At 45.9% G+C, this 62,045-nt stretch overlaps 5 protein-coding genes across 10 annotated transcripts; 2 read left to right on the top strand and 3 right to left on the bottom strand.

Moving 5' to 3' along the window:
* Nucleotides 1-6,215: 6,215 nt before the first annotated feature.
* LOC110506983 (TNF receptor-associated factor 6) lies at nucleotides 6,216-13,781 on the bottom strand. The gene is made up of 8 exons (XM_036981458.1): nucleotides 13,684-13,781; nucleotides 12,534-12,847; nucleotides 9,961-10,111; nucleotides 9,691-9,849; nucleotides 9,345-9,416; nucleotides 8,663-8,740; nucleotides 8,090-8,374; nucleotides 6,216-7,976 (listed from the first exon to the last, which is right to left on the bottom strand). The coding sequence occupies exons 2-8, from the start codon at nucleotides 12,845-12,847 to the stop codon at nucleotides 7,380-7,382; spliced, it is 1,656 nt and encodes a 551-aa protein (XP_036837353.1). The 5' UTR covers nucleotides 13,684-13,781; the 3' UTR covers nucleotides 6,216-7,379.
* Nucleotides 13,782-13,920: 139 nt separating this feature from the next.
* LOC110506986 lies at nucleotides 13,921-28,007 on the bottom strand. Of its 3 annotated transcripts, none has more exons than XM_036981454.1 (11): nucleotides 27,692-28,006; nucleotides 23,427-23,631; nucleotides 23,232-23,264; nucleotides 23,053-23,108; nucleotides 22,844-22,940; nucleotides 22,562-22,597; nucleotides 22,219-22,278; nucleotides 16,122-16,355; nucleotides 15,528-15,631; nucleotides 14,523-14,691; nucleotides 13,921-14,349 (listed from the first exon to the last, which is right to left on the bottom strand). In XM_036981454.1, the coding sequence occupies exons 1-11, from the start codon at nucleotides 27,781-27,783 to the stop codon at nucleotides 14,122-14,124; spliced, it is 1,314 nt and encodes a 437-aa protein (XP_036837349.1). In that variant the 5' UTR covers nucleotides 27,784-28,006; the 3' UTR covers nucleotides 13,921-14,121. The 3 variants fall into 3 exon arrangements, with proteins under 3 accessions (XP_036837349.1, XP_036837352.1, XP_036837350.1); XM_036981457.1 differs by having other exon boundaries at nucleotides 23,444-23,631; XM_036981455.1 differs by lacking the exon at nucleotides 22,219-22,278 and having other exon boundaries at nucleotides 27,692-28,007.
* Nucleotides 28,008-30,239: 2,232 nt separating this feature from the next.
* Nucleotides 30,240-35,217, bottom strand: LOC118964964. 2 transcript variants are annotated; one of them, XM_036981452.1, is made up of 10 exons: nucleotides 35,054-35,217; nucleotides 34,202-34,421; nucleotides 34,033-34,071; nucleotides 33,505-33,621; nucleotides 33,367-33,402; nucleotides 32,929-32,988; nucleotides 32,526-32,759; nucleotides 31,885-31,988; nucleotides 31,503-31,671; nucleotides 30,240-31,325 (listed from the first exon to the last, which is right to left on the bottom strand). In XM_036981452.1, the coding sequence occupies exons 1-10, from the start codon at nucleotides 35,134-35,136 to the stop codon at nucleotides 31,098-31,100; spliced, it is 1,290 nt and encodes a 429-aa protein (XP_036837347.1). In that variant the 5' UTR covers nucleotides 35,137-35,217; the 3' UTR covers nucleotides 30,240-31,097. The 2 variants fall into 2 exon arrangements, with proteins under 2 accessions (XP_036837347.1, XP_036837348.1); XM_036981453.1 differs by having other exon boundaries at nucleotides 34,223-34,421.
* A 39-nt stretch (nucleotides 35,218-35,256) lies between these two features.
* LOC110506215 (tetratricopeptide repeat protein 17) lies at nucleotides 35,257-56,446 on the top strand. Of its 3 annotated transcripts, none has more exons than XM_036981451.1 (24): nucleotides 35,257-35,453; nucleotides 36,418-36,507; nucleotides 36,837-37,000; nucleotides 37,992-38,103; nucleotides 38,193-38,324; nucleotides 38,533-38,642; nucleotides 38,899-39,046; nucleotides 42,075-42,214; nucleotides 42,923-43,083; nucleotides 44,119-44,378; nucleotides 44,509-44,624; nucleotides 45,336-45,489; nucleotides 45,752-45,823; nucleotides 45,990-46,214; nucleotides 47,840-48,026; nucleotides 49,059-49,190; nucleotides 49,423-49,670; nucleotides 50,667-50,823; nucleotides 51,095-51,215; nucleotides 52,954-53,113; nucleotides 53,735-53,818; nucleotides 53,943-54,062; nucleotides 54,229-54,372; nucleotides 55,093-56,446. In XM_036981451.1, exons 1-24 carry the CDS (start codon nucleotides 35,286-35,288, stop codon nucleotides 55,222-55,224), a joined length of 3,537 nt encoding a protein of 1,178 aa, XP_036837346.1. In that variant the 5' UTR covers nucleotides 35,257-35,285; the 3' UTR covers nucleotides 55,225-56,446. The 3 variants fall into 3 exon arrangements, with proteins under 3 accessions (XP_036837346.1, XP_036837345.1, XP_036837344.1); XM_036981450.1 differs by having other exon boundaries at nucleotides 36,834-37,000; XM_036981449.1 differs by having other exon boundaries at nucleotides 36,831-37,000.
* Nucleotides 55,579-58,178, top strand: LOC118965054 (histidine-rich protein PFHRP-II-like). Its single transcript, XM_036981796.1, has 6 exons — nucleotides 55,579-55,587; nucleotides 56,014-56,322; nucleotides 56,538-56,807; nucleotides 56,911-56,964; nucleotides 57,071-57,115; nucleotides 57,150-58,178. The coding sequence occupies exons 1-6, from the start codon at nucleotides 55,579-55,581 to the stop codon at nucleotides 57,378-57,380; spliced, it is 918 nt and encodes a 305-aa protein (XP_036837691.1). The 3' UTR covers nucleotides 57,381-58,178.
* The last annotated feature ends 3,867 nt before the right edge of the window (nucleotides 58,179-62,045 follow it).

The raw sequence follows: 62,045 nt of genomic DNA, 5'->3' as shown, positions 1-62,045 counted from the left end.
CAAAGCATGTGACAAATACACTTTTATTTGGTTAGTGCATTGCAACTCAGTACGAATCTCATTTGCTAGATTTATTTATTTAACTAGGCAAGTCAGTTAAGAACAATTCTTATTTACAATGACGGCCTACCAAAAGGCAAAAGGCCTCCTGCGGTGACGGGTGCTGTGATTAAAAATATGAAATATAGGACAAAACAAACATAATGACAAGAGAGACAACACTACATAAAGAGACCTAAGACAACAACAGCACGGCAGCAACACATAACACAGCACGGTAGCAACACAATATGACAACACAGCATGGTAGTAACACAACATAACAACACAGCATGGTAGCAACACAATATGACAACACAGCATGGTAGCAACACAGCATGGTAGCAACACAAATTGACAACATGGTAGCAACACAACATGGTAGCAACACAACATGGCAGCATCACAACATGGTAGCAGCACAAAACATGATACAAACATTATTGGGCACAGACAAGAAGGTAGAGACAACCATACATCATGCAAGTGTCCATGTTGTTGGACATTGGACATAGATGTTGGACATTCATTCCTTCTCAGAGAAAGGCACCCATAGATCCTGCTACAGCCTAGCATATTTCAAACAGTACAACATACAGGACCTTCAGAAAGTATTCACACCCCGTGACTTTTTCCACATGTTGTTGTTTTACAGCCTGAATTTAAAATGGATTAAAATGAGATTTTTTTGTCACTGGCCTACACACAATAATGTCAAAGTGGGATTATGTTCTTCGAAAGATACATGCGTCGTTCCTAACTCAGTTGCTGGAGAGGAAGGAAACCACTCAGGGATTTCACCATGAGGCCAATGGTGACTTTAAAACAGTTACAGAGTTTAATGGCTGTGACAGGAGAACACTGAGGATGGATCAACAACATTGTAGTTACTCCACAATACTAACCTAAATGACAGAGTGAAAAGAAGGAAGTCTGTACAGAATAAAAAAATATTCCAAAACATGCATCCTGTTTGCAACAAGGTACTAATGTCATACTGCACCATGTGGCAAAGCAAAACAACACAGTAAGGCATATATGTCCACACAAATATATTCAACTTATTCCACAAGAAACAATCAAAAGTCCAGTGGGATTTAACATATGAGAGTAAGTTATCCATTCTGGTGAGTGAGGATGTCTCCATAGCCTCATCCAATTGTAGCTACTGTATGATGCGGTACGGTCAACATCCATTGATGTGATGTAAGGCCACAAAATAAAACAACAGACACAGAGAGAACATTTATTATCTCTGCTGCTCTGATAACGCCACAGACACAGAGAGAACATTTATTATCTCTGCTGCTCTGATAATAACACCACAGACAGAGAGAACATTTATTATCTCTGCTGCTCTGATAATAACGCCAGACACAGAGAGAACATTTATTATCTCTGCTGCTCAGATAATAACGCCACAGACACAGAGAGAACATTTATTATCTCTGCTGCTCTGATAATAACGCCACAGACACAGAGAGAACATTGATTATCTCTGCTGCTCTGATAATAACACCACAGACACAGAGAGAATATTTATTATCTCTGCTGCTCTGATAATAACACCACAGACACAGAGATAATATTTATTATCTCTGCTGCTCTGATAATAACGCCACAGACACAGAGAGAACATTGATTATCTCTGCTGCTCTGATAATAACACCACAGACACAGAGAGAATATTTATTATCTCTGCTGCTCTGATAATAACGCCACAGACACAGAGAGAACATTTATTATCTCTGCTGCTCTGATAATAACGCCACAGACACAGAGAGAACATTGATTATCTCTGCTGCTCTGATAACGCCACAGACACAGAGAGAACATTTATTATCTCTGCTGCTCTGATAATAACGCCACAGACACAGAGAGAACATTTATTATCTCTGCTGCTCTGATAATAACACCACAGACAGAGAGAACATTTATTATCTCTGCTGCTCTGATAATAACGCCAGACACAGAGAGAACATTTATTATCTCTGCTGCTCAGATAATAACGCCACAGACACAGAGAGAACATTTATTATCTCTGCTGCTCTGATAATAACGCCACAGACACAGAGAGAACATTGATTATCTCTGCTGCTCTGATAATAACACCACAGACACAGAGAGAATATTTATTATCTCTGCTGCTCTGATAATAACACCACAGACACAGAGATAATATTTATTATCTCTGCTGCTCTGATAATAACGCCACAGACACAGAGAGAACATTGATTATCTCTGCTGCTCTGATAATAACACCACAGACACAGAGAGAATATTTATTATCTCTGCTGCTCTGATAATAACGCCACAGACACAGAGAGAACATTTATTATCTCTGCTGCTCTGATAATAACGCCACAGACACAGAGAGAACATTGATTATCTCTGCTGCTCTGATAACGCCACAGACACAGGGAGAACATTTATTATCTCTGCTGCTCTGATAATAACGCCACAGACACAGGGAGAACATTTATTATCTCTGCTGCTCTGATAATAACGCCACAGACACAGGGAGAACATGTATTATGACTCTGCTCGACAGTCTTCAGTCTTTCTTGGCAACAGAAGGCATTGATCTAATTCCAAACGGATAACTCAATCCGTCCTCTCCCTGGGCCCTGGTTGACTTCCCTTTTTGGGTATGAATGGACTGGATGGATGTTAATTGTTAGGAATGGAATCATGCCACTTGTTGACACAAGCACCTACAGTAACTTTGATGCAAGAGTACGTTTCTTTCCTGTTGAGCAATACACAAAGCAAAGCGTAGTTTTTCTCAGTACCTGTGACTCTGTTTACATTGGGTCAGTATCCTATGGAAAGAGTATGCTAACTGGTGAATACGCCATAGGCCCCTTATACATGATGCTGAATAAATGTGTTATGATACTGTAACATGCATGAAGGTGTCACGACTGGTTTCATAAATGTGTTATGATACTGTAACATTCATGAAGGTGTCACGACTGGTTTCATGTGTTATGATACTGTAACATTCATGAAGGTGTCACAACTGGTTTCATGTGTTATGATACTGTAACATGCATGAAGGTGTCACGACTGGTTTCATAAATGTGTTATGATACTGTAACATTCATGAAGGTGTCACGACTGGTTTCATGTGTTATGATACTGTAACATTCATGAAGGAGTCACGACTGGTTTCATGTGTTATGATACTGTAACATTCATGAAGGTGTCACGACTGGTTTCATGTGTTATGATACTGTAACATTCATGAAGGAGTCACGACTGGTTTCATGTGTTATGATACTGTAACATTCATGAAGGAGTCACGACTGGTTTCATGTGTTATGATACTGTAACATGCATGAAGGTGTCACGACTGGTTTCATGTGTTATGATACTGTAACATTACTTGGCTCATCGCGCTCTAGCAACACCTTGTGGCGGGCTGGGCGCCTGCAGGCTGACTCAGTCGTCAGGTGTTTCCTCCAGGCTGGCAGGTGTTTAATTAAGCATGATTTGGCGGGCCATATTTCGGAGAACGCATGACTCAACCTTTGCCACTCCCGAGCCCGTTGGGGAGTTGCAGTGACGAGACAAGATCGGAATTGGAAATGACGAAATTGGGGAGAAAAAGGGGGGGGGGGGGGGGGGGGGGGGGGTAAAATAATAAAATAAACTGACTGTTGATGTGAGACAACACAAATCTAAACCTCATCTGAACACAAAGAGGAACTTTAAAAACTTAAGTGAACAGGCTTTTAATCTTTATTTTAGTGAACTTGATTGTATTTCAGCTATCCATCAACATGATTTAGGCTTTCAGCCTTTCTTCAATGCTCCCTTTAAAAATATGAAGGGTTAAAGGTAGATGGAATGCCTGGTACACTCCAGAATGATCAGAGGTCATTTATAAAAGAGACGATAAAAGAGACACAGGCCCGGCAAGCTTTAAGCAACTGAGGAATTATTGTGCAAGACAAATCAGCAAGGCTAAATGGAATTATGTAACTGCTCTTTGGGATTGTAATGGGAACCTGGGTAAATTCTGAAAAACTGTCAAATCCTGATTTTGGGACCTGTTCTATTCACTATTTACATTGGTTAACTGTTAACTGTTAACTTAATTTAAATGTGGATGATACTATTATGTACACTATTGCCCCGACTAGTTTTTTAATTTAACTAGGCAAGTCAGTTAAGAACAAATTCTTATTTACAATGACGGCCTAGGAACAGTGGGTTCTGCCTTGTTCAAGGGTAGAACAACAACCTTGTCAGCTCAGGGATTCGATCTAGAAACCTTCCACTTCCAACGCTCTGACCACTAGGCTACCTGCCGCCCCTATTGATCTGGCTGTGTCAAAACTAGTCCGATTTTATAGCTATGTAGGAATCCCTTGCCGATTTAAAACTTGTGCTTAATATGGACAAAACTAAATACATGTTTTTAAACTCTCGTAAGAACGTTTCAGATGAACTACATGTTCACTCATTAGATGGTCCTCCAATCGAACGTGTTCCTGCAAATAAATAAGACATTTGGATTAATATGGATTTGACGTTTAAAATAAACATAGGGAGTAAGTTAAGTTGGTTAAGAAGCGAAGATTTAAAGCGGTCTTTTTTTCTACAGAAATCGATGGAGCCTTTCTCTCAGCAGTAGGAAGCAGATTATTCAGTCAACCTTTTCATCTGTTCTTTGATTGTGGTGATTATTTATCCAAATGCAGTTGCTACTAGTCTTAAAGCTATGGATTCCATCTACCACGTTGCCCTTCGTTGTTACGGGCGACAGATTTGATACTCATCACAACACTGCATCCTGTATCAAAAGGTTGGCTGGACTTCGCTAAAGACCCGTAGGTCTCTCTACATGACTCCCTTTTTGTTTACAAGGCCCTGCTTCATAAACTTCCGTCTTATCTAACTTTTCTTTTGAAGTATAGACACCCGAGGTGCCTAACCCGTTAACTCGACGTTCCTAGGGTCTCCACCGAGCTAGGTAAATCTGGTTTTAGCTTAAATGCACCACATTGCCCCCCAAAAAATATAAATACATTTCATTTTGATGTTCTGGTGCTGTTTGAGGCAATTTAATGTATTGATTGGGGACTTTTTCTGAATGATTTGTGATGTTTTAATAGTGCTTAACATGCCTGTGTTTTGTATTGTAATATGTTGTGTATAATGTGTATATTTATATTGTATTATACAGGGCACAGCTGGAAAAGAAACCTAGGCCTCAATTTATTCCCAGTTAAAATAAAAGGTAAAAAACAAAATGATAGGTGCATGATTAGCCCATGTTGCTGTCCTGCCTGAGCATTTCCAAATGTAACCAACCAGTACGTTTGGGTGTCACAGGGAAAATGTATGGAGGAAAATGTACATTTATTTTCTTTAGGAATGTAGTGGAGTAAAAGTTGTCAAAAATATAAATAGTAAAGTACAGATACCACCAAAAGAAAAACACAAGTAGTACTTAAGTACTTTACACCACTGTGTATACCAACTCATTCATATGTCACTGCTTATTGTATGGCCTAACGCACAGCCATTGTTCAGGAAATCTCTTCTGCAGAAGACGTCTTCATGCACAGCTCTTTTGTCTGGGAAGATGTCTTAAGACCAGGTTAGGACCGTTGCCCCATCTTCCCTGTATGATCCTCCAACCAGAAGACCAGGTTAGGACCGTTGCCCCATCTTCCCTGTATGATCCTCCAACCAGAAGACCAGGTTAGGACCGTTGCCCCATCTTCCCTGTGTGATCCTCCAACCAGAAGACCAGGTTAGGACCGTTGCCCCATCTTCCCTGTATGATCCTCCAACCAGAAGACCAGGTTAGGACCGTTGCCCCATCTTCCCTGTATGATCCTCCAACCAGAAGACCAGGTTAGGACCGTTGCCCCATATTCCCTGTATGATCCTCCAACCAGAAGAGGTCTTAAGACCAGGTTAGGACCGTTGCCCCATCTTCCCTGTATGATCCTCCAACCAGAAGACCAGGTTAGGACCGTTGCCCCATCTTCCCTGTATGATCCTCCAACCAGAAGACCAGGTTAGGACCGTTGCCCCATCTTCCCTGTATGATCCTCCAACCAGAAGACCAGGTTAGGACCGTTGCCCCATCTTCCCTGTATGATCCTCCAACCAGAAGACCAGGTTAGGACCGTTGCCCCATCTTCCCTGTATGATCCTCCAACCAGAAGACCAGGTTAGGACCGTTGCCCCATCTTCCCTGTATGATCCTCCAACCAGAAGACCAGGTTAGGACCGTTGCCCCATCTTCCCTGTATGATCCTCCAACCAGAAGAGGTCTTAAGACCAGGTTAGGACGTTGTCCCCATCTTCCCTGTATGATCCTCCAACCAGAAGACCAGGGAAATGCCAGTGATCCTGACTCTCGTCATCCAGGATGTACAATAAGTTGATAGGTAGTTCTGCGTCTGGTCATCTCCTGCCTACAGATGGTCCTGCCCCAGCCCTCGCTGTGCTTTGTAGAAAGCGCTAAAAGGGATTCATTTGATTGAGTAGCTCTCTGTCCTACATCACTCTCTGTCCCCTTCCTAATCTCCAACAGAAATACACTTCTAGTAACATCTTATTTGAATTGGCTTCTTTAATGCCAACATAAAGTTGTCATAAACATGACTTTGAGCTTGACATAAATATCAAACTGTAATAACATGTTATGATAATTAACGAGACTTTGCCCGGTCTCCACTACAAAGCTGTATGCACTGAAACCAAAGTCATGTTTATTACAACCTAATGTAGGCACCATAAGACATTTTGAAATCCTATCTATTTTGAGCAGTACAGTAGCCTGCGACACATTGCTGGATCAGTGATGGAACACAGAGCTTGGGACTAGAACGTTCTGTCTGCAAATAGATGATTGTGAGATCGGCTTTAAAGTTCTGAAACCTCATTGGTTTAAATGGTGTCAGCTATTTTTTTTAAAATCTTGTATTCTTTTGAACTTAACATGAATTGGGGTATTTGGAGGAATATATAGGTAGAGAACATTGAACCGAATAAGGCTAATGTCAATAACTCAATTTTGACAAAAATGCAGAAAATAATACAGCCCCAAGCTCTCGACTTGTTGCAGGAAACCTTGGTGTTCATCGCCACCAACATCCAGTCCATCACTCAACAGCTACAGCAAAGAAAAGCCTTTTGGAGTTGGAGATAAAAACCCACAACTGAGCTGTACACTTTCCCATGATGTTGGTCATGACTGAACCCAATGCAATGATCCTGTGTGATACAACAACTCAGGAAAACGGCAAACTGATACTTTGTACTGATAACGTTGGTGGCGATTGACCTCGTCACTTGGAACGTTAAAAGTGTCCTCACAGCGAGGCCTCGGGCCCTCTGGGCTGCATGGCCGCCCCCTCGCGCCTCAGGGCGGTGTCGAAGCGCGGCGTCACCTCGCAGCGCACCAGCAGCGTGTCGTCGTGCACAAACCCCCGCTGCTGTAGCTCCATCAAGTGCAGAAAGGTGACGTAGCCAAAGCCCTTGGGGTTCCTCTGGATGGTGGGCCTCTGGAAGGCCTGCAGGTCGGGCTTGGTCTCCATCACCTCCACATGGTGCTGGCCCTCAGGCCCCTGGTCCAGCACGGCCAGCCGGATGGTGCCTTGGAAGGGCCACGACAGCTGCCCATCAAATTCCCCCTGCATGGTGTGAACAAACAGTGAGATGTAGTTGGAGCAGCGCTGTGCCGAGGGCGTTTGGAGGTGGAGGCGCAGACACAGCTTGTAGCCCGGCCGGCCCGTGTAGAAGCCCGGGCTGTGCACCACAACAGGCTGTCCGGCAGCCTGGGTACGTAGGTAGCCCGAGAAGCCCTCCAAGGGCCACACGTACACACCCTGGCACTGCTTGGCCTCCAGCTCCTTTAGGTTCTCCTCCAGCGAGGTGACCTTACGACGGAGCTCCGCCACCAGCCCCGCCTGGGGGAATAATGATAATAGAAAACAAAATGGTTGTTTAGTTGTAGACGTTTTTCATTCAAACAAGTGAATTCAACATCACAAATGAGAGAATGAATTTGTATCTGTTCCACCTGAATGCTCAGCTCACGTAGCTGGTGGTCCTGCCGCACTAGACGGCCCTCCAGCTGCTGGGTGGTCTCCCGCATGGTCTGCAGTTCCCCGCAGCACTGGCAGGGGGCGCCACTGCTGCTAGCTCCTGGGTGTGCCCCCAGCTCTGCGGCGGCAGCCCCTCGGTCCTCAGAAGAAGGTGGCTGGGTGTACCCGGTAAGGCTGTGCCTGTGCAGGTACTCAGCCATGCAGCGCATGTGCATCTGAGTGAACTCCTGCATGTGCTGCGCCAGGTCATTGCGCTGCATCTGAAATAGCACATAAAGACTTTAAAAAAGAGCCACTGTGTTGAACCAAGGTTGGAAGTGGAAGCTTTGTCCGGTTTAAAAACCCTCTTTTGTTAGACCTGAAAGTATCGGCTGGACGGGAGTAGATGTGGAAACTCTACCTAGTCCTGCCAGAGGCCACGAGAAGTGGATCTTGGGTATCTCGGCCTTGGGTTATGGGGTTTGTTTTAGACAAGGCAAAGTAGTCACAGAACACAGGTGGTAAATGACTCAGAAAGTGTTGAGGTTGACTCTAACTCGGCGACCTACCATCTCTCGACATCCAAAAGTGCTGAAGGTACAGGCAATCGGAGCCTTCGGACAGTCGGTGTCATAGTGAGATTCCAACTGAAACAGAAACACCACGAGTCAGATCCTACATTTTTCTAAATTTCACCTATATTTAACCAGGTAGGCTAGTTGAGAACAAGTTCGCTTGACCTGTGTAGAAGCTTGTTACAAAGAGAATACTTTTTCCAGAGGAAAAGTAGGCAACCTATCTGTGTCCAAGGGTTAGCATTGCGGTCCATTGCCGCCCAGCAACGTTTAGCAGTCCACAATCATTCATGAACGATTGAGTTACACATAGGTTTGTGTGGGCCGCAAGCAGATGTGAACTGGACCAAAATCTGCCCGCGAGCCACACGTTGGAGACTCCTACTTTACACCATCATCATCATCTCATAGGTTTAGTAATCAGGACTACTGCTCTATACCACCACCAGCATCATCATCTCATAGGTTTAGTAATCAGGACTACTGCTCTATACCACCACCATCATCATCATCTCATAGGTTTAGTAATCAGGACTACTGCTCTATACCACCACCAGCATCATCATCTCATAGGTTTAGTAATCAGGACTACTGCTCTACACCACCATCATCATCATCTCATAGATTTAGCTGATTACTAAACCTAAAACGGCAGCCATCAGGTCTCCTTCCCCACCTGGTCTCTGATGAGCTCCATACCGCAGTACTGACACACCACGTTGGCAAAGGGACACAGCGACTCATGAATCTGAGGACACAACAAAAACAATGTTCAAAAGTCTGTCACATGACCAGCTTCAGAAATAACAGACAGTCTGTCCACTTTTTTCAGTGAACATTAAAGGGGAGCTCAAATGGAGAACGAACACAGTTTCTTACTGACTGAGACTATGGTCACGTTTTCTTTGAAAGCGCTGTGCTGCTAGCTAAGCTAACTGAGGCGGTGCACCCGGTAGTCAATCCAATGAATCTTTATTTATTCAGGATAGTGCACTCAGCATGAATAAGTTGGTGATGCTTACCTTGCTGTCCTCGTAAACAAAGCTCTCTACACAGTCGGGACAGGACACAGGTCTCCGCTGGCAGTGTTGGCTTTGGTGCATCTCCAGCTGGCTCTTCCACACCGCGTCCTGGCACAGCGGACAAGGCACGGTGGCAAACTCACATTTCGTAACATGGCCCTGGCAGGGTGAGATGGCAGAGTGAGCTAATCATTTGGTTTCAACATGGCAACACGGTTGAAGTGATATGAACTAAGGTGTCAGCCATTGTCTGCGGAGAAAGATGCCTACATCCAGGCGGCGAAGCTCCATTTTGTCAGTGCAGCCTACGTTGGTGCAGCGCACCGTTAGGGAGAGGATCTCTCGCTTGGCAAAGTTATCTGGGAACAGCTGGTCTTCCCGTAGTACCTCGTTATCCACTGGACACCTCTGCCCTGTATCACTGGGGGGGGGGGGGGGGGGGGGGGGAGAAAGAAAGAAAGAAAGAGAGAAAGAGAGAGATCAGTATGATGCTTGAGACCAGGGTTTCATTCATTAACCAACAGGAGAAACCAGTGCTGATCCTCAACACTGGGGCCCCACAAGGGTGCGTTCTGAGCCCTCTCCTGTACTCCCTGTTCACCCACGACTGCGTGGCCACGCACGCCTCCAACTCAATCATCAAGTTTGCGGACGACACAACAGTGGTAGGCTTGATTACCAACAACGACGAGACGGCCTACAGGGAGGAGGTGAGGGCCCTCGGAGTGTGGTGTCAGGAAAATAACCTCACACTCAACGTCAACAAAACTAAGGAGATGATTGTGGACTTCAGGAAACAGCAGAGGGAACACCCCCCTATCCACATCGATGGAACAGTAGTGGAGAGGGTAGCAAGTTTTAAGTTCCTCGGCATACACATCACAGACAAACTGAATTGGTCCACTCACACAGACAGCATTGTGAAGAAGGCGCAGCAGCGCCTCTTCAACCTCAGGAGGCTGAAGAAATTCGGCTTGTCACCAAAAGCACTCACAAACTTCTACAGATGCACAATCGAGAGCATCCTGTCGGGCTGTATCACCGCCTGGTACGGCAACTGCTCCGCCCTCAACCGTAAGGCTCTCCAGAGGGTAGTGAGGTCTGCACAACGCATCACCGGGGGCAAACTACCTGCCCTCCAGGACACCTACACCACCCGATGTCACAGGAAGGCCATAAAGATCATCAAGGACATCAACCACCCGAGCCACTGCCTGTTCACCCCGCTATCATCCAGAAGGCGAGGTCAGTACAGGTGCATCAAAGCTGGGACCGAGAGACTGAAAAACAGCTTCTATCTCAAGGCTATCAGACTGTTAAACAGCCACCACTAACATTGAGTGGCTGCTGCCAACACACTGACACTGACTCAACTCCAGCCACTTTAATAATGGGAATTGATGGGAAATTATGTAAATATATCACTAGCCACTTTAAACAATGCCACCTTATATAATGTTACTTACCCTACATTATTCATCTCATATGCATACGTATATACTGTACTCTATATCATCGACTGTATCCTTATGTAATACATGTATCACTAGCCACTTTATACTATACTATGCCACTTTGTTTACATACTCATCTCATATGTATATACTGTACTCGATACCATCTACTGTATCTGCCTATGCTGCTCTGTACCATCACTCATTCATATATCCTTATGTACATATTCTTTATCCCCTCACACTGTGTACAAGACAGTAGTTTTGGAATTGTTAGTTAGATTACTTGTTGGTTATTACTGCATTGTCGGAACTAGAAGCACAAGCATTTCGCTACACTCGCATTAACATCTGCTAACCATGTGTATGTGACAAATAAAATTTGATTTGATTTGATTTTAAAATGGAGGTAGCCCTACTACCTGAACTTGTCCAATGAGAAGGCTCCTTTTTGAGATCACTTACAACCATTATCTTTTGAGGACTTATTCATTTGAAAAAAACTGTCCATGTACTCATCATCATCATCTTGTGAAAAGGGACACACAAATACGTGCCATTCAGCAAATTCAGAAAAGAGCACCAATGAAAAACACAGAATACAAACATCACAACAGTGCTGCAATAACGACAGTAGCTTGGTACTGTAATTGTGGGGAAGTGAAGGTAGTGACAGATCAAATCTTCCAGAATATGGCCAATCATTTATCCAGTAAATCAGTAACCCAAGAGGCTGTCATTGCCCACCAAATCCGTGAATGATTGACAGTCATTGATAATCCCAACTGTTATGTCACGTGGCTGTTGTAATGCATAGCTAGCTATATGATGTATAGAGATGTTCTGCAATTATAGAATCACCTGCATTGCCCATCTTATCTGGTGGCCGACAAAAATCATTCTAGAGTTGAATATTTACAGGCACACGACTATGACCTCTCCAGGAGTCAAAGCAAAAACTTGAGTCTATCTCAGACTGGCGCCAAAACATTTCTGGCTCTAGCGCCACATGGGGATTTTGAAAGTCTATGGAGGGCCACACAGATCTTTCCATGACCTATTTGATTGTCAAAATCGATACGAGGGCCAGAAAAAGGGAATTTATATGAAAATATAGGTCTATTGTTATTTCTACATACTCTCTCTCGTTTTAGATGTCCCTGTGACCTGCAGGGTTTGTTTTTTTAACCCAAAATAAACCTCATGCGTCATCCCTATGACAGAAATGCAGCGTGACGACAGATAACCATTGGCTAACCCCGGCACATGGACATGGATGTTGTTATTTAAATCCTGGAGGGTATTTTCCCAAAGCAGGACACAGAAAGTTAGATAACTAACATGTAAATGTATCATTATCCTGTAAGTATGGGTACCGGGGAGGCTTACCGGATGGACTTCTCGATGCAGCTGCGGCAGAAGCGATGGCCGCACGGCGTCTGCACGGCTGCCCTCAGGGCCATGAGGCAGATGGGGCACTCGTACTTGCTCTCCAGCGGAGGGTCGAACTCCACGTCGTAGCCTTGCAGTGGGGCGCCGCCCTGTAGGCTGGTGGGGGTACTCTCCGTGGGGCTCAGCGCAGAGTCGCTGCCCTCTTTCTCCAGCATGGCCAGCGCACAGTTGGACAGCTGTGACGCGGCCGCCCCACCGCAACACGCTTCATCATTCTCCAGGCTGCTCTTATCAATCTCAAAGCAGGACATCTACACAGGGCGGAGAGAAAAGTGGAGAAAAAGAGATACGAGCCATTACCCCTCCACAAGTATTCACAAAGTGTTTTATTACAACGAAAAATATGCCTTCTGTGGAAATAACTGGGCTATGTTTCTCTCTCAAGACGGTTGGAATGTTTCCTTCTTGAAATGTGTGTCATCAGTTCCACTTGGACTCAACTGTCTCCTGAGCTCTGTTCTCAGATCAGCCCGAGATAAGAAACTGCATAATGACTGTACATGACTCAGGGGACCAAAGGTAAGGATATACCACAAAGGAGACAACACCTAGCGAACATCCTCAATTCAATGCCTTTTGCGTTAGCCAATTGACATGGTGGTTACAGTCTGAAACTACAGTAATTTACCTATATAGGGCTAGAAATTATATTGCGAGCTTAAAAACCAGCAATGTGGGTTGCTAGCTTGTCAGGTCAGGGGCACAATAGGCGGGGGAATCTCAGTTCCTCATGTATTTCAAGCAAAGTAGCTGGATAGCTAATATTTCAGATAGTATGTCAATATCTGTAAACAACAAAACCCGTCTGACCTCGTGGTAACATAAGTGGTTAGCTGTTCAATATCCGAAGATCAAATATGAGAAGACAAGTTCAGAAGCAAGTAATAATCACAAATCATTGCACAACAAGTTAACGCTAGCTGGCTAGCGGTGTGGTAGCGATGATGCTGACACGGAACTTCGAAGTGCTTGAGATGACATTTCAACAAACTAACAAAACTAAACACTGTAATAAACACATGTATGCATGATTCATGTATTAGTCCATGGTGTTGGAATATTTGACAATATGCGTGTTAATGCTTACCGTAGCCTTGAAAGAACATCAGTTTTCTTGACTGACTCTCCTTAGCTAATTAATTACTTCCTGCATTTTCGTCAGCCTTCTTCTCTGCCTCATTGGTGGTTTATGCCGGGCGGCAAAGGAATCAGTAAGACATTACCGCCACTGACTGGACGTGGTGAAAATAAAAACAACGGTTCTAATTTTATTCAGAAACACATTTGACAGTTCTTATTTAATTAAAGAAACACAATCGAGATGTAATTTAAACACTTTATACCGTTGTTTTTAATGACAAAAGGGTCATCAGAGCAACTTATACAAATATATACACATGTACTTCTTCCCCTAGGAACCTTTTTTCACCCCTACATCAATATCTTCCTTCACCACCACTTGGTTTCCAACGTCCTTATTATATCCTCCATATTTTCAGTCCTTGTTTGAAAACATCCTTGTCTGCTAACCCCTCATGACCTCCAGGGCCACCCTGCAGCTCATGGCCACCCTGCAGCTCACACAGGTGTGGGTGTGGTCCTCATCCCCAAGTTTCATCTCCTCGTACCTCTTCAGCTCTGAGTCCTGAGTGACCAACATCCATTCCAAGCACTGACTGCACTGCGCACAGACTTCCTTTGTAGGTGGTTGGGCTTCTAGTATGACAAAGGTTCTTCCTTTAATCCCATTGTACTGCAATGCAAACAGAGTGATCAAAGCCCAAGTCAGTTTAAAAGCTAAAATAAAAAATATGACAATATTATTCAGTCTTTAATAATACCTATTCCTATGATATTTGATTCATTCATTCATTGGTGATTTTAGTTGTGACCTGTGAGTCTAAACACGATCAGCCTCCAACTTACAGGCAGCTTTCTTGGTGAGGTGGAGACAGACTGAGTCCCTCCGCAGCGCAGCAGAGACAGGGGTATTTGTCTGGTGGTGGGGTGCTCTTTGCAGCAGAAGCTGAACACACTGGCAGCCAGGTAAACATCCCAACGATCAGGATGTTCTTTCACCAAATCTGACACCAACCTGTCCAGGTATATGATGAAAAATGTATTAAAACAAAACACATGCATATTATATAACAAGTCAGCTAGGATAGCATGTGATGTGTTTGGATTCAGAAAACTGACAAAAGATTATTGCAATCATTACCCAGTTCTATTTTGCGCTTCTTGAAAAATTATTTAAAAGTTAAGCAATGTCTGGGTTGCAATGCACTGGTAACAGCACGTGTTTCCGTTGGCGACTTCAATATTCTACAGGAAATTCTTCCAATCTTACGACTGACTCACTGAACTGTCTTGCAATGATAGAAGGCAATCAACCTGCCACATAGTGCTCTATCCACGCAGCCTCTTCCCCGTCAGGAGACTGAAACGATTTGGCATGGGTCATCAGATCGGCACCGGAGCGCCAAGTCAAGGTCCAAAAGGCTTCTTAATCGCTTCTACCCCCAAGCCATAAGACTCCTGAACAGCTAATCAAAGAGCTACACAGACCCCTCTTTTACACTGCTGCTACTCTCTGTTCATAATCAATGCATAGTCACTTTAACGCTACCTACATGTACATATTACCTCAGCTAACCGGTGCCCCTGAACATTGACTCTGTACCGGTACCCCCCTGTATATAGTCTAGCTATTGTTATTTTACTGCTGCTATCTAATTATTTGTTACTTTTATTTTCTTTTAACTTATCTTTTACTTAACACTTATTTTTATTAGGTAAGCATTTCACTGTAAGGCCTACAGTGTTGTCACCTGTTGTATTCAGCACGTGACAAATACAATTTGATTTGACAAGCAACAAACTATCCATAAGATTTTCAAATCTAGTATCAAGGTACATTGGAGGACAAACCGGTCTACAAGGGACTTTGTTACTGGATCCAGTGACACTCCCAGAGGATGGTAGAATATGAGTTGGCCTGTCAGTTTCTTCAGATCACCCAAAGCCGAGTTGATCTGTAAAATGTTAAAAATAGGAGGGGTACTTAATATTCAAATCAAATCAAAAATCAAATCAAATGTTATTTGTCGCATACACATGGTTAGCAGATGGAAATGCTTGTGCTTCTAGTTCCGACAATGCAGTAATAACCAACGAGTAATCTAACTAACAATTCCAAAACTACTACCTTATACACACAAGTGTAAAGGGATAAAGAATATGTACATAAAGATATGTGAATGAGTGATGGTACAGAGCGGCATAGGCAAGATACAGTAGATGGTATAGAGTACAGTATATACATATGAGATGAGTATGTAAACAAAGTGGCATAGTTTAAAGTGGCTAGTGATACATGTATCCTTTGGTGCAACATACACAACCAATACAAGTGATTTTGTTTTCAGGTGGTGGTACAGTAACGCTAGCATGAATACATGCTGCACATACCGTATAAGAAACTACACAACACCGTCTCTATAAACGAACCACAGTATCTCTTACCTCTACAGTCAGCATTACACCCAAACAACACAGGATTCCAACAGGGAAGCCGAAGCGAGAGATGAGGTCAGAAATGATTTGAGCAATCTCTTTACTGGTGCAGGTCTTCATGGGGTAGGCTTCCAACCATTTGGAATAGTAGTCCATTACAGTTAGTACAAATCTGTGTCCAATTTGGGTCTCTGGAAATGGCCCCTTCACTTCCATTGTCAGCCATTCCCATTTCTCCTTGATCTGGTTCAAATATCATAAAATGTAAGATATAAAAATAATACAAAATGTAATAACCTTGTTCAAATCATATTGTATTAGTCACATGAGCCAAATACAACAGGTGTAATATACCTTACAGTGAAATGCTTACTTACAAGCCCTTAACCAACAATGCAGTTTAAAAAAATAAAGAAATATTAAGAAAAATAATTCACCAGTAATCAAAGAGCAGCAGTAAAATAACAATAGCAAGACTATATACAGCAGGGTACCAGTACAGAGTCAATGTGGAGACTATATACAGCAGGGTACCAGTACAGAGTCAATGTGGAGACTATATACAGCAGGGTACCAGTACAGAGTCAATGTGGAGACTATATACAGCAGGGTACCAGTACAGAGTCAATGTGGAGACTATATACAGCGGGGTACCAGTACAGAGTCAATGTGGAGACTATATACAGCAGGGTACCAGTACAGAGTCAATGTGGAGACTATATACAGCAGGGTACCAGTACAGAGTCAATGTGGAGACTATATACAGCAGGGTACCAGTACAGAGTCAATGTGGAGACTATATACAGCAGGGTACCAGTACAGAGTCAATGTGGAGACTATATACAGCAGGGTACCAGTACAGAGTCAATGTGGAGACTATATACAGCGGGGTACCAGTACAGAGTCAATGTGGAGACTATATACAGCGGGGTACCAGTACAGAGTCAATGTGGAGACTATATACAGCGGGGTACCAGTACAGAGTCAATGTGGAGACTATATACAGCAGGGTACCAGTACAGAGTCAATGTGGAGACTATATACAGCAGGGTACCAGTACAGAGTCAATGTGGAGACTATATACAGCCGGGTACCAGTACAGAGTCAATGTGGAGACTATATACAGCAGGGTACCAGTACAGAGTCAATGTGGAGACTATATACAGCAGGGTACCAGTACAGAGTCAATGTGGAGACTATATACAGTAGGGTACCAGTACAGAGTTAATGTGGAGACTATATACAGCAGGGTACCAGTACAGAGTCAATGTGGAGACTATATACAGCAGGGTACCAGTACAGAGTCAATGTGGAGACTATATACAGCAGGGTACCAGTACAGAGTCAATGTGGAGACTATATACAGCAGGGTACCAGTACAGAGTCAATGTGGAGACTATATACAGCAGGGTACCAGTACAGAGTCAATGTGGAGACTATATACAGCAGGGTACCAGTACAGAGTCAATGTGGAGACTATATACAGCGGGGTACCAGTACAGAGTCAATGTGGAGACTATATACAGCGGGGTACCAGTACAGAGTCAATGTGGAGACTATATACAGCAGGGTACCAGTACAGAGTCAATGTGGAGACTATATACAGCAGGGTACCAGTACAGAGTCAATGTGGAGACTATATACAGCCAGGTACCAGTACAGAGTCAATGTGGAGACTATATACAGCAGGGTACCAGTACAGAGTCAATGTGGAGACTATATACAGCAGGGTACCAGTACAGAGTCAATGTGGAGACTATATACAGCAGGGTACCAGTACAGAGTTAATGTGGAGACTATATACAGCAGGGTACCAGTACAGAGTCAATGTGGAGACTATATACAGCAGGGTACCAGTACAGAGTTAATGTGGAGACTATATACAGCAGGGTACCAGTACAGAGTCAATGTGGAGACTATATACAGCGGGGTACCAGTACAGAGTCAATGTGGAGACTATATACAGCGGGGTACCAGTACAGAGTCAATGTGGAGACTATATACAGCAGGGTACCAGTACAGAGTCAATGTGGAGACTATATACAGCAGGGTACCAGTACAGAGTCAATGTGGAGACTATATACAGCCGGGTACCAGTACAGAGTCAATGTGGAGACTATATACAGCAGGGTACCAGTACAGAGTCAATGTGGAGACTATATACAGCAGGGTACCAGTACAGAGTCAATGTGGAGACTATATACAGCAGGGTACCAGTACAGAGTTAATGTGGAGACTATATACAGCAGGGTACCAGTACAGAGTCAATGTGGAGACTATATACAGCAGGGTACCAGTACAGAGTCAATGTGGAGACTATATACAGCAGGGTACCAGTACAGAGTCAATGTGGAGACTATATACAGCAGGGTACCAGTACAGAGTCAATGTGGAGACTATATACAGCAGGGTACCAGTACAGAGTCAATGTGGAGACTATATACAGCAGGGTACCAGTACAGAGTCAATGTGGAGACTATATACAGCGGGGTACCAGTACAGAGTCAATGTGGAGACTATATACAGCGGGGTACCAGTACAGAGTCAATGTGGAGACTATATACAGCAGGGTACCAGTACAGAGTTAATGTGGAGACTATATACAGCAGGGTACCAGTACAGAGTCAATGTGGAGACTATATACAGCAGGGTACCAGTACAGAGTCAATGCGGAGACTATATACAGCAGGGTACCAGTACAGAGTCAATGTGGAGACTATATACAGCAGGGTACCAGTACAGAGTCAATGTGGAGACTATATACAGCAGGGTACCAGTACAGAGTCAATGTGGAGACTATATACAGCAGGGTACCAGTACAGAGTCAATGTGGAGACTATATACAGCGGGGTACCAGTACAGAGTCAATGTGGAGACTATATACAGCGGGGTACCAGTACAGAGTCAATGTGGAGACTATATACAGCAGGGTACCAGTACAGAGTCAATGTGGAGACTATATACAGCAGGGTACCAGTACAGAGTCAATGTGGAGACTATATACAGCAGGGTACCAGTACAGAGTCAATGTGGAGACTATATACAGCGGGGTACCAGTACAGAGTCAATGTGGAGACTATATACAGCGGGGTACCAGTACAGAGTCAATGTGGAGACTATATACAGCAGGGTACCAGTACAGAGTCAATGTGGAGACTATATACAGCAGGGTACCAGTACAGAGTCAATGTGGAGACTATATACAGCCGGGTACCAGTACAGAGTCAATGTGGAGACTATATACAGCAGGGTACCAGTACAGAGTCAATGTGGAGACTATATACAGCAGGGTACCAGTACAGAGTCAATGTGGAGACTATATACAGCAGGGTACCAGTACAGAGTTAATGTGGAGACTATATACAGCAGGGTACCAGTACAGAGTCAATGTGGAGACTATATACAGCAGGGTACCAGTACAGAGTTAATGTGGAGACTATATACAGCAGGGTACCAGTACAGAGTCAATGTGGAGACTATATACAGCGGGGTACCAGTACAGAGTCAATGTGGAGACTATATACAGCGGGGTACCAGTACAGAGTCAATGTGGAGACTATATACAGCAGGGTACCAGTACAGAGTCAATGTGGAGACTATATACAGCAGGGTACCAGTACAGAGTCAATGTGGAGACTATATACAGCCGGGTACCAGTACAGAGTCAATGTGGAGACTATATACAGCGGGGTACCAGTACAGAGTCAATGTGGAGACTATATACAGCAGGGTACCAGTACAGAGTCAATGTGGAGACTATATACAGCAGGGTACCAGTACAGAGTCAATGTGGAGACTATATACAGCCGGGTACCAGTACAGAGTCAATGTGGAGACTATATACAGCAGGGTACCAGTACAGAGTCAATGTGGAGACTATATACAGCAGGGTACCAGTACAGAGTCAATGTGGAGACTATATACAGCAGGGTACCAGTACAGAGTTAATGTGGAGACTATATACAGCAGGGTACCAGTACAGAGTCAATGTGGAGACTATATACAGCAGGGTACCAGTACAGAGTTAATGTGGAGACTATATACAGCAGGGTACCAGTACAGAGTCAATGTGGAGACTATATACAGCGGGGTACCAGTACAGAGTCAATGTGGAGACTATATACAGCGGGGTACCAGTACAGAGTCAATGTGGAGACTATATACAGCAGGGTACCAGTACAGAGTCAATGTGGAGACTATATACAGCAGGGTACCAGTACAGAGTCAATGTGGAGACTATATACAGCCGGGTACCAGTACAGAGTCAATGTGGAGACTATATACAGCAGGGTACCAGTACAGAGTCAATGTGGAGACTATATACAGCAGGGTACCAGTACAGAGTCAATGTGGAGACTATATACAGCAGGGTACCAGTACAGAGTTAATGTGGAGACTATATACAGCAGGGTACCAGTACAGAGTCAATGTGGAGACTATATACAGCAGGGTACCAGTACAGAGTCAATGTGGAGACTATATACAGCAGGGTACCAGTACAGAGTCAATGTGGAGACTATATACAGCAGGGTACCAGTACAGAGTCAATGTGGAGACTATATACAGCAGGGTACCAGTACAGAGTCAATGTGGAGACTATATACAGCAGGGTACCAGTACAGAGTCAATGTGGAGACTATATACAGCAGGGTACCAGTACAGAGTCAATGTGGAGACTATATACAGCGGGGTACCAGTACAGAGTCAATGTGGAGACTATATACAGCGGGGTACCAGTACAGAGTCAATGTGGAGACTATATACAGCCGGGTACCAGTACAGAGTCAATGTGGAGACTATATACAGCAGGGTACCAGTACAGAGTCAATGTGGAGACTATATACAGCCGGGTACCAGTACAGAGTCAATGTGGAGACTATATACAGCAGGGTACCAGTACAGAGTCAATGTGGAGACTATATACAGCAGGGTACCAGTACAGAGTCAATGTGGAGACTATATACAGCAGGGTACCAGTACAGAGTTAATGTGGAGACTATATACAGCAGGGTACCAGTACAGAGTCAATGTGGAGACTATATACAGCAGGGTACCAGTACAGAGTTAATGTGGAGACTATATACAGCAGGGTACCAGTACAGAGTCAATGTGGAGACTATATACAGCGGGGTACCAGTACAGAGTCAATGTGGAGACTATATACAGCGGGGTACCAGTACAGAGTCAATGTGGAGACTATATACAGCAGGGTACCAGTACAGAGTCAATGTGGAGACTATATACAGCAGGGTACCAGTACAGAGTCAATGTGGAGACTATATACAGCCGGGTACCAGTACAGAGTCAATGTGGAGACTATATACAGCAGGGTACCAGTACAGAGTCAATGTGGAGACTATATACAGCAGGGTACCAGTACAGAGTCAATGTGGAGACTATATACAGCAGGGTACCAGTACAGAGTTAATGTGGAGACTATATACAGCAGGGTACCAGTACAGAGTCAATGTGGAGACTATATACAGCAGGGTACCAGTACAGAGTCAATGTGGAGACTATATACAGCAGGGTACCAGTACAGAGTCAATGTGGAGACTATATACAGCAGGGTACCAGTACAGAGTCAATGTGGAGACTATATACAGCAGGGTACCAGTACAGAGTTAATGTGGAGACTATATACAGCGGGGTACCAGTACAGAGTCAATGTGCGGGGGCAACAGTTAGTCGAGGTAACTGAGGTAATATGTACATGTAGGTAAAGTTATTAAAGTGACTATGCATAGATAACAGAGAGTAGCAGTGGTTTCAAAGAGAGAGGTTGGGGGGGTGCAAATAGTCTGGGTAGCCATTTGATTAGATGTTCAGGAGTCTTATGGCTTGGGGGTTGAAGCTGCTTAGGAGCCTCTTGGACCTAGACTTGGCGCTCCGGTTACCGTTTTTCGTGCGGTAGCAGAGAGAACAGTCTATGACTAGGGTGGCTGGAGTCTGACCATTTTTAGGGCCTTCCTCTGACACCGCCCGCCTGGTATAGAGGTCCTGGATGGCAGGAAGCTTGGCCCCAGTGATGTACTGGGCCGTACGCACTACCCTCTGTTGCCTGTTTTCTGTTTTCCAGAATAAACCCGTATGTCAGAAATCTTACCCTGATTGCGAGCTTGGGGATAAAGATCAGCCCTTGCTTTTGTAAAGCTGAAGGTGGGACCTGAAATTGTCAGGAGAGTTCAGTGATTAAAGCAGGAAATGAAGGGTTAGGGTTATATAAAGCCTTTATACAATGTGGTTGATCATACACACAACTAGCCGTATAAGCCCGTACACACTGTATACACACAACTAGCCGTATTAGCCCGTACACACTGTATACACACAACTAGCCGTATATGAGTTTCAACGTAGCCCTTGTTTGAGCCAATCAGGATTGTTCGGTTGCGAGATTGGCACACATTCTGATTGGCCCAATCAGCCTCATAAGAGCTACCACTTACTTCATTTGGTTTATCTTTCACAGCCCAGTCAATACTCTGCAAAAAAACACAAAAAAAGGATACATGAAATATCACCAGAAATGTAAAAACTCCAGATAAGAGCAGACCTGTGTCAAATACTCAAACACGAGGTGCGCTTCATTTAGCTTACCTGGCAGGCTGGAAACACAGTGTTCCATTGGTTATTGTACCTGGGCGAGCTAAATCAAGCACACCTCAAGTTTTTTAACATGACATGTATTTGACGATTCAAGGTCTGGATGCGTGATATGTACTTTGTACCTGTGGTATACAGTAGTCGTCATGGAAACGACTTGGGTGCCATATACTGTGGTTTAAGTAACTGGGAGTCTTCTTCAACCGTGTTGACACTGCAGAGCTAATGTTTCATTACAAGAAGAATCAAGAGAGGGAAATAATGAATTGCTTAATTTCTTCACAACATTGGCTCATAACCTATAGCTCCTACAAACTGTATTGGTTTTGAGTACCGCTTTGGCTCAGCTTGTATTGATGACACATCCTCAGGAACACGATCCTCAGGAAACTGAAATCACAAGTAGAGGTTAATACATTTCCTTTGTGAAAGATTGAGAATAAAGTGTGCATCCTAGCCATATCAAAAACAATACAAATGGAAAACTAGTAGGACTAGTTGTTTTTATCTCACCAAGGTTACTCTTTTCCTCGTTCCAGACGTTTTCTAAAACAATAAGAAGTCAACAATAAAAACACGCAGCTCAAAAGTTCAAACCAACAAATAATTCAGGATTTTATCAGATGCATCAAAATAATAACCATTTTGAAAACGACCCAGTCAAAAACTTTACACAGAAAAATACATCTGCATCAATTCACAAATGACCTTTTTTTGGAACTGACTAGGAAAGGAAAATATAGTTGGGATGGCATCATTACGTAAACGAATACCACGCCCAGTTGAGGGTGTTATCAGGTACTTCTCCTCGAAATGCTCGGAACACAGTCTGGAGCTTTTGGTTGGCTTCCAGGCTTTCAGTCTCGTCTGATGGATCCACTTTTTTAGTCTTTTGGCGTCGCTCAGTGGAAATCTGATGGCATGAGACAAAGTCAAAAAGAAATAAGTAAAAAGTAACAACTTCACAGGGCTCCCGAGTAGCGCAGTGTTTTAAAGCACTGCATCTCAGTACCAGTGGCGTCACTACAAACCCGGGTTCGACTCCAGGCTGTATCAGAAGCGGCCGTGATTGGGAGTCCCATTGGGCGGTGCACAATTGGCCCAGCGTCGTCAGGTTAGGGTTTGGCTGTCATTGTAAATAAGACTGACTTGCCTAGTTAAATAACAGTTAATTCAAATAAAATAGCTAATAATGATCAACAGAGATGAGAGGTCCAATGCAGCTGTTTTTATCTCAATACCAAAATCATTTCTGGGTAACAATTAAGTATCTTACTTCAAATAAAATAAAAACTAAAATAGCTCCTGAGCAAAGAGCAATTTCTCAAGGAAGAATTTAGCAAGGACTGTCTGAAAGGGGACTGAGTGGGGAGGGGACTGAGTGGGGAGGGGACTGAGTGGGGAGGAGACTGAGTGGGGATGGGGACTGAGTGGGGAGGGGACTGAGTGGGGATGGGGACTGAGTGGGGAGGGGACTGAGTGGGGATGGGACTGAGTGGGGATGGGGACTGAGTGGGGAGGAGACTGAGTGGGGATGGGGACTGAGTGGGGATGGGGACTGAGTGGGGAGGAGACTGAGTGGGGATGGGGACTGAGTGGGGATGGGGACTGAGTGGGGAGGAGACTGAGTGGGGATGGGGACTGAGTGGGGATGGGGACTGAGTGGGGAGGGGACTGAGTGGGGATGGGGACTGAGTGGGGAGGGGACTGAGTGGGGATGGGACTGAGTGGGGATGGGGACTGAGTGGGGAGGAGACTGAGTGGGGATGGGGACTGAGTGGGGAGGAGACTGAGTGGGGATGGGGACTGAGTGGGGAGGGGACTGAGTGGGGATGGGGACTGAGTGGGGATGGGGACTGAGTGGGGAGGAGACTGGGTGGGGATGGGGACTGAGTGGGGATGGGGACTGAGTGGGGAGGAGACTGAGTGGGGATGGGGACTGAGTGGGGAGGGGACTGAGTGGGGAGGGGACTGAGTGGGGATGGGGACTGAGTGGGGAGGGGACTGAGTGGGGATGGGACTGAGTGGGGATGGGACTGAGTGGGGAGGAGACTGAGTGGGGAGGAGACTGAGTGGGGATGGGGACTGAGTGGGGATGGGGACTGAGTGGGGGAGGGGACTGAGTGGGGATGGGGACTGAGTGGGGAGGGGACTGAGTGGGGATGGGGACTGAGTGGGGAGGGGACTGAGTGGGGATGGGACTGAGTGGGGAGGAGACTGAGTGGGGAGGAGACTGAGTGGGGATGGGGACTGAGTGGGGAGGGGACTGAGTGGGGATGGGACTGAGTGGGGAGGAGACTGAGTGGGGAGGGGACTGAGTGGGGAGGAGACTGAGTGGGGAGGGGACTGAGTGGGGAGGGGACTGAGTGGGGAGGAGACTGAGTGGGGATGGGGACTGAGTGGGGATGGGGACTGAGTGGGGAGGGGACTGAGTGGGGAGGAGACTGAGTGGGGAGGGGACTGAGTGGGGAGGAGACTGAGTGGGGAGGGGACTGAGTGGGGAGGGGACTGAGTGGGGAGGAGACTGAGTGGGGATGGGGACTGAGTGGGGAGGAGACTGAGTGGGGATGGGACTGAGTGGGGAGGAGACTGAGTGGGGAGGGGACTGAGTGGGGAGGAGACTGAGTGGGGAGGGGACTGAGTGGGGATGGGGACTGAGTGGGGAGGGGACTGAGTGGGGATGGGACTGAGTGGGGAGGAGACTGAGTGGGGAGGGGACTGAGTGGGGAGGAGACTGAGTGGGGAGGGGACTGAGTGGGGAGGGGACTGAGTGGGGAGGAGACTGAGTGGGGATGGGGACTGAGTGGGGATGGGGACTGAGTGGGGAGGAGACTGAGTGGGGATGGGGACTGAGTGGGGAGGGGACTGAGTGGGGAGGGGACTGAGTGGGGATGGGGACTGAGTGGGGAGGGGACTGAGTGGGGATGGGACTGAGTGGGGAGGAGACTGAGTGGGGAGGGGACTGAGTGGGGAGGAGACTGAGTGGGGATGGGGACTGAGTGGGGAGGGGACTGAGTGGGGATGGGACTGAGTGGGGAGGGGACTGAGTGGGGAGGGGACTGAGTGGGGAGGGGACTGAGTGGGGAGGGGACTGAGTGGGGAGGGGACTGAGTGGGGAGGAGACTGAGTGGGGATGGGGACTGAGTGGGGATGGGGACTGAGTGGGGAGGAGACTGAGTGGGGATGGGGACTGAGTGGGGAGGGGACTGAGTGGGGGAGGGGACTGAGTGGGGAGGAGACTGAGTGGGGAGGGGACTGAGTGGGGAGGGGACTGAGTGGGGATGGGGACTGAGTGGGGATGGGGACTGAGTGGGGAGGAGACTGAGTGGGGATGGGGACTGAGTGGGGATGGGGACTGAGTGGGGAGGAGACTGAGTGGGGATGGGGACTGAGTGGGGATGGGGACTGAGTGGGGGAGGGGACTGAGTGGGGAGGGGACTGAGTGGGGAGGGGACTGAGTGGGGAGGGGACTGAGTGGGGAGGGGACTGAGTGGGGATGGGGACTGAGTGGGGAGGAGACTGAGTGGGGAGGGGACTGAGTGGGGATGGGGACTGAGTGGGGAGGGGACTGAGTGGGGATGGGGACTGAGTGGGGAGGAGACTGAGTGGGGAGGGGACTGAGTGGGGAGGGGACTGAGTGGGGATGGGGACTGAGTGGGGGAGGGGACTGAGTGGGGAGGAGACTGAGTGGGGATGGGGACTGAGTGGGGATGGGGACTGAGTGGGGAGGAGACTGAGTGGGGATGGGGACTGAGTGGGGATGGGGACTGAGTGGGGAGGAGACTGAGTGGGGATGGGGACTGAGTGGGGATGGGGACTGAGTGGGGGAGGGGACTGAGTGGGGATGGGGACTGAGTGGGGAGGGGACTGAGTGGGGATGGGGACTGAGTGGGGGAGGGGACTGAGTGGGGATGGGGACTGAGTGGGGAGGAGACTGAGTGGGGATGGGGACTGAGTGGGGAGGGGACTGAGTGGGGATGGGACTGAGTGGGGGAGGGGACTGAGTGGGGATGGGGACTGAGTGGGGATGGGGACTGAGTGGGGATGGGGACTGAGTGGGGAGGGGACTGAGTGGGGATGGGGACTGAGTGGGGAGGGGACTGAGTGGGGATGGGGACTGAGTGGGGGAGGGGACTGAGTGGGGATGGGGACTGAGTGGGGATGGGGACTGAGTGGGGAGGGGACTGAGTGGGGATGGGGACTGAGTGGGGAGGGGAAAACTGAAAAATAGGTTTGGATTCTTTCTTATTGGTCTATCAACTAATTTAGTGCCTGGTGACGTCACCAGGCAGGCCAAAACTCAATCCCACCAAAACATTCCAGGCAGTCTTTTTAAACAGCTCTTACACTAAAAGGTTAATATCATCATTTTCACAATATTATTCCTATAAAAAAACACAGGAAATCACGTTTGTGATAGTGCTGGACCTTTAAAGCTAATTCAGAGAAAACAGATGTCCTTGACACTTGAGAGTTTCTATTGGTAAAATTCAGGTGGTCCCTCCCCGTTTCGTTTGCTTATGGTTCCTAGTGAATACACCCCACGACGGGTTGAAACATATTTTGAAGCCCTGTGTTGTTTGTTTACATCATTGTTATGTAAAACAATGGGAGTAATAAAACCTTATATTTTGGGTATGATATAGAAAAACAGTTATGGCTAGCCTAAATATCGACAATAGCCGAATTTTAAAAAGCATTGCATAGGACATATTCCCAGATCCCTTCACAACAGCAGGACTTGTTTGTTTAGCAGTAAAGACAAAAATAAATGTAGTAATAACGTTAGCTAGCTAACTAGTTTGTTATGATAAGTTACAATACGACATGATCTATAACATCGAAATGACCGTAAATCTGTCAGCTAGCCTCACAAGATAACGTTAGCTGCTAACTAACTTGTTGGCTAACCAGTTGCTCACATGCCGTTGTTCGCTAATAGCGTGTTGTTAGTCAAATGCTGCAAGCCTTACCTGTGAAGCCTAACTTTTTTAGCACGCAACTGATTATTTTTATCATATGTATCATGTCCTCTATTCTTACAGCTGTAAGCTGAACATGACATTTCTGATTTACAAATTGTTGATATTTTCCTTCTTCGTGTGAATTTCCGGCAGACTTAGACGTTGTGTTATGTATTATTGCTGCCTTTCGAAGGTCTGGGGGGCGTATTGCACATTTGGTCACCCCAAAATAAAAGGGAAAGGTGGAATGGGAAAATCTTAAATTGCACCAGGTCGAAACTCTGCATCAAAGCTCAATAAGACAGACAGGGCTTGATCTTTTTTTTCTTCCTCATTAGTGGTTTTATGACTTGGGGCAAATGAAAAGGTTGTGCAACACCGCCACCAACTGGACAGGGTGGAAAAAAGGAAAATAACACCATGTAAAATACCAAGTATGGGTAGCTGCAGCCCAATATGGTGACTAGGGTATGAGCGAGTGGGTGTGTTGAAATGCAGAGTTGCAGTTTTAAAGCCAATTTCTTGTAAATCTACACATTTTATCATAAGGGGTCCTCCAGATAGCATATGATAGCAAAATGTGTAGATTTGCAGGAAATTAGCTTTAAAACTGCACATTTTATCTCAGCCTTATGGAAAAATAGGAACAAAATAATGAAATGAGCTATAAAAACAGCCCATGGCAACAAGTGTAGAATTGCTGGAAATTAGCTTTAAAACTGCAACATTTTCTTTTGGCCTCATGACAAAATCTGTAATATAGAATTATAAAACGGTAAATGTTTCCCTCTGCACCATGGCAAAATGTGTTAAAACGCAGTAAGTTAGCTGTTTTCCCGGGCCCCAAATGCAGTAGATCGAGTAGGTGTGTTTTGTATCAGGAGAAAGTTGATTGCATTCATTTTGGGACAGGGCTGCCTCCTGTTCAAAGCCCACGGTGAAGTCGGCTCAAAACAAAAGTGACGTAATTAGGCACATGGAGTAATGAATAGGGTTCTGTGTTTACACATGCAAAGTGATTGCTTTGGATAAAAACTATCTATAACGTAGGCTATTTAGCCGACACTATTTATCTACTTCATTAAGTCAGCATTTCCTCATCTCCCACCCTCTGTGGTAATCGTTCCTCTTTCACACCAGCTGCCAAACTAACCCTGATTCAGATGACCATTCTACCCATGCTAGATTACGGAGACGTAATTTATAGATCGGCAGGTAAGGGTGCTCTCGAGCGGCTAGATGTGCTTTACCATTCAGCCATCAGATTTGCCACCAATACTTCTTATAGGACACATCACTACACTCTATACTCCTCTGTAAACTGGTCATCTCTGTATACTCGTCGCAAGACACATTGGTTTATGCATATTTATAAAATCCTCCTAGGCCTCACTCCCCCCTATCTGAGATATCTACTGCAGCCCTCATCTTCCACATACAACACCCGTTCTGCCAGTCACATTCTGTTAAAAGTCCTCAAAGCACACACATCCCTGGGTCGCTCCTCTTTTCAGTTCGCTGGAGCTAGCGACTGGAATGAGCTGCTAAAAACACTCAAACTGGACAGTTTTATTTCCATCTGTTCATTCAAAGACTCAATCATTGACACTCTTACTGACAGTTGTGGCTGCTTCACATGATGTATTGTTGTCTCTACCTTCTTGCCCTTTGTGCTGCTGTCTGTGCCCAATAGTGTTTTGATAAGAGAATTATGTTCTCCAGGTACATCACCCAATTTAATTATATTACTCAGTCTGCAAACCAGAATGTGTAAGATCCTGGTCGAATGAAACAGACGGAGCCCAGCTAAAATAGTCAAAAAGGTTTATTCACGGGAACGTTCTGAAGACAAGAATACAAATCAATTCATTTTATACTGACTTCTCACGCCCACATTCACACAACCATACGCGCACACACATTCACACAAACAGACGCACACAATGTCCTCACTACCCAGCCGACAGAGATTAGAGAGACCTTGAGCCGTACTCCCTGTTCTCTCCCAAATCTCTGGTCAGGTCGGCGACACATTTTGCTCAGACAGTCTGTCTTTAAAATTCCTATAAGACAAACATTAGCTATATTGTTTTAACCTAATTCTGACTAGAACTACACATTTATTAATTATAATTTTATACATTCTAACCAATTCCATACAATTATATGGTTTCAGGGTGGAATATTCTAATCATTCAATTAACAGATAAATCCCATTAACATGTTTGTACCATGATTTGTGCTGCTGCCATGTTGTGTTGTCATGTGTTACTGCCATGTTGTGTTGTCATGTGTTACTGCCATGTTGTGTTGTCATGTGTTGCTGCCATGTTGTGTTGTCATGTGTTGCTGTCTTAGGTCTCTCTTTATGTAGTGTAGTGGTGTCTCTCTTGTCGTGATGTGTGTTTTGTCCTATATTGTTATTTTAATCCCAGCCCCCGTCCCCGCAGGCCTTTTGTCTTTTGGTAGACCGTCATTGTAAATAAGAATTTGTTCTTAACTGACTTGCCTAGTTAAATAAAAATACAGAAAATAAAATTATCCAAAAGAAACTTAGTCATGTGTGCATACATTTTATGTATGGGTGTTCCGAGCAGGAAAGGAACTCAAGCCTAGCGTTACAAGCACCATGCTCTACCAACTACAGAGGACCATATCTGCCTTCCCAAATGGAAACTAGTTTAATTTAAATGTGTATTTTATGAAAAAGAGATGTATGTTTCTAGACGATGCACAATGCTGCCTTGTTGACATGACCCAGCGGCACAGATTACTGTTCCATTTGAGAAGGGCGCTCCTCCTACCCCGCTTTGACCCTTTCAAATCACGGGCCATAGACCGCTGCCCCCCAGTTCAGCATAATCAAATGTCTGTCTGTCTACTGTCCCCCAACAGAGTGGGAAGTAGCTGCCTAGTAGCCAACATCAAGGTGATAGTCACAGTAAGCAACAGTCTAACTAACCTATAGCAGAGCTCCTTTCAACACACCCACTCCTGTCCTTTCAACATGCCCACTCTCCCATACTCTGGTTCCCATATTGGACTGCAGCTACCCCATTCTCTAAAATACCCCAAATCAGAGAGGAATAGATGAAGCACTGAAGCAGTATATAGATGTCTGCCCAAATGCATTATTAAACAATAATCCACTGTTTGAGCACACACAACTTGAAAACAACACTATCTGTTTTTATTTCATTCCAAAAACGTGTATGACTGAGAAACGTGTAAGTATATACACATTATAAACTCCTGTTGTTCAAACTTCTTCCCCTAGGAACCTTTTTTTCACTCCAACAGCAATCTCTTCCTTCACCACCACTTGGTTTCCAACGTCCTTATTATATCCTCCATCTTTTCAGTCCTTGTTTGAAAAGCTTTCTCATTTACATCCAGTTCTTCATGTCCTTGTCTCCTAACCCCTCATGACCTCCAGGGCCACCCTGCAGCTCATGGCCACCCTGCAGCTCACACAGGTGTGGGTGTAGTCCTCCTCCCCAAGTTTCATCTCCTCATATCTCTTCAGCTCTGAGTCCTGGCTGACCGTGCTCCATTGACTGCACTGATTGCACTCCACACGGACTTCCCTTTGAGGTGGCTGGGCATCTAGTATGACAAAGGTCCTTCCTTTTATCCCATTATCCTTCAATGCAAACAGGTTGGTCAAAGCACAAGTCAGTATAAACGCTCAACTAAAATATGATATAATTCAAACCTATTTCTATGTGCATTTACTTCATTCATTCAATTGGAATCAATAATATGAGTATGTTTTGTTGTAGGAGTGGTAAAGTGTAAACACGGGCAGTCTCCAACTTACAGGCAGCTTTCTTGGTGAGGTGGAGACAGACTGAGTCCCTCCGCAGCGCAGCAGAGACAGGGGTATTTGTCTGGTGGTGGGGTGCTCTTTGCAGCAGAAGCTGAACACACTGGCAGCCAGGTAAACATCCCAACGATCAGGATGTTCTTTCACCAAATCTGACACCAACCTGTCCAGGTATATGATGAAAAATGTATTAAAACAAAACACATGCATATTATATAACAAGTCAGCAAGTCAGTTGGGCTAGCATGACATGTGTTTGGATTCAGTAAACTGCCAAAAGATTATTGATAGATAATCATTATCTCAATTCTATTTATCCATAGTATAAGCTTTTAGAATCAGGTGGCTGTGTAGGAAGGTACATTAGAGGACAAACCGGTCTACAAGGGACTTTGTTACTGGATCCAATGACACTCCCAGAGGACGGTAGAATATGAGTTGGCATGTCAGTTTCTTCAGATCACCCAAAGCCAAGTTGATCTGTAAAATGTAAAAAGAGAAGGGGAACTTAACAGGGGTTTGAACCAGTTCAAGGAACTGGACCAGAAAACAACAACATTTTTGGAGGAACAGAATCAGAACAGGGAACGAAAGTTGTTCCGGAACAGAACCGTTGTTTGAAAACAATGGGAACCGGTTAATAAAGTAATTTTACTTTCCAGGCCCACAAAAAATTGCTACAAAGCGTCTATGCAAAGCCCTCACTCTGTCACTCAGAAACGTATTCCAGTGCCTGCCTGCTGAACATCAAATCAAATTTGATTGTCGCATATGCTGAATACAACAGGTGTAGTAGACCTTACAGTGAAACTTTATTTTGCTGGTCAGAACAGTGGAATGGAACTACACTAATTATGGTTTTGTTCAGAGCGAAACAATTGGAAAATAATTTTGGTTCCACCCCCGGTACTTAACATTCATGAGATAACTTAGTGCAACACTTAATTTCCCCCCCAAAACATTTTTATTTAGGGCAGTACAGTAACACTTACATCCATACATGCATGCATCTCTTACCTCTAAAATGTGTGCTCGAGTCAAACAAGACAGGATTCCAACAGGGAAGCCAAAGCGAGAGATGAGGTCAGAGATGATTTTGGCAATCTCTTTACTGTTGTTGGTCTTCATGGGGTAGGCTTCCATCCATTTGGAGTAGTAGTCCATTACAGTTAGTACAAACTTGTGTCTACTTTTGGTCTCTGGAAATGGTCCCTTCACATCCATTGTCAGCCAATCCCATTTCTCCTTGATCTGGTTCAGATAAAGTCATTTGCAGTTATAATGTGTAGTTATATGCACATCCATTAACATGAAGTAATGGGCTGGGGAATACACACGACAGTAACCCTTTAAGCTGACATGGGTCAAAATAATGTTGTTGCCCGCTGTCCAGAATACAATGGTCTGTCAGAAACCTTACCTTGATTGCGTGCTTGGGGATAAAGATCAGACCTTGCTTTTCTAAAGTTGCGGATGGGATCTGAAATTGTCAGAAGTTCAGTTATTAAAGCACGCGTATGGAAAGGTTTAAGGTTATAGAAGACCTTTATAGGATGCTGTAATCATACACGCAACTGGCCCTAGAGGTCCGGGCCTCATCAACACCGTTTTGGTTGGGAGTAACAGTGACACTACTTTTCAACACGCTCCTCCCTGGGATTTTTGAGCAGGTACTGTGCATTAAGCTGTTTGGATGGAAACATTTGGAATATTTGGCAAACGATACATACATGGTTGTTCTGTTAGGTCTGTAAGGAATTAGGGGAACCCTTTCCAAACCAACAATTTTGATGAGCTCAATCAGCTTCATAATGAGGAGCTCAATTAGCTTCATAATGAGGGCTAACTCACAACTTACTTCTTTAGGCATGTCTTTTACAGCCCAGTCAATACTCTGAAAAACAAATAAATACTAAATAAATAAACATGAATTAAATATTTGTAAAAAAAAAAATATTTAAAAAAAATCTAGATAAGAGTGATATGTACTTTGTACCTGTGGAACACAGTAGTCGTCATGGAAACGACTTGGGTGCCATATACTGTGGTTTAAGTAGGTGGGTGGAGACTTCTCCCGTTGTGTCGACTCCTCAGGAACAGGATCCTCTGGAAACTGAAATTACCAGTAGAGGCAAAATACACTTTTATTTGTGAAATCAAAAAGGGAAATACATATGTGGCATATCCTTTAGTGTAAACAGCAACACCAATGGAAAACCGGTATTACAGTTTACATATCCTTCAGTGTAAACAGCAACACCAATGGAAAACCGGTATTACAGTTTACATATCCTTCAGTGTAAACAGCAACACCAATGGAAAACTGGTATTACATTTTACATATCCTTTAGTGTAAACAGCAACACCAATGGAAAACCGGTATTACAGTTTACATATCCTTCAGTGTAAACAGCAACACCAATGGAAAACTGGTATTACAGTTTACATATCCTTCAGTGTAAACAGCAACACCAATGGAAAACTGGTAGTACAGTATTACATTTTTTTATGTTGCATTTCTCACCAAGGTTACTCTTTTCCTCCTTCCGGCTGTTTTCTGAAACTACAAGAACTCAACAATAAAACACAAAGTTCAACTCAACCAACAAAGCACGTTTCAAGAATCCCTCATATGTTAAATTCACAACCGCCAGACTCAGTTAGGTCTAATAGTTTAAATGAAATCAACACACCTGCCTCAATTTACTAAATACCTTTTTTTGTAGGTGACTAGGAAAGGCAAAGATAGTTGGTATTGCATCATCACGTAAACGCACTGTCTGCCCAGTTCTATCCATGCACCTCTCCTCAAAATGCTCTGAGCACAGTAAGGAATGAGGGGTTGGCTGCCAGTCTTTCCATTTCATCTGACCCACCCACTCTTTTATTCGTTTAGGATCACGCTTTGGAAAGCTGTTAACATAGGAAAAATTAACAAAATGTAAACAACAGGGCAATCTGTGATTGTAACATACATTTTTGGACTTTTAAATTAATTATATATAACCATTGATTATTGAAGAATATAACTTTGAAATGCACCATGAGCTTAGTTCAACTGTCATACCCCATCAGAACCCAAAATACAAGTGTGTAATTGTAAACAAACACTTTATAGCCTCACAACATTGCTAAAACTATAATTTTGACATCATGGATGGTCACTCTGGTCAGTCCTTGCATTCATAGCTATGTCTATGAATTTGACAGTAGTTACATTTCTCCAGCCCCATCCCTCATCTATTTACCAAAATCAGCGGCGAGGCTTTGTTATTGTTATTGTTTGAAATGCAAATCGAAAAAGACAGGGATGAAACAGCGAGCACTTAGGCCGGGGTACTAAGGGGTGTTCAGTTGTTTAGAAGTTACACGTTCTTTATGATAACGTAACTAACATTTATGTCACATTCGTCTAAATCAAGGTATAGCCGATGTATTACTGGAAATCTTAAACTAGCTACACAAGCTAACCAAGACCTGTAGCTAACGTAAGTTGACTAGCTAGCTGTCCAAATGTCGACGTTAATCGGATGCTGAAAGCCTACCTGTGAAATGTAACCTTGTTTGTTTTATGTTTAACATTTTTAAACGTATTCCTACAGTTGAAAGCTGAACAACGTCCTGGCATTTTTGCTCGGTAGCTAGTTTTAGCTAACAACTATTAGACCAAGGAATGTAAAAAAAATAAACAAGGAAGTGACACACAGGAAGTTAACTTTTTTTCGGCTTTTTCTTCTTCTTCTTCTGCCACAACACATCTGTAAAGAAGACAGAAAAATGGCGGACCTCAGGAAAATCAGTTCTGGGTCTCTGCCCTATGTAAACGTTTCCCGAAAAGTGTCAGTTCAAGGGAAGATTTTTATCCTACTCTGTATAATATTGGCCGAACCCGGAGGAGCTACCACCCACTGGGTCGTCACTGAAGATGGAAAAATTCAACAGCAAGTACGTTAACGGCCCGTGTTTAGAACCGTATGTTGCTAGCTAGCTAACGATTTTATCACATATAGGTAGAACCAGTGTCTTTGACTTTACTGTTGCTAACATTTGCTAACACGACTGAAGGCTCATACTAGCTTGTAAACCATCGATTGCCAATTAACTACTTATAAGTTCCTCTCTGGGACTTTTGCTAGCACAGTAATGCAGCAATGCTGACCCCCTAGATAAATAACGTTAGCTAAGTTAGTTAGAGAACGGGGTCTCTGGGTAAGCCAGAATTAACTTACATATTAGCTAGTTCTAACTAGCTAAAGGCATCCAATCATCCTAGAAAATCTGAAACAACGCAAACTAGTGATAGGTGATTGGTAGGTAGTAGGTTGGCAAGCTAGCTAATTAGCTACTGGGCTCAAAGATAATGGGCACAACATAGCTGACAGACTCAGTCGGCACATCCAGCTAACTAGTAGTTTTGATGCAACCAATAGTTTTGACATCCAGCACAATGTCAAAACTCTCTTGGTTGCATCGAAGCTAAGTGAATTGAATGTAAAATTGTGCTTCGGGCTTGATGTAAGCCCAGAAATAATAGGGGTTTAAATAAAATAATATTTGATGTAACCTTTGTAGCTATACACAACTAATCTAAAGTATCCACTTACAAGTGATGTTTAGAAGGACATTAAATATTCAGACTATTTAGCCATGGACATTCTGTTCAGCTGTGACCAAACTATCTAAAATGGATGGATTGGGAAAAAACAAAGATTACCAACTGCTGCTACTACGTAATTACGGTGTCAAATCAGCCAGGTTCCTCTGCCTCAATTCTGTTTTGGTGTTGTCTCACTTCACGTGTACTGTGGTCAGCGGACTCAGAGGTCTTTAGTCTTTGGGGTCGAGTCATAGAGTGGAAACATGTACTGTCACTGTTTATTTTAAGACTAACATTTTTTTTTTTTTGCAGGTTGACTCTCCTTTAAATCTTAAACATCCACATGACCTTGTCATCTTCATGCGACAGGAGACCCGTGTCAACTACCTGAAGAAGTTAGAGGTGATGATCATCTTTTAATGACTACCTCACTGTGCTCATAGCCTATTGCTCTACTTCCTGGTTTTACAATGTTAGTCCAAGGCCACTGTGTTAAACATCTATACTGCTGTGCTCTCCCTTACTTGAAAGATGCAATATCTCCAATAGTCACAGCTGTTCAATAGTAATTTAATACTCATTGATTATTGAAGAATATATTGGATCACATCAGATGGGGCAACATGTCTTCCTTTCTTTATGTTCCAGTGAGATATAGCATTGCTTCTAAATCAAGCCACACTGAAAGGTCTGAATCTCATGTCTCTGACCCCTGCTTTGTTCAGAAGCAGCTTGTCGCTCAGAAGATTCACATTGAGGAGAATGAGGACAGGGACACGGGCTTGGAGCAGAGGCACTATAAAGAGGATGCCGACTGTGTCATGGCTAAAGTACCCCTGGGAGACTTGGATCTCTACGATGGTACCTACATCTCCCTGGAGAGTAAAGACATCAGGTAAGCCCAGGCTGTGCACTCTTGACCAATCATTTGGTTGTTACTAATAATGTGCCCTCACATAACTCATTATCAAGGGGAAGCACTGATAAGGGATGTTGACATATGTCATCCGGGCCGTGTAACGAATCCATTGGTCGCGCTCCAAAACGGCTTCATCTTATCATTGACATTGACCGATGACATGAGTCATTTTTTGGGAGATTTTCAACAACATACAATATATAAGCATTGGATGATCACGTCACATATGTTAGAGGTCATGACACTACAGCACAAAACAAAATCAACTTTTATACAAACAAGTATATATTTGTTTTAATTGAACATTTTATTTATCTAGGCAAGTCAGTTAAGAACAAATTCTTATTTACAATGACGGCCTAGGAACAGTGGTTTAGCTGCCTTGTTCAGGGGCAGAACGACATTTTTACCCTGTCAGCTCGGGGATTCGATCTAGCAACCTTTCTGTTACTGGCCCATCGCTCTAACCACTAGGCTACTTGCTGGTTACTGGCCCATCGCTCTAACCACTAGGCTACCTGCTGGTTACTGGCCCAAGTCTCTAACCACTAGGCTACCTGCTGGTTACTGGCCCATCGCTCTAACCACTAGGCTACTTGCTGGTTACTGGCCCAAGTCTCTAACCACTAGGCTACCTGCCGCCCACAAATAAACAATGGAAGTATTTACATACTGTCAGAAGTCATTATTAGAACACACAAAGTGATATTCGAACATTGGAGAACGTAGGTTGTTTACAAGAGAACAAGTATTATTGATGACACCCTGGTGATGAGAAATCAACAAAGATTTCTGATAGAATAAACCATGATGGCTTGTCTTTCACATCTAGATCAGCATGTCCTACATCAACAGGCATTTTAAACAGCTACATGATACAAGTCAACCTTTTCTGCTCTTGTTCCCCCTCTTCTGCTGGACACTACACTAATGCTCCCTGGACCTTGACTATGGATGTTTCTTTCAGCCCTGAGGATTATGTAGATTTTAGGTCCCCTCTACCCCTGGATCTGGAGAAGCCTGACTGTGCCAGAGTATTTGAGCTCCCATATAGTATCCACGGTTTCCAGCATCTCCGGGTGAGTTGAAGGGGAAATCATACCCGCTTGTTAATGCGATTGCACATACATGTCTGGACCTCTGTGCCATATATGTCTATGTTTTCCAGGGCGTGCAGGAACACGTGAACCTCACATCTCCTCTGCTCTCTAAAGAGGACCCCATTTTTGGCTCCCTGTCCCACAAACTGGGCCGCAGCATGGACGAGGTGGGCCATCGCATCCAGCAGGGCCTGCTGAGGGTACGTTGCGCTCTATCGCCACTCTTCACACTCACCAACACTGTCTGGTCTGTTTTTATTGGTTTACATTTAGCCGCATGGGATTTTACTTTGAACTTTTATGCACTGATTTGTTCAATGTTATAAATGGACAGTCACTGTTTTAATAGTGTTCGGGTTTGACTTTCATATAGTTCCCTTCTGATGACCTGTTTGTTGTGTTGTCCAGAACTCCTCATCCTGGGTGCTGTATAACCTGGCGTCGTTCTACTGGAGGATAAAGAATGAGCCCAGGCGGGCGGTGGACTGTGTGATCCGGGCCCTGCACTTCTCACCCAGGTACGAACAAAGGAAAACTCAGCCCCTGGCTTCAGCTTGTCAGGCATCAGGGTCATGTTCATTAGGACACACGATGTAAAGCACTTTGCAATGGAAAACTAAATGAGCCTTTCTTATTGGACAAGTCCTAGTATTCCATAATGTTGTCTGCCCGTTGGTGGCCAATGAACATGTCCCAGCTATGGTTATTCAACATTCAAACAGTGGATCATATAAGAGTTTTAAGTCCCATTCTCGTTGTCTGTTGTGTATCCAGGCAGCACAAGGACCTGGCCCTGGTGAACATGGCCAACATCTTGCATCGGGCCCACTTCTCGGCTGACGCTGCCATCGTGGCTCACACTGCCCTGGATTTGACCTCTGACCTTCTCACCAGCCACTACACCCTGGGCAACATCTACGCAGTGAGTTACAGCACCACTAGTAGATGCACTGAATACAACCCAGGAGATAACACGTTAAAGAGATTCCACTTGTTTCCAAGTTGGTTCCTGATGGAATACACACAAGACAGACAAAACCACAGAAAGCTAGCTGTACGACATCATCATCTGGTTTCATCAACAGTTGCAGCTCTATCATTCCCATTGAGGCACCATTCTGCATCATGTGTAGTGATACGGTACTAGCATCTATCAAGAGAACAGCAGGGGTCCAAGCACTGACCCTTGAGGAACACCGAAGTCAGTTTTTAGGGATATCTAATGACGATAAAGGAAGCAGGCATTAGGTGATTTTAAACCAAATGTAGCCATTAAATAGAACATGTGGTTCTGCAACATTTGTTTCCACTACGTTTTAACATTTCTGGAGGGACGTTGACGTAGAGTTGTTGGTTTATGTTCACATACTGTCTGCTTTTAATGTTTTCACTACATCGACACTTACAGTAGGATGATACAGTAGGATGATACACTTACAGTAGGATGATACACTGACACGAGGCTGATACACTGACACGAGGCTGATATACGAGGCTGATACACTGACAGAGGCTTATACACGAGGCTGATACACTGGCACGAGGCTGATACACTGACACTAGGCTGATACACTGACACTAGGATGATACACTGACACTAGGCTGATACACTAGGATGATACACTGACACTAGGATGATACTCTAGGCTGATACACTGGCACGAGGCTGATACACTGGCACGAGGCTGATACACTGGCACGAGGCTGATACACTGGCACGAGGCTGATACACTGGCACGAGGCTGATACACTGGCACGAGGCTGATACACTGGCACGAGGCTGATACACTGACACGAGGCTGATACACTGACACGAGGAGGATACACTAGGCTAATACACTGACACTAGGATGATACACTGACACTAGGATGATACACTGACACTAGGCTGATACACTGACACTAGGCTGATACACTGACACTAGGCTGATACACTGACACTAGGCTGATACACTGACACTAGGCTGATACACTGACACTAGGCTGATACACTGACACGAGGCTGATACACTGACACGAGGCTGATACACTGACACGAGGCTGATACACTGACACGAGGCTGATACACTGACACTAGGCTGATACACTGACACTAGGATGATATCATGACACTAGGATGATACACTAGGCTGATACACTGACACGAGGCTGATACACTGACACTAGGATGATATCATGACACTAGGATGATACACTAGGCTGATACACTGACACTAGGCTGATACACTGACACTAGGCTGATACACTGACACTAGGCTGATACACTGACACTAGGATGATATCATGACACTAGGATGATACACTAGGCTGATACACTGACATGAGGCTGATACACTGACACGAGGCTGATACACTGACACGAGGCTGATACACTGACACGAGGCTGATACACTGACACGAGGCTGATACACTGACACTAGGATGATATCATGACACTAGGATGATACACTAGGCTGATACACTGACACTAGGCTGATACACTGACACTAGGCTGATACACTGACACTAGGCTGATACACTGACATTAGGATGATATCATGACACTAGGATGATACACTAGGCTGATACACTGACACTAGGCTGATACACTGACACAAGGCTGATACACTAGGCTGACACACTGACACGAGGCTGATACACTAGGCTGACACACTGACACTAGGATGATACACTAGGCTGACACACTGACACTAGGATGATACACTAGGCTGACACACTGACACTAGGCTGATACACTGACACTAGGCTGATACACTGACACAAGGCTGATACACTGACACTAGGATGATACACTAGGCTGACACACTGACACTAGGATGATACACTAGGCTGACACACTGACACTAGGATGATACACTAGGCTGACACACTGACACTAGGATGATACACTGACACTAGGCTGATACACTGACAGGAGACTTATACACGAGGCTAATACACTGACACGAGGCTGATACACTGACACGAGGCTGATACACTGACACGAGGCTGATACACTGACACGAGGCTGATACACTGACACTAGGATGATATCATGACACTAGGATGATACACTAGGCTGATACACTGACACTAGGCTGATACACTGACACTAGGCTGATACACTGACACTAGGCTGATACACTGACATTAGGATGATATCATGACACTAGGATGATACACTAGGCTGATACACTGACACTAGGCTGATACACTGACACAAGGCTGATACACTAGGCTGACACACTGACACGAGGCTGATACACTAGGCTGACACACTGACACTAGGATGATACACTAGGCTGACACACTGACACTAGGATGATACACTAGGCTGACACACTGACACTAGGCTGATACACTGACACTAGGCTGATACACTGACACAAGGCTGATACACTGACACTAGGATGATACACTAGGCTGACACACTGACACTAGGATGATACACTAGGCTGACACACTGACACTAGGATGATACACTAGGCTGACACACTGACACTAGGATGATACACTGACACTAGGCTGATACACTGACACTAGGATGATACACTGACACTAGGCTGATACACTGACAGGAGACTTATACACGAGGCTAATACACTGACACGAGGCTGATACACTGACACGAGGCTGATACACTGACACGAGGCTGATACACTAGGATGATACACTGACAGGAGGCTTATACACCGACACTAGGATGATACACTGACACTAGGATTTTTTACAAAACTGGAGTATAGCAATAATTTATCCAACAGTTATGCAGTGAATATGGATGTAGGATGTGACTGCAGTGCTTGTTGGCATGGTTTTCTCCAGGTGTTCAGGAAGTGTTTTCCTGCTGATTTATTGTCAATGCCCTGACCTTCAGTTCTCTCTCCATTTATACTAGAGTGAATCATCTCTAATAGATTATTTATCTCTGTCTGTCTCTACCTCCTGTCCTCTATCCTCTTTGTCTATAGATGCTGGGGGAGTATAACCACTCAGTGCTGTGCTATGAGCAGGCTCTCCAGGCCCAGCTGGGCTTTGAGCAGGCCCTGAGGAGGAAGCACGCCGTCCTCTGTCAGCAGAAACTGGAGCAGCGCCTGGAGGCCCAACACAGGTAAAGGCACAGCGCCTCACTGCTCAGGGTGTGGTTAGGTTCATAGAGAGTGAGGAACCTTTTTGAAGGGGATTTGATGAGAAGGGAAGTATTGTTGTGGACACAGACTTCCTCTTCATATGGCACAGGTTACAATGCTGAAAATACCCTGAGTCAACAAAATATTATGAACACCTGCTCTTTCCATGACAGACCGACCAGGTGAATCCTGGTGAAAGCTGTAATCCCTTATTGATGTCACTTGTTAAATCCACTTCAGTCAGTGTAGATGAAGGAGAGGAGACAGGTTAATAAAAGAAGGATTTTTAAGCCTTGTGACAATTCCGACATGGATTGTGTATGTGTGCCATTGAGGGTAAAGACAAAAGATTGAAGTGCCTTTATGTCAAGAACTGCAATGCTGCTGTGTTTTTCACGTCCAACAGTTTCCTGTTTGTATACAGAATGGTCCACCACCCAAAGGACATCCAGCCAACTTGACACAACTGTGGGAAGCATTGGAGTCAACATGGGTCAGCATCCCTGTGGAACGCTTTCAACACCTTGTAGAGTCCATGCCCCGACGAATTGAGTCTTTTCTGAGGGCAACGGGAGCCACTCGATATTAGGAAGGTGTTCTTAATGTTTTGTACACTCGGCGTGTATAACAGCACAGTGACCTTTCAGTAGGCCTCGGGCTAGCTATATGTGATCTGTCTCACCCCCCAGGTCTCTGCAGCGCACGCTGAACGAGCTGAAGGAATACCAGAAACAGCATGACCACTACCTGCGTCAGCAGGAGGCCCTGGACAAATACAAGCTACTGCAGGAAGAGCAGATCCTCCGCAACATCATCCACGAGACCCAGATGGCCAAGGAGGCACAGCTGGGTGAGATGCTATACACACACACACTCGCACGCAATATATACTCACACACACACACACTTGCACACAATATATACACACACTCACACACAATAAACACACACACTCACATGCAATACACACACTTGAATACAATACACGCACACAAGCGCAATACACACTCAAAGATACACACAAATACACACAGTGTATATGGATGAGCAGCCATCGTTCATCCATATACTTACATATTCTCATTCACCCCTTTAGATTGTGTGTGTATAAGGTTGTTGTTGGGGGGGGATTGTTAGATTACTTGTTAGATATTACTGCACTGCTAACCCTGTGTATGTGACCAATAACATCTGGTAACCATGTGTATGTGACCAATAACATCTGGTAACCAATAACATCTCCTAACCATGTGTATGTGACCAATAACATCTGCTAACCATGTGTATGTGACCAATAACATCTGGTAACCAATAACATCTCCTAACCATGTGTATGTGACCAATAACATCTGCTAACCATGTGTATGTGACCAATAACATCTGGTAACCAATAACATCTCCTAACCATGTGTATGTGACCAATAACATCTGCTAACCATGTGTATGTGACCAATAACATCTGCTAACCATGTGTATGTGACCAATAACATCTGTTAACCATGTGTATGTGACCAATAACATCTGGTAACCAATAACATCTCCTAACCATGTGTATGTGACCAATAACATCTACTAACCATGTGTATGTGACCAATAACATCGGCTAACCATGTGTATGTGACCAATAACATCTGCTAACCATGTGTATGTGACCAATAACATCTGCTAACCATGTGTATGTGACCAATAACATCTGGTAACCAATAACATCTCCTAACCATGTGTATGTGACCAATAACATCTGCTAACCATGTGTATGTGACCAATAACATTTGATTTGAGTTTTATATAAATGAATATGTCCATTTAGAAAGGGTCAGTTAATTCTGTCTATTCACCTTGGTAAACATAAAATAGGTCATCAATAATGAGTTGTTTTGTTCAGGCAACCACCAGATGTGTCGTCTGGGCCAACAACAGAGCAGCCTGTTCTGCCCCTTGGACCTGCCGGTGCGTTATCACCGTGGAGACCTGTTTGAGCACGTCCACCACATCCAGTTTGGAGAGGAGGTCTCTGTGGCGGGCAGCGTTGCTCTGGTGTCGGAGCCTAGCACCAACCAGACCACCAGCTCACACCTCCACCCCTCCGTGTCCGGAGACCCTGAGCCTGCAGCCCTCTGGGGCCACCAGGCCTCCCCCACCGATGTGAGTTCAGACTGTGTGTGTGTGTGTGTTTGGCAGGATTTATTAGTGTGTGTGGATAGTGGGCTTTGTGCTGTGTCGGCAGGGCAGTCTAAAGGTTCTGTGGAGCTGACTGCGTGTGTTTTGTCTGTAGGACATTCAGAGGCTGCTGTGGCCTCGGAGGGCAGACTGTGCTGATGAGTTTCCTGTCATCCCCCCCGCCCACCTACTACCCACCTTCTACCTCCCACCTGAGACACAGGGCCCCAGGTTAGTTGTGTTAGACACTGGGCCCCGGGTTAGCGTGTTAGACACTGGGCCCCGGGTTAGCGTGTTAGACACTGTGCCCCGGGTTAGCGTGTTAGACACTGGGCCTCGGGTTAGCGTGTTAGACACTGGGCCTCGGGTTAGCGTGTTAGACACTGGGCCTCGGGTTAGCGTGTTAGACACTAGGCCTCGGGTTAGCGTGTTAGACACTGGGCCCCGGGTTAGCGTGTTAGACACTGGGCCCCGGGTTAGCGTGTTAGACACTGGACCTCGGGTTAGTGTGTTAGACACTGGGCCCCGGGTTTGTGTGTTAGACACTGGACCTCGGGTTAGCGTGTTAGACACTGGGCCCCGGGTTAGTGTGTTAGACACTAGGCCTCGGGTTAGCGTGTTAGACACTGGGCCCCGGGTTAGCGTGTTAGACACTGGACCTCGGGTTAGTGTGTTAGACACTGGGCCCCGGGTTTGTGTGTTAGACACTGGGCCTCGGGTTAGCGTGTTAGACACTGGGCCCCGGGTTTGTGTGTGCCAGGTTGTTTGTGTATGCTACCTTTTTGTGCCTGTTTCTAACATGGTGTGTGTTGTATCTTGAAGCCGTGTGTGTGCTGGTCGATTGTGTTGACTCGTAGAGCCTCTTCCTCAGCATGGTTTGTGTAACATGTGATGTATGATATGACATTCATGTATTTGCTGACCTCACTGATGTGTGTTCAGCCTGCAGACGGTGCTGTACGGTACCGGACCCCCTCCCTCCTCCCTGGCTTCTCCAGACTGTGGCCCTGTGCTCCAGCCCCCTCCAGCTGACCTTCCTGTCTCTGTGGGCTGGACCTTGGAGGACAAGGAGCTGCCAGACCCTCACGCCACCCAGGTCAGTGCGTGTGTTGGATAGGTGGTCTGTAACATCAATATATTTTAGAGACTGGGCTTTGGATTCAATACAATACCATCTTTATTAATCCATTTTACAGAGACAACAGAAATGTGTTTTCTGTCACAGTACCCATCTTCACCACTGGGAGCACCACTGAGTCAGCCACAGAGCAGCCCCACTGGAGCAGGGTTGAAGTGTGTCACTGTGCTGATCCTGTGTGTGTGTGTGTGTGTGTGTGTGTGTGTGTGTGCGGGTGCAGGTACTGCTGTCTCGCAGCAGAGGCTGGAGTTTGGAGCAGGCTGGTGCCAGCATAGCCCAAGCCATGAAGAAGGTGAGTGCCGTAGAACAGAGAAACATCGTTTCATATCAGAAATATCCTCCACTACTGTCCTGAGAAATGCGATGGCTTTGGGCTGTTCTGTCAGAATAAACAGCCTTCCACAGTTGTAATAGGAAATGATCCGTCTTCAGACAGTGTACATCCTCCTCTCCTCCAGGCTAGCGCCCCTGGCTGGTTGCTCCAGAACGAGGCGGCGTTGTTCTGGCGGGCGAAGGGTAACGGTACCAGCTCGCTGCAGTGTCTGCGCCACTCCCTGGCCTCGGCTCCGCCCACCCAGCGCCACCTGCCCCTCGTCAACGCTGCCAATCTGCTTCTGCGCCACGGCCTCAGCGCCCAGGCACACACTCTGCTGGAGGACGCCCTGGCACTCAACGCCTCTGAGGTACACACACTTTTAACTGCTTTATTTAAATCCACAAATCACGTTACAATCCAGAAGGATTGAAACATCTCAAAGGTCTTTGTCTGCGCGGACACTTAAGGATACAGAAAGCACCTTGTTCTCCAGACAGCCAGGCGACCCCTAACAGCTGACGAGGAGCAGTTCCTAGCCCTCTGCTTTGCTCGAGTCTTAGGCAGGCCTGCAAGGCCACGCACTGTCAGGTGTTGTACCTGGCTGAGACTGCCAAATATCAGGACTACTAAAAGCTTGCAGCTATATCTGAGGCTGTTCTAGTAGGATACGATGGACTGGTATTTCAGCAATGGTCTGCTCCACGTAACAATCAAATCGCACACTGCTGGAGGACACCTTGGTTCTCAACACCTCTGAGGTGTGCACACACACACACACACACACACACACACACACACACACACACACACACACACACACACACACACACACCTTTTCTTACATTCATATTCCTGTTCTTGCATGACATAAATCCCGAGTGGCGCAGCGGTCTAAGGCACTGCGTCTCGGTGCAAAAGGAGTCACTACAGTCCCTGGTTCGAATCCAGACTGTATCACATCCGGGTGTGATTGGGAGTCCCATAGGGTGGCGCACAATTGGCCCAGCGTCGTCCGGGTTTGGCCGGGGTAGGCCGTCATTGTAAATAAGAATTTGTTCTTAATTGACTTGCCTAGTTAATTAAACGTTCAATTAAAACCAGTTTTAAAGTGTCATACTGGGGTGTTATGTAATGATATTAACAGTGTTCTCTAATGGGATGTTATGTAATGATATTAACAGTGTTCTCTAATGGGATGTTATGTAATGATATTAACAGTGTTCTCTAATGGGGTGTTATGTAATGATATCCACAGTATGGTCCTAATGGGATGTTATGTAATGATATCCACAGTGTTCTCTAATGGGATGTTATGTAATGATATCCACAGTGTTCTCTAATGGGATGTTATGTAATGATATTAACAGTGTTCTCTAATGGGGTGTTATGTAATGATATCCACAGTATGGTCCCAATGGGATGTTATGTAATGATATCCACAGTGTTCTCTAATGGGATGTTATGTAATGATATCCACAGTGTTCTCTAATGGGATGTTATGTAATGATATTAACAGTATGGTCCTAATGGGATGTTATATAATGATATCCACAGTATGGTCCCAATGGGATGTTATGTAATGATATTAACAGTATGGTCCTAATGGGATGTTATATAATGATATCCACAGTATGGTCCCAATGGGATGTTATGTAATGATATCCACAGTGTTCTCTAATGGGATGTTATGTAATGATATCCACAGTATGGTCCTAATGGGATGTTATATAATGATATCCACAGTATGGTCCCAATGGGATGTTATATAATGATATCCACAGTATGGTCCCAATGGGATGTTATGTAAGGATATCCACAGAATGGTCCTAATCCACAGTATGGTCCCAATGGGATGTTATATAATGATATCCACAGTATGGTCCCAATGGGATGTTATGTAATGATATCCACAGTATGGTCCCAATGGGATGTTATATAATGATATCCATTCTAATGACTCTGTTTCCCTGCTCTCCTCTGGTCCCCTGGCAGCCCCACACTCTCCTGAGCCTGGTAAGCGTGAATCTGGCCCAGGGCAACGTGACGGGCGCCCTGGACCTGTTCCGCCAGACCCTGGCTCTCTCTGCCAGTTGTGCCCAGTGCCGTGCCAGCCTGCCCCTTCTGCGATGCCTGCAGTTCTACCCATTCCTCTACAACCTGCAGCGCTCGCCATGTCCGCGTGAGTGCCCCGGTTCACCTCTCATGCCATACTTTATTGTCCATTGTTGTGGAAATTAATTTGGGAGGCCTGGGATAAGTGGTACTTGGCTTATTTTATTGTCAGTACCAACCTTCCCCTTTTGACCTCTGTCTGTCTTGTGTAAGGGGTGACAGTGTTGTAAATTCAACCTTTGACATCTGTCTGACTATCTTGTCTAAAGGCTTTAATATTAATCAGGTGATCAGCTGCAGTATTGGAGTTAGATTCCAGGTCTATCTGCAGTCTGTCTGTCTGTCTCTCTCTTTCTGTCTGTCTCTCTCTTTCTGTCTGTCTCTCTCTGTCTGTCTCTCTCTTTCTGTCTCTCTCTCTCTTTCTGTCTCTCTCTCTCTTTCTGTCTCTCTCTGTCTTTCTGTCTCTGTCTTTCTGTCTCTCTTTTTCTGTCTCTCTTTTTCTGTCTCTCTTTTTCTGTCTCTCTCTTTCTGTCTGTCTCCCTCTCTCTCTCTCTCTCTCTCTCTCTCTCTCTCTCTCTCTCTGTGTCTCTCGCTTTCTCTCTCTCTCTGTGTTTCTCTCTAGAATGTAGAGAAAAGAGGAAAGTGTTTTAAGTGGAGAAATGTTCCTCTCAATAATTGAAGCCGTTAAAAATAGTCCTGCTGCTGCTGCTTTTTAAAAAGTCTATATTTGCCAATCAGACGCCAACCCTCTCACCATGTTTAGAACCTCCACACACACTTTCTATGTAGAGGTGAAAAGGTGCAGGGTTACAAGAGAGACCCGTCTCCACTAGGAGGTCCAGTTCTGGTTTCTGTATCTGTTGCTTGAACGTCATGCACATGGTTGGAAGGCCGGTGTAGTGTGTGTGTGTGTGTGTGTGTGCTGATGGCTTTAGTGTGTGTGTGTGTGCTGATGGCTTTAGTGTGTGTGTGTGTGTGTGCTGATGGCTTTAGTGTGTGTGTGTGTGCTGATGGCTTTAGTGTGTGTGTGTGTGCTGATGGCTTTAGTGTGTGTGTGTGTGCTGATGGCTTTAGTGTGTGTGTGTGTGTGTGTCAACAGAGGGTGCTTTGTGTGTCGGTGAGGAGGATGTGACTCTACATCTAGATGAATGGGAGGCTGGCAGTAGACAGAAGCAGCAGGAGGACCCCACCACCACGGCTGCCCAGGCTCAGGAAGCCCTCCTGTTTGAGAGTAAGACCCTTGTGATTTGGACTATGACTGTATGAAATCAAATGAACAGAACTGTTAGTGGAGTTATGCACACTCAGATTCTCAAACATCTGGGTCCTGTTCATTAGGGCACTGTAGCAAAACGTTTTGAAACGGAAAAACTACACATGTCATGTTAAACCCTCCCTGTTTCTGTCCGTTTTCTTCCGTTTGGTACCTAATGAACAGGACCCTGCCTTTCTGTTTGTAACAGAGGTGGTGCTGGACAGTAACGGCTCTGGAGAGGCAAGCCAACAGCCTGGAGGAGGAGAGAGGGATGAGGAGGAGTGGCAGCTGAAGGAGGAGCTGATGGGGGCCTTCGAGGGGGCTCTGGACGTGGGGGGCAAGCGGGGCGACCTGAGGGGCATCCGTGTGCTGAAGAACGACCGGGTGATGGGAGCGGGCCGGAGCGGAGGAGGGCCATGCTTCGGGAACTGTGAGGATGACGAGGGGGCTGAGTGGGTAGGTGTCCTGTCCTGAGTAACTATCATGATGTAATATAGAGAGAGACAGGAGGCTGAGTGGTACATGTACTGAGTAACTACCATGATGTAATATAGAGACAGATCGGAGGCTGAGTGGTACATGTCCTGTCCTGAGTAACTACCATGATGTAATATAGAGACAGACAGGGGGCTGACTGGTACATGTCCTGTCCTGAGTAACTACCATGATGTAATATATAGACAGACAGGGGGCTGAGTGGTACATGTCCTGTCCTGAGTAACTACCATGATGTAATATAGAGACAGACAGGGGCTGAGTGGGTAGGTGTCCTGTCCTGAGTAACTACCATGATGTAATATAGAGACAGACAGGGGGTTGAGTGGTACATGTCCTGTCCTGAGTAACTACCATGATGTAATATAGAAACAGACAGGGGGCTGAGTGGTACATGTCCTGAGTAACTACCATGATGTAATATAGAGACAGACAGGGGGCTGAGTGGTACATGTCCTGAGTAACTACCATGATGTAATATAGAGACAGATAGGAGGCTGAGTGGTACATGTCCTGTCCTGAGTAACTACCATTATGTAATATAGAGACAGACAGGGGGCTGAGTGGTACATGTCCTGAGTAACTACCATGATGTAATATAGAAACAGACAGGGGGCTGAGTGGTACATGTCCTGAGTAACTACCATGATGTAATATAGAAACAGACAGGGGGCTGAGTGGTACATGTCCTGAGTAACTACCATGATGTAATATAGAAACAGACAGGGGGCTGAGTGGTACATGTCCTGAGTAACTACCATGATGTAATATAGAGACAGACAGGGGGCTGAGTGGTACATGTCCTGAGTAACTACCATGATGTAATATAGAAACAGACAGGGGGCTGAGTGGTACCTGTCCTGAGTAACTACCATGATGTATATGAAGTTCTGTCCAAACAGTAGCCAGGCCCCAGCCCAACATCCCCCTCCTCTCTGTGTTCCTGGTCCTCCACAGATCACATTCCAGGTGAAGCGTGTGAGGAAGCCCAAGGCGGACAGCCCTGAGGTCTGGGGCAGTGCTGAGGACACCCTGCAGGGGGAGACACTGCTCCCTGGAGGCCACTCTGTTCTGGAGATCAGCGGCCCCACCATCCCGTCCCCCGGGCCCTCAGGTAATCAACAGCCTGCATGCTCACAGACAAACTCACAGTGACAATCTCAATTGTATTTACTTGACTCCTTGTGTCCTCTCGCCGCCTCCTCAAAACCCATTGGAGAAGAAGGCCAGTTGGGAGGGACCTCTGACTTTAACATCCAATGGGTTCTGAGAAGGATATGAGGAATCAAGGAAATACAATTTGAGATTCTCCCATAAAGACAGTTCTCTTAGTCATCATCATTGAACCATACTAAGAAAGTGTGTGTGTGTGTGTGTGTGTGCAGGGCGATGGAGGGACTATACCGGTCTGGGCTGGCCGGGGCCAGAGGAGTGCCAGAGAACACGCAGGGTAGACCTCACCACCGTGGCCAGTACCTGGCTGGCCGTGTCTGCCAAGAACATCGAGTCAGTACCAACCTTCCCCTTTGACCTCTGTCTGTCTTGTGTAAGGGGTTAGGACAGTGTTGTAAATTCAACCTTTGAACTCTGTCTGGTTATCTCATAGATATAACTATATATAGTGTGTGTGTGACAGTGGTTTCCCAACCCTCCCCTGGGGAATCTACCTCCCAGTCCACATTGTTACAACCCTCCCCTGGGGAATCTACCTCCTAGTCCACATTGTTCCAACCCTCCCCTGGGGAATCTACCTCCCGGTCCACATTGTTCCAACCCTCCCCTGGGGAATCTACCTCCCGGTCCACATTGTTCCAACCCTCCCCTGGGGAATCTACCTCCCGGTCCACATTGTTCCAACCCTCCCCTGGGGAATCTACCTCCCGGTCCACATTGTTCCAACCCTCCCCTGGGGAATCTACCTCCCGGTCCACATTGTTCCAACCCTCCCCTGGGGAATCTACCTCCCGGTCCACATTGTTCCAACCCTCCCCTGGGGAATCTACCTCCCGGTCCACATTGTTCCAACCCTCCCCTGGGGAATCTACCTCCCGGTCCACATTGTTCCAACCCTCCCCTGGAGAATCTACCTCCCGGTCCACATTGTTCCAACCCTCCCCTGGGGAATCTACCTCCCGGTCCACATTGTTCCAACCCTCCCCTGGGGAATCTACCTCCCGGTCCACATTGTTCCAACCCTCCCCTGGGGAATCTACCTCCCGGTCCACATTGTTCCAACCCTCCCCTGGGGAATCTACCTCCCGGTCCACATTGTTCCAACCCTCCCCTGGGGAATCTACCTCCCGGTCCACATTGTTCCAACCCTCCCCTGGAGAATCTACCTCCCGGTCCACATTGTTCCAACCCTCCCCTGGGGAATTTACCTCCCAGTCCACATTGTTCCAACCCTCCCCTGGGGAATCTACCTCCCAGTCCACATTGTTCCAACCCTGCACCGACACAGCTGATTCAACTAACTAGTAAAATGTTGACTGCCACTGGAGTCAGTTGGGATTCACTTTATTAGGACTGAAAGGGATAGTTGGAGTTTTAAACTCCTTTTTTAATATATATTTACACTGTTAAGATGAACTCTTGGATACCATTTGTATGTCTCTGTGCCGTATGAAGCACGGTCGTGTCTGGAGCAATTGCTCACTAGCCCAGTGACAGGAAGTCTACTGTAGCAACTAGCATAAAACTACCTTCAACTTCCTCCAAACTGTACACATAACATTGGTAACCATGACTTCATCTGACTCTGGGGAAGGAGATAGTTCAACATTTTGGCAAAATAAATATCTTCTTAACATCCAAAGCCACTTTTTAATTAGAAAAATGTCTAAAGTTCTATTCCCCCCTCCCCCGCTGTTCTCTCGCTTCCCCCCTCCCCCGCTGTTCTCTCGCTTCCCCCCTCCCCCGCTGTTCTCTCGTTTCCCCCCTCCCCCGCTGTTCTCTCGTTTCCCCCCTCCCTTCCGGTTCTCTCGTTTCCCCCCTCCCTCCCGGTTCTCTCGTTTCCCCCCTCCCTCCCGGTTCTCTCGTTTCCCCCCTCCCTCCCGGTTCTCTCGTTTCCCCCCTCCCTCCCGGTTCTCTCGTTTCCCCCCTCCCTCCCGGTTCTCTCGTTTCCCCCCTCCCTCCCGGTTCTCTCGTTTCCCCCCTCCGCTGTTCTCTCGCTTCCCCCCTCCCCCGCTGTTCTCTCGCTTCCCCCCTCCCCCGCTGTTCTCTCGCTTCCCCCCTCCCTCCGCAGCATCACGGAACACATAGACTTTACCACTCCACTCCAGGAGCCTGCGGTGGAGCCATTGTGCAACGCCAACCTGGCTGCCAGCATGCACACCCTGGACCACCTGGCTGGCGTGGCCAACCGCGCCGCCATCCACTACACCGGAGAGAGTCAACTCAGAGAGGTAGGGGACAGAGAGTCAACTCAGAGAGGTAGGAGACAGAGAGTCAACTCAGAGAGGTAGGAGACAGAGAGTCAACTCAGAGAGGTAGGAGACAGAGAGAGTCAACTTAGAGAGGTAGGAGACGGAGAGAGTCAACTCGGAGAGGTAGGAGACGGAGAGAGTCAACTCGGAGAGGTAGGAGACAGAGAGAGTCAACTCGGAGAGGTAGGGGACAGAGAGTCTACTCTGAGAGGTAGGAGACAGAGCGAGTCTACTCTGAGAGGTAGGAGACAGAGAGAGTCTACTCTGAGAGGTAGGGGACAGAGAGAGTCTACTCTGAGAGGGAGGGGGCAGAGAGAGTCTATTCTGAGAGGGAGGGGGCAGAGAGAGTCTATTCTGAGAGGGAGGGGGCAGAGAGAGTCAACTCTGAGAGGGAGGGGGCAGAGAGAGTCAACTCTGAGAGGTAGGAGACAGAGAGAGTCAACTCTGAGAGGTAGGAGACAGAGCGAGTCTACTCTGAGAGGTAGGGGACAGAGAGAGTCAACTCTGAGAGGGAGGGGACAGAGTCTCTCACATCTCACCAGTCTTTATCATTTCGCTGTTCTGTCATGATCCTCAACCGGATTTCCGTTTGTCATTCAGGTTCTACAGAATCTGGGCAAAGATAAGTTCTCCCCTCAGTCCTTTGAGCAGGTGGGCACGCGCATCGCCAAGGTCTTGGAGAAGGTAAGTGTTTGTGAAGGTGGCAGCTGCCCGTCAGGCTAGTCTACAACCCTGTTTCACCCAAATCACAGCATCTTCCGGCAGTATAAAAATGCAGACAAATGAAAGTCTCTCCTCTCCTGAGCAGAACCAGACATCGTGGGTCTTGTCCAGCATGTCTGCTCTCTACTGGAGGGTGAAGGGTCAGGGCAAGAGGGCCATCGACTGCCTACGCCAAGCCCTCCACTACGCCCCGCACCACATGAAGGTAACATGGACTGAGACTTGCCCAATATTAACACACACGTTTGTTTTCCTTTGCAAAACATCTTTCTACTGTGTGAACTGCTGAACATGACCCTGTGCTTTAGGGCTGTGTGATAATTCAGTATCTCTCTCTCCTTCCCTCCCTCCTTCCCCGCCCTCCCTCTCAGGATGTACCTCTGATCAGCCTGGCCAACATCTTCCAGAACGCGCGGCTGTGGGAGGACGCTCTGACCGTGGCCCGCATGGCTGTGGAGATCGCCCCGCACTTCGTTGTCAACCACTTCACCCTCGCCAACGTCTACATCGCCATGGTGAGCCCACCACCATGGGAACGGACCAGCATTGTTGTCATGGCCTGACCGTGTGTCTGGTTCAGGGTCTGTCGTCTGGTTTAGGTCTGTCTGTTGTCTGGTTCAGGGTCTGTCGTCTGGTTCGTGGTTCATGGTCTGCCGTCTGGTTCATGGTCTGCCGTCTGGTTCAGGGTCTGCCGTCTGGTTCAGGGTCTGGTTCAGGGTCTGCCGTCTGGTTCAGGGTCTGCCGTCTGGTTCAGGGTCTGCCGTCTGGTTCAGGGTCTGCCGTCTGGTTCAGGGTCTGCCGTCTGGTTCAGGGTCTGCCGTCTGGTTCAGGGTCTGCCGTCTGGTTCAGGGTCTGCCGTCTGGTTCAGGGTCTGCCGTCTGGTTCAGGGTCTGGTTCAGGGTCTGTCGTCTGGTTCAGGGTCTGTCGTCTGGTTCAGGGTCTGTCGTCTGGTTCAGGGTCTGCCGTCTGGTTCAGGGTCTGTCGTCTGGTTTAGGTGCTTAATTCCCTTAGTGTCAGTGGTTGTGAAGCAGGTTATTTATGCTGGTATTGGTAAGTGTGTGTGTGTGGAATCTTATGCTGGTTGCGTGTCAGGGGGGTGTGTTGAAGAATGCTAATGCTGCTGCTAATGCTGCTGTGTCAAATGATGACATGAGTATGAATTGTGGTAATTTGTGTAAATACTGATCAGTTGTATTTATTATTCCTTGTTCACTGGTGTGTGTGTGTCTCTCCAGGAGGAGTTTGAGAAGGCCATGCGCTGGTATGAGTCCACTCTGGAGCTGCAGCCAGAGTTTGCCCCTGCCAAGGACCGCCTGAGAACCATCCAGTGTTACCTGCTAACCAAGAAGGACCGCCGTCTACCCTGAGACGACTCCACAGGAGAAGCCCTTGGCACACACACACCATACACACATAGAAAAACATAACTTACGGTAGTTACTCACAAGAAATCGGTTGTTGATTTAAAAACAAAAATAATAATAATGTTTTTTTTAAGTCATTGCCATATAATTTATGTCCAAAGGAATTCAGGGGTTCCATTCGCTGTGACCTCAGACTCTGGTCGTATGGGGTAAAACCAACCACTTCCATTCGCTGTGATCTCAGACTCCGGTCGTAGGGGGTAAAACCAACCACTTCCATTCGCTGTGATCTCAGACTCTGGTCGTAGGGGGTAAAACCAACCACTTCCATTCGCAATTCTAATAGGAAGCTTTGGGATGTATCCCGTCATTCAGCCTCCCTGTCCCATAGACTACAGTATATAGAGTCCCATCACTCAGCCTCCCTGTCCCATAGACGACAGTATATAGAGCCCAGCATAGTCTCATCATTCAGCCTCCCTGTCCCATAGACGACAGTATATAGAGCCCAGCATAGTCCCATCACTCAGCCTCCCTGTCCCATAGACTACAGTATATAGAGCCCAGCATAGTCTCATCATTCAGCCTCCCTGTCCCATAGACTACAGTATATAGAGCCCAGCATAGTCTCATCACTCAGCCTCCCTGTCCCATAGACTACAGTATATAGAGCCCAGCATAGTCTCATCATTCAGCCTCCCTGTCCCATAGACTACAGTATATAGAGCCCAGCATAGTCTCATCATTCAGCCTCCCTGTCCCATAGACTACAGTATATAGAGCCCAGCATAGTCCCATCACTCAGCCTCCCTGTCCCATAGACTACAGTATAAAGAGTCCCATCACTCAGCCTCCCTGTCCCATAGACTACAGTATATAGAGTCCCATCATTCAGCCTCCCTGTCCCATAGACTACAGTATATAGAGTCCCATCACTCAGCCTCCCTGTCCCATAGACTACAGTATAAAGAGTCCCATCATTCAGCCTCCCTGTCCCATAGACTACAGTATATAGAGTCCCATCATTCAGCCTCCCTGTCCCATAGACTACAGTATATAGAGTCCCATCACTCAGCTACCCTGTCCCATAGACTACAGTATATAGAGTCCCATAGACTACAGTATATAGAGTCCCATAGACTACAGTATATAGAGTCCCATAGACTACAGTATATAGAGCCCAGCATAGTCTCATCACTCAGCCTCCCTGTCCCATAGACTACAGTATATAGAGTCCCATCACTCAGCCTCCCTGTCCCATAGACTACAGTATATAGTCCCATCACTCAGCCTCCCTGTCCCATAGACTACAGTATATAGAGTCCCATCATTCAGCTACCCTGTCCCATAGACTACAGTATAAAGAGTCCCATCACTCAGCCTCCCTGTCCCATAGACTACAGTATATAGAGTCCCATCACTCAGCTACCCTGTCCCATAGACTACAGTATATAGAGTCCCATCACTCAGCCTCCCTGTCCCATAGACTACAGTATATAGAGTCCCATCACTCAGCCTCTCTGTCCCATAGACTACAGTATATAGAGTCCCATCACTCAGCTACCCTGTCCCATAGACTACAGTATATAGAGTCCCATAGACTACAGTATATAGAGTCCCATAGACTACAGTATATAGAGCCCAGCATAGTCCCATCACTCAGCCTCCCTGTCCCATAGACTACAGTATATAGAGTCCCATCACTCAGCCTCCCTGTCCCATAGACTACAGTATATAGAGTCCCATAGACTACAGTATATAGAGTCCCATAGACTACAGTATATAGAGTCCCATAGACTACAGTATATAGAGTCCCATAGACTACAGTATATAGAGCCCAGCATAGTCTCATCACTCAGCCTCCCTGTCCCATAGACTACAGTATATAGAGTCCCATAGACTACAGTATATAGAGCCCAGCATAGTCTCATCACTCAGCCTCCCTGTCCCATAGACTACAGTATATAGAGTCCCATCACTCAGCCTCCCTGTCCCATAGACTACAGTATATAGAGCCAGAAGGCTGCTGTTCTTTGTTCTGTCTTCAGTGGAGTTGGACTAGGAAGTACAGACAGGACATTGTTTTATTTCATGAATTCACACACATCCTTCCCTCTGTCCTTCATTCCTCAAGGTGTTCACTGAAGAAAACTATATGATGTAACTGGAAACCTGCCCAATTCAGTCACAGTATTAAAGGAAGGAAATCTGCTTTTATTTTATGTGTTGTAAGGGGGGCCCCTACGATTCCTCTTTTCTTTAAGGGCTGAGAGTCCTTTTAGTTTTTCTGGGGATGGTGAAACACACCGAAGGGAAGAGTTTAATTGGTTAGGAATCGATCCAGAAGGACAATGCAGTAGGTGATTTACCAGACAGATATAATCCCATAGATGGTGCTGTTTTTTTTTTTTACATTTCTTTTAATTGGAAGAACAGTTGTCATCACACAGTCATTTCTTATGATTAAGAAAAGGTTTGGTAAAGAGACAGAAATGGCTGCTGGTTTGTAACTCGCTAACTAAACGCAGGTTTACCGGGTGGTGGATCTCAAAACCTTTTTACAATTATGGCTGCTTAACAAAATGAATATCGATTTGTCTTGTTTTGCCCTTGTTTTTTTTTTATCATTCCTATTTATGTGGGGACCTACAATGAATAAATTAAAATGTATTTTTCTGAAAGGAATGTTAATGCATAGCAACAACAACAAAAAGTTAACTGTAATGTGTTTACGTTTGCTCTTTTATTTCTAGAAATTATTTGTCAGGGCCAAGAAAAAAACACGGTTCACTTTTGACCGTTTTTCAAACTGTAAATCTAACTGTTGTGTACAGTATTAAGGCAGTGGGACATAGAAGTTGATCGGCTCATCGTTTGAATGTATCCATTGTCTTCTTACGAACTTCAGACCTCTCTGGGAAATAAAAAGCGAGATGTTTTGATGCCTTGAAACTTAAGTTGAATGGAGGTGGGTTTTGGATTCAGTTTTCTGGGGTCTACTTCAGAGTGCATTTAAACAGAGGTAGTGGTGTGACTGAAACCCATGTGACTGAAACCATGCCCGAGGCAGTCGTGTGGTGGGGAGACTGAAACCCATGCCTGAGGCAGCCATGTGGTGGGGAGACTGAAACCCATGTGACTGACACCCATGCTCGAGGCAGTCGTGTGGTGGGGAGACTGAAACCCATGCCCGAGGCAGCCGTGTGGTGGGGAGACTGACACCCATGCCCGAGGCAGCCGTGTGGTGGGGAGACTGAAACTCATGCCCGAGGCAGCCGTGTGGTGGGGAGACTGAAACCCATGCCCGAGGCAGCCATGTGGTGGGGAGACTGAAACCCATGCCCGAGGCAGCCATGTGGTGGGGAGACTGAAACCCATGCCCGAGGCAGCCATGTGGTGGGGAGACTGAAACCCATGCCGGAGGCAGCCATGTGGTGGGGAGACTGAAACCCATGTGACTGACACCCATGCCCGAGGCAGCCGTGTGGTGGGGAGACTGACACCCGTGCCCGAGGCAGCCGTGTGGTGGGGAGACTGACACCCGTGCCCGAGGCAGCCGTGTGGTGGGGAGACTGACACCCGTGCCCGAGGCAGCCGTGTGGTGGGGAGACTGACACCCGTGCCCGAGGCAGCCGTGTGGTGGGGAGACTGAAACCCGTGCCCGAGGCAGCCGTGTGGTGGGGAGACTGAAACCCGTGCCCGAGGCAGCCGTGTGGTGGGGAGACTGAAACCCGTGCCCGAGGCAGCCGTGTGGTGGGGAGACTGAAACCCGTGCCCGAGGCAGCCGTGTGGTGGGGAGACTGAAACCCGTGCCCGAGGCAGCCGTGTGGTGGGGAGACTGAAACCCGTGCCCGAGGCAGCCGTGCGGTGGGGAGAAATAATTCTGTAAATGGTGGACGGAGAGGTCTTTGAAACTCCTCTGACTGACAGCACAGCCCAAGGCCCTCCCCCAACCCACTGCTCCCATTGCTGTGTTTTAAAGCATAGCTCAGTTAGGGTCCTGAGTGGATGAAGACCTGCGTAACACTACACTTCTGGTTTTGTCATATTCCTAGAATTGCCCTTTTTAAAATGCACTCCTTGTGGCTCTGTGATCATATTCCAAATGAATGGCAGTATTTCACCTTGCTTTTGGCCTGAGGAAAACGATATGGTTTCCTCAGTACTATACTAGGTGCAGATTGATGCTGTCCAGGTGTCGTCCCCCCCCCCCAACCAGGACATGTTGCTCAAATCCAAATGTGCCAGTGACAATGAGTGTGTTTGCAGAAGTAACAAGATGACTTGCAGGACTGTCCCCTTCCTGATGCAATGGATCTTATATGACAGGATCTGTAGCCTCAAGCATCACCCCCATGTTTTTATTTTACCTTTATTTAACCAGGCAAAATCTTATTTTCAATGACGGCCTAGGAACAGTGGGTTAACTGCCTGTTCAGGGGCAGAACGACAAATATTTACCTTGTCAGCTCGGGATTCAATCTTGTAACCTTTCGGTTACTAGTCCAACACTCTAACCACTAGGCTACCTGGCAACCCAGAAGGCACTGCCAAATCAAGGGTAGAAGATGGTGGAACTATATCAGGTTGGGAACTAACAGACTCCGAGGCGTCGTTAACCCACTCATATACTGTTCAGTCATTATCAATGACCCGTTAGTCTCAGTTCATATTTAACTCGGGTGGTATTTCTGAACCCACACGTCTTGGGTACAGTGTATAAATAACTTGTGTGCAACAAAGCGTGTGAATTTGTCAGGGGGGTGAGAGGAGGACTGGGTGCTCAGTTATGTAATAGACATGTGATGTGAGTGACCAGCACACACACACACACTAACTCACACACACACTAACTCACACACACACTAACTCACACACACTAACTCACACACACACACACTAACTCACACACACTACTTTGAATGGAGCTGTGACGCTCTGCACCCATTGAGGCTGTAAGAGTGAGATCAGCCAATGGGAGTGGGTAGCAGGCAGGCCTATGGCTCAGCTGAGAATGTATTGGCTCGCTGTGTTTTGGTGTGTAAGACATTAGATTATATAACTTTGTTGAAAAAGTAAGTATACAAATAGACTGAGCCTACAAATAGAAACCGCAGAAAAAACATCTCGGGACATTTGAACACATGATTAGCAGAGGTTAGGCAGCCTAGTGGTTTGAGTGTTTGGCCAGTAACCGGAAGGTTGCTGGATCGAATCCCCTAGCTGACGAGGTAATAATCTGTTCTGCCCCTGAGCAAGGCAGGGCACTGAAGACCTCGATTAAGGTGGTGGGGGGGGCACCTCTCTGATTCAGAGGGGTTGGGTAAAATGTGGAAGACACATTTCAGTTAAATACATTCAGTTGGACAACTGAGTAGGCATTCCCTTTTCCCTTTAAAATGTCTATAGACTACTTGGATTCACAGTGGATCTGGTAGGTAAACTGGTGTCTATATATCTATTTAGATAAGAGCACAGCAGTATATGATAAGTTACTGTGGTGTCTATATATCTATTTAGATAAGAGCACAGCAGTATATGATAAGTTACTGTGGTGTCTATATATCTATTTAGATAAGAGCAAAGCAGTATATGATAAGTTACTGTGGTGTCTATATATCTATTTAGATAAGAGCACAGCAGTATGAGTGATAAGTTACTGTGGTGTCTATATATCTATTTAGATAAGAGCACAGCAGTATCTGATATATAGGAGGCACCACTTAGCAACAGCATTTCATAGGTTCATTCAGATGGATGGTTAATTTGTGCTCTTCTGACATCCTTATCAGGTCAATGTATACTTTGAAATCTGGCGTATAAAATTAATAGGCCCATGGAGAAATTGAATGGGCTATCAGTAAATGAGAGGAATTACCTAGTATATATTTCAGTTCTGAGTGTGTTGGATTGAATTCTAGAAGTGTCCACATGCAGACTCCGAGGCCGGGATTTGTCCTGGTCTGTTCTATTGTCCTGGTCTGTTCTATCACCATGGTCTGTTCTATTGTCCTGGTCTGTTCTATTGTCCTGGTCTGTTCTATTGTCCTGGTCTGTTCTATCACCATGGTCTGTTCTATTGTCCTGGTCTGTTCTATCGCCCTGGTCTGTTCTATTGCATGTCAAGTGGATTGAGAACCATGGACAGCGACAAAGCGAGACCTGGGCTACGTTATGTTGCCTAATGTCACAGCCCTGTAAGCAGGCCATTTTCATCCTGGAAATAACGTCCAAATATTTTACAATTCACATGGTCCAATGCATTGTCTTTTGTGGTGACCAAGAGACGCATGCATTTTCAGCAGCCCGTATTTTTTCCAACCGCCCCGCCCTCCTTTCTCGCGAGTTGAATTCATTTGATTCTATTTTTGAAGCTCTGTGTTTCTAAGGGATACCTAATGACGCAATGACGTCAATGCGGGTCAGTAGCACACTGGCATGCTGGGGGTTGAGACGGTAGTGTTCAGGAACCGAGCTTTATCAATGAGAGCCTATAAAATCATGCTTTCAATTCGTTGTAATTAAAGCAAAGAAGTATAGTTCAATTGTAAAAATACGACATTATTTGGTTGCATGTCAAAATAATGTATTAATGTTGTGAACTTTAACACACCAAGAGGGTAGCAGCGATCTTTTACATATTTATGTCTGGTGCGTAATCTTTAACCACAAATGCACACCCTGACACGGACAGACTCATGCGTGTCCTCTTAAAACCCCGCTCAACATACACGCACACGCACACACACACTGTGAACGTCTTCGTCTAGATGCGAGGTGATCTATATAGCTATAGGCTACTGTAGGCTACATTCCTCCTTGGA

The sequence above is a fragment of the Oncorhynchus mykiss genome, chromosome 6 (assembly GCF_013265735.2).
Source record: "Oncorhynchus mykiss isolate Arlee chromosome 6, USDA_OmykA_1.1, whole genome shotgun sequence".
NCBI classification, from domain to species: Eukaryota; Metazoa; Chordata; class Actinopteri; order Salmoniformes; family Salmonidae; genus Oncorhynchus; species Oncorhynchus mykiss.
This window is presented reverse-complemented; position numbering and strand designations above follow the sequence as displayed.

Excerpts from the sequence above, each read along its gene's own strand:
- LOC118965054 (XM_036981796.1), top strand. Across the intron at positions 56,808-56,910 it reads TGTCCCATAGACTACAGTAT|ATAGAGTCCCATCACTCAGC; the intron begins ATAGAGTCCCAT and ends AGACTACAGTAT. Across the intron at positions 57,116-57,149 it reads GACTACAGTATATAGAGTCC|CATCACTCAGCCTCCCTGTC; the intron begins CATAGACTACAG and ends CCAGCATAGTCT.
- LOC110506215 (XM_036981449.1), top strand. The coding sequence starts at position 35,286 with ATGGCGGACCTCAGGAAAATCAGTTCTGGGTCTCTGCCCTATGTAAAC. Across the intron at positions 43,084-44,118 it reads GGCCAAGGAGGCACAGCTGG|GCAACCACCAGATGTGTCGT; the intron begins GTGAGATGCTAT and ends TGTTTTGTTCAG. Across the intron at positions 49,191-49,422 it reads GGAAGCCCTCCTGTTTGAGA|AGGTGGTGCTGGACAGTAAC; the intron begins GTAAGACCCTTG and ends TGTTTGTAACAG.
- LOC118964964 (XM_036981452.1), bottom strand. The coding sequence starts at position 35,136 with ATGCCAGGACGTTGTTCAGCTTTCAACTGTAGGAATACGTTTAAAAAT. Across the intron at positions 31,989-32,525 it reads CTCGAGCACACATTTTAGAG|ATCAACTTGGCTTTGGGTGA; the intron begins GTAAGAGATGCA and ends TACATTTTACAG. Across the intron at positions 31,672-31,884 it reads ACAAAGTCCCTTGTAGACCG|GTTGGTGTCAGATTTGGTGA; the intron begins GTTTGTCCTCTA and ends ATACCTGGACAG.
- LOC110506986 (XM_036981454.1), bottom strand. The coding sequence starts at position 27,783 with ATGTCATGTTCAGCTTACAGCTGTAAGAATAGAGGACATGATACATAT. Across the intron at positions 22,941-23,052 it reads ATACAAGCTGAGCCAAAGCG|CTCTGCAGTGTCAACACGGT; the intron begins GTACTCAAAACC and ends ATGAAACATTAG. Across the intron at positions 16,356-22,218 it reads TCCCCAAGCTCGCAATCAGG|ATCAAGGAGAAATGGGAATG; the intron begins GTAAGATTTCTG and ends TATTTGAACCAG.
- LOC110506983 (XM_036981458.1), bottom strand. The coding sequence starts at position 12,847 with ATGTCCTGCTTTGAGATTGATAAGAGCAGCCTGGAGAATGATGAAGCG. Across the intron at positions 8,375-8,662 it reads CTTTTGGATGTCGAGAGATG|ATGCAGCGCAATGACCTGGC; the intron begins GTAGGTCGCCGA and ends GTGCTATTTCAG. Across the intron at positions 7,977-8,089 it reads TACGTGAGCTGAGCATTCAG|GCGGGGCTGGTGGCGGAGCT; the intron begins GTGGAACAGATA and ends TTATTCCCCCAG.